The sequence below is a fragment of the Leuciscus leuciscus genome, assembly GCF_965113295.1.
Source record: "Leuciscus leuciscus genome assembly, chromosome: 4".
NCBI lineage: Eukaryota > Metazoa > Chordata > Actinopteri > Cypriniformes > Leuciscidae > Leuciscus > Leuciscus leuciscus.
In genome coordinates, this window is record NC_138728.1 from 44340934 (window position 1) to 44399282 (window position 58349).

The 58349-nt window shown below is 38.9% G+C and overlaps 4 protein-coding genes and 1 long non-coding RNA gene across 8 annotated transcripts in view; 1 reads left to right on the forward strand and 4 right to left on the reverse strand.

Moving 5' to 3' along the window:
* LOC309496123 (membrane-spanning 4-domains subfamily A member 4A-like) overlaps positions 1 to 6798 on the reverse strand; it is an 18161-nt gene extending 11363 nt beyond the window's left edge. For all 4 annotated transcript variants that reach the window (XM_082166134.1, XM_082166135.1, XM_082166136.1 and 1 more), the window contains exons 1-4: positions 6564 to 6798; positions 2188 to 2368; positions 1899 to 2009; positions 1732 to 1806 (exon numbers count right to left, since the gene is read on the reverse strand). In XM_082166134.1, coding sequence (XP_082022260.1) covers positions 1732 to 1806; positions 1899 to 2009; positions 2188 to 2343 — 342 coding nt within the window. In that variant the 5' untranslated portion in view covers positions 2344 to 2368; positions 6564 to 6798. The remainder of the gene's footprint in view (positions 1 to 1731; positions 1807 to 1898; positions 2010 to 2187; positions 2369 to 6563) is intronic.
* Positions 6799 to 20297: 13499 nt separating this feature from the next.
* On the reverse strand, positions 20298 to 40370 carry LOC309496124 (membrane-spanning 4-domains subfamily A member 4A-like). Its single transcript, XM_082166138.1, has 7 exons — positions 40229 to 40370; positions 36767 to 36947; positions 36479 to 36586; positions 36312 to 36386; positions 35864 to 35989; positions 26272 to 26388; positions 20298 to 21798 (listed from the first exon to the last, which is right to left on the reverse strand). Exons 2-7 carry the CDS (start codon positions 36920 to 36922, stop codon positions 21706 to 21708), a joined length of 675 nt encoding a protein of 224 aa, XP_082022264.1. The 5' UTR covers positions 36923 to 36947; positions 40229 to 40370; the 3' UTR covers positions 20298 to 21705.
* Positions 40371 to 42773: 2403 nt separating this feature from the next.
* Positions 42774 to 43259, reverse strand: LOC309496171. Its single transcript, XR_014205029.1, has 3 exons — positions 43205 to 43259; positions 43013 to 43106; positions 42774 to 42884 (listed from the first exon to the last, which is right to left on the reverse strand). It is a non-coding gene; the product is annotated as an uncharacterized lncRNA (long non-coding RNA).
* An 8-nt stretch (positions 43260 to 43267) lies between these two features.
* On the reverse strand, positions 43268 to 44986 carry LOC309497268 (uncharacterized protein; the record flags this gene model as incomplete). Its single annotated transcript, XM_082167496.1, has 3 exons — positions 44066 to 44986; positions 43342 to 43924; positions 43268 to 43292 (listed from the first exon to the last, which is right to left on the reverse strand). Exons 1-3 carry the CDS (start codon positions 44259 to 44261, stop codon positions 43268 to 43270), a joined length of 804 nt encoding a protein of 267 aa, XP_082023622.1. The 5' UTR covers positions 44262 to 44986.
* Positions 44987 to 55953: 10967 nt separating this feature from the next.
* On the forward strand, positions 55954 to 56868 carry LOC309497269 (uncharacterized protein; the record flags this gene model as incomplete). Its single annotated transcript, XM_082167497.1, has 2 exons — positions 55954 to 56022; positions 56107 to 56868. 2 exons carry the CDS (start codon positions 55954 to 55956, stop codon positions 56866 to 56868), a joined length of 831 nt encoding a protein of 276 aa, XP_082023623.1.
* Positions 56869 to 58349: the final 1481 nt, after the last annotated feature.

The following is a 58349-nucleotide window of genomic DNA, read 5'->3' on the forward strand; positions in this document are numbered from 1 at the left end:
ACGGGTTTTAACCAACTATTCTTTTTGGTTCACAAGATATGATCCACACTCAGAAACATATCAGCCAGTATCTCCCAACGATAAAACAAATCAATATTCCTTTGATAACTTTTTAACATTAGGGTCTGGGGATGATGCATCCCAAGTTTAGTGTGAATTTAATGTATGGCAATTAGAATGGGGTAACACTTTATCATAACGTTCAGTTGTAAGTCATTTATAAGTGGTTAGTTAATGATTAACTAATCATTTACAAAACATGATTGTGCGTTTCATAAACGTTAAATAAATTATGTTAAATTTTTTGTATGTTTTGCTCATATCAGTTGCACAGTGGTTAAAGACTCCATGTGTTTCAGAGAAGACAGCTGTCTATACCCTCACCAGTCAGCACTTACACTGCAGTACACACTACAGTGTTCAACACCTGTTATAGATGATGTGTAAACGCATGAATAAATAATTTTTAAAAAGGGGTTTTGAGACAAATGTACCTTTGCATTCCATTTATTAATTATTTTTGCTGTTCCGAATTTTTTTTACTCGAAAACAGTGATATGATCTGAACCGTGAGTTTTATGATTCATTGCACCACTACAGCAAATACTAGTCAATTCATAAAAATGGGTGTTGGCTGACTGACCAATTAACTCATATCTTTGAAATGCATATGCAAATGCTAAAATATATTTTTAGAATTACAAAATGTTGGAAATTTCTCATGATGGAAATGAAATAAATAGATGTTTTATTCAGCTGGAGAGGGATAAATAAATATATTCCAGTCTGTACAGTTGCAGAGATCAATGAAAAATGTAAAAATACTTCTTATAGTGCCACCTATGTTTTTGTGACTGCGCAGATGGTGCATGTACAAGAGCGCATGCAAGTGATCTAAAAGCTTGAAAAATCGCTGATCTCCAGCTTACATGTTTATTGGTGTTTTCAAATCATCCACATATATATACTGTATATAGATATATATATAGTACTGGTCAACAGTAATGTTTTTAAAAGATGTCTCTCATCAGGCCTGCATTTATTTGCTAAAAAAATACAGTAAATACAGTAATATTGTGTAATGTTATTACAATTTAAAATAATGGTTTTCTATTTGAATATACTTTAAAATATAATTTATTTCTGTGATGCAAAGCTGAATTTTCATCAGCCATTACTCCATCAGTCTTCAGTGTCACATGATCCTTCAGAAATCATTACTACCGTTCAAAAGTTTGGGTCAGTAATTTTATCTTCTTTTTTTTGTGAAAGAAATTAATACTTTTACTTTCATCCAGTTTTGTCCAGTTTGTTTAGTCTTACATTAAATAAAGTTTGTGCTTGAACCCCTGAAAATAACAATGATGTGCGCATACCAAACACAAACTGGAGGAGCCTTTGCCATGGAGTTTATTTTCTGCAGAAATGCTGTCATGATTCCTGTTTTGTGTTCCCCTTGTCTTATGTGGACTTTTGTTATTTCCTGTTCTGTGTTTTGTAGTCCTTTGTAGTTTTTCTTGTTTATTAGTCTTCCCAGGTGTTTCTAATTAGCCACACCACCCTTGTTATCTTGTTTAGCTTGTTTGTCCCTGTGTATTTATAGCCTTTGTGTTTCACTTGTTACTTTGTCAGTTGTTGTATGTGTAATGGTTGCTTCTGTGATTCCCCTGGTTTTGTTCCTTTGTTCTTTGAATTCTGTGTTCCCTGTTTTGTGTAACTTTATTAAATCACCCTGCATTTAGATCCTCGTCTTCGCCTGCATTTCTCAGCTTCGTTACAAATGCAGAGTGATCCTGAGATAATGTACTGAGAGGAAAGAGAAAGGATTCTTCTGTTAGAATATTTAGTTTGTGTTAGAAAAGACAGAACTGTACTTAAGTTGTATATTGTTTGCTTACGATGAGAGATCCCCAATAAGGAATACCACTGACGAAAAAGGTGGAATATGCATTGACTGTATACGCGATTCCCAACAGGAGAATCAGCAGACCGATCATTATCTGGATAGTCTGAAAACAGGAAACCAGAAAACAGGTTCTTATTGCAGGGGAATAGTGACTCACAGTTATTAGCTGAGCAGGGTTGCCAGATCTGCACAACAGTTTGTTAATGTTTGTACTAATGCTTTTTTTTTTTTTTTACCTTTCCTTCACATGTATAAAAACGAATTATTGAAAGATTTCTCACCCCAAGTGATTTTAATTGGTCTTTCAGAAAAGCCTGAAGTCCTTGAGGAGCTGAAGCTGTCTGTGGCACATAAACAGTCGCTGGAGCCGTTTGTCCTGGGGCCTGAAACTGGATGATCAGCGTCGACGAGTTTGTGGGAATGACGGTACTAGACATTCTTGTTTCTGAATCTGAAATCGACCTGTACAAAATAAAGACATGTAAAAACATGTGAAGAATAAGAATATACAGTGCATTCACAGCGCTTCAGTTTTTCCACATTTTGTTATGTTACAGCCTTATTCCAAAATTCTGTATTGTAATGTACATGTAATACTTATACATGTATACACAATTATATTGTGATTTTTGTTTCGTTTTTTATTTTTAATAAACTTGCAAAGATTTCAAACAAACTTCTTTCACGTTGTCATTATTATATGTAGAATTTTGAGGAAAATAATTAAAGGGGTCATATAATGCCATTTTTGTACAAGCTAATATGATTCTTTAGGGTCTAAAGTAAAAGTTTGTAATATACTTTAATAAAAAAATTCTCATTAGTATTGTAAGAAAACACAAATTTTACCTGGTCAAAAACAGCTGTTTTCAGCACGCCGTTTAAGTGCATGTGTCTTTAAATGATAATGAGCTTTGCTCACCCCGCCCCTCTGTTCTGTGCGGACACCGTTTGTAACACAATAACCATAACGCTTTGTTCATTATAAATGTGGGATTATGAATTATATTGAGAACGTCGTACATAGAAAACATGCCGTAATGTACCCTGAGTGTAAACCTTAGCCGCATTCATCGGGAAGCGTGCAAGCGATTTGCAAAGATTAATATAAATATTAATATAAAGGTTAATAAAACGTTACACTCATTTCTTCTGGAGGTGCAGCAGGAACACGAATAGTTGGTACCGATCCTTTTTTCAGGAGCAGCTTCTTAGCAAAACCAGCTTTATACTGACCTCGAGCAGTCTGGTGTGTGAAATGATTCGCGCAAACATGAAAGCATTGACGTTGATCGTGGGGAATATTCCCTTCGAAAACAAACTCAGCCACTGCGTCTTCAGCGGTTCGTATTTAGGAAAATCCACATGACTGCTGTGTTCGTTATTACACCCAAGAACAGAACACCACAATCGCTTGGACGCCATTCTGCTCATAAGCCGCGTTTCCACCGAAATTACCCGGAACAATTTGTCCCAGGAACTTTTTTCCCAGGAACTTTTTTTGCCCCAGACCGGTTGCTTTCTGCGTTTACACCGCGGTCTAAAGTACCGGGAAGGTAAACTGCGCGCAACTGCTCCTCCCAGTCTGCGACGGACAGTAATCAGTTTTGAGCGCCACATTTATAATGAGATTCAAACTGTGCTGCAGTTATGTATTGGTTTACTAACGAGGTAATTAACAAAACAAAATAGACGAGCACTGATACTAAAGCGTGTTCAGAAAGCTCGTATGCTTATAAAATTACAACGTATATGTTATCAGTTATTGTGAGATGCCTGGGACGAACGCGCAAAAATGTCCTCTTTCGCAAATACGCTTAAAAAAAGCCTGAACCCCGTCTATCAATCATAAATAGTGACAGTCTTGTAAATAGTTGTTTGTTACTCTAACCTCAAAGCGCTATTTCAATCCTGTTATAGTAAATTTGTAACATGGTTTGGAGTGCCTTGCAATAGATGACAATGTGTAAACATAATGACTTAATATTAAGCTGTGGCAGAAAAGAGACGAGCACTGATAAAGCGTGTTCAGTAGCTCGTAATGCTAACGTTAGATATAACATTTGTATGTTATCAGCTATTGCGGGCATTGACCGTGAGATGGCTGGGACGAACGCGCAGAAAGTTTCCTCTTCCACAAATACCCTTAATAAAGCCTGAAACTCGTCGCCAGTCCACCAGTTTTTTTTATTAAATTCCATATTTGCAGACAGACAACTCTTACTGCATGAAGCCACGACACGAACCGCAATATATTTTTTAAAAAGGGAGGTTAAAAATAAATAAAATGCTGCGTGGAATCATCCAACCAAAATGCGGCGAGAACACAACCAATCAGCTTGTGCAGCGCACAAGTCCCACCCCTGAAAGTTCCTGAACTTTGAAAAAGTACTACCTCATGAGCAGGGACTATCGGAAGGGGAAATATTTACCCGGAACTTCATTTAGACCCTGGTTCCTGCGGTGTAAACACATCGAGTACCAGCCCAACGTTCCTAGTTCCTGGGGAAAGTTCCTGCGGTGGAAACGCGGCAATAGACAGTGCTCCAGCGTATCAACAATGACCGCGCCGGTCCGCGCGGAGTATGATTGACAGCTCGCTCACAAGCAAGGGCGGGTCTGTGTTGAAACACTCCTGTCAATCAACAATCGTGGGAGGGGCGTCAATTTTGTGACGTCACAAAATCGAACAGCTTGATTTGAGATGGGGGGGAAACATCAAATGGATTTCTATCATTTTATGATGGTTGTGTACAGGCACTGCCAACACACATTTCAGTACAATCAACTTGTAAAAGTGCATGTACCATTATATGACCCCTTTAATTTAATCCATTTTGGAATAAAGCTGTAACATAACAAAATGTGGAAAAAGTGAAGCACTGTAAATACTTTCTGGATGCACTGTAAAATAGATTTTCATAAATAATCTTACCAGTGTATTTATTAAAAGTTTACATTAATATTTATTATTATAAACAATCTGTGGTCTTCATATTCTGGAAAAATGTATAAACGTAGAATAATTGAAATAATCTGAAAACTCTTCAGATATTATATTACAATCATCTCATGTTTAAACTGATCTACAGCTGTCATCGTTCCACATGTTGGACATTTGCCAGTATATATTTAAAGCAATAATATCTTAGTAAAAACCTTAAAAACCTTTATTTTTTATTTTTATTAATTACAGACGAGCAGTAATTTATAAATTTGCAACAATAATATTTCATTCTCATTAGGCGTATTCAGGCCTTTCATTTGAAATAGCGATGAACATGAAAAATCATGAAATATTGAGAGAAAAAGGTCTGAAAATGTTTTAAATAAAAAATTAAAATTAAAATCTCGATTTGTGATGTGGCAGCGAGCTATAATTATAATTATGTATGCCTTTATTCAAGGTTGAATTCAAATCAAATACTGCCAGATTACTTCTGAATAGGATGTCTACTTCATAAACTGTATGAAAATTATGGAAATATATGGTTCAGATCATTCAAACCATATATGGAAATGGAGATGCCCTTATGGTCAGTAATAGAGCTTGGATGTCATCTAGTGAAAAAGTGTGTTACTGCGCACAAACAAACTTACTGAAAGCTTTTTGAGATATCAACCTAAAATTTGTAACATAACTTGTACAGATTTTCTTGCAGTTTTAGAGTAAAACATGTTTTGTCTTTTTTAAAACAAGACCAACCATAGGTCTATATCCCAAAGCATTCTTGAATTACAACCATTAAAGTTTGGATAGGCCTAGTGATGTTCATGTCTATGCGAAAAAAAGGGTTAAATCACCAATACATTTTTACGTTTCAGGGGTTTATAAGCCAAACTTTGTATAAAGATGGGTCTCAAATATGTTATGAAAGATGTAACAGAATGATTTGATATACCATTTTGCTTTATGTGGTGTGTGTGTGTGTGTGTGTGTGTGTGGGTGTGGGTGTGGGTGTGGGTGTGTGTAAAATGGCCATAAACAGGTCTCACCATTACATGCCATATCTATACACTGTATGTTGCATAGTAATGTGTTTGTAATGAAAAAATAAGAGTAATGTGAGTAATAATTGGAAAGATTTTCGAAAGATTTTCGTAATAATATCTACTATTTATTTCATATATATATATATATATATATATATATATATATATATATATATATAAAATTTATTTCCTATGTCTCCCAGAATGAGTAGGCTAATAAACATTACGTTAAGTCCTGGTGTCCAGTGGACATGTATGAAATCACTGTCCTGTTTCATAACAAAGTCATATTTTGATTTAAAACCCCATAACATTATGAAATCTTAACATCAATCACATCCACACGTGCGTCTCGTATTATTTTAATATTTTAAGGCGTGCTTTTATGCAAATGAAATCTGTATTGCAGAAAATGTGTCATGCGGAGACCCGCCCTAAACATGTCCACAATAATGACTGCTGGAGACAGAGCTTCTGAGAGGAATGTTATATACATAGAGGAAATATTCGACTAATCTTACAATATTTACTATCAAAGTCTAATTAAAAGTATACTTTTCCGTCTCAGTGTGTTTAGTTTCGGTTTCGATTCATTTCGGTGCATCACTAACTCAGTACTCTGTTAATAACGACCTGACAACACAAACTGTACATGAACGAGTACCTGGACGAGCTCAATCTTGTTGCAGTCTTGATCGAAGTTCTTGTGTGTCTTGTGTCGTCGTGGAAGAAGCCGATCTCGACCTTCACGCGCTGTTTTACACGGAGAGATGAGAAACTCAATTAGAGATGGGTGTGCCGTGCACTTGTTGGAGGGCAGAACTAATGCTGTCACGGGAATAATTGATGAGTTTCCCCACAACAGCTAGATCGTGTTGTCTTGTTAATAATGTAGTGCTTATATACATATATGAGTGATCATTTGAAGCACTGATGTTTTAGATACAACAAAAATAGCCTGCATTTGACCGAAATTACAGAATCGTCAGCAAGCGTATGGTTGTCAGTGCAGACACTACATATAATTTTGGTTTAAATAATATTTTCCCAATAAATAGGCAAGAATAAACCCGGTGTCCTCATTGATTCCTGCTCATTCCAACAACAAAGCTCTTGAATGCAACAAACTCATAATCATGTATGAATTCTGAAGTGGCAGCATAAATCCACTAATAACAACCTGTGTGAAATAACCATACAGGTCTGGAAATGGGGTAAATATCATATACATAAAAGCGAATAACAGCAAACCTTCTGTAACATGTTTTAAAAATGAATGTAAAAATGATCTAGTATCCATAAAATACTTAGCCAAAAGATAATCAATCCCTTGGTGAATTTGTATAAAGTCATGCACGAGTCTCTTTCTTTTTAAGAATATGTATGGAAGTAAAATAATGCCAAATAAAAAAATAAAAAGCCTGTTGAATTGCACTACTTGGAAAAAAATAGGCATTGCATTAACCCTGCTTGCATTTTAATGCGTTGTATTTTTAGGGCTTGCATTTTTATGGGCTGAAATTCAACATGGTTGAATATTTAAGCTGTGGATATTTCAATTCAAAACATTTCAAACACGCCTGATCCTCTTCCTCTCACTTCTGTCAATAGTGGGAAGAGGATTATTAATTATAATGATATTATTTAGGAAAAGCTATGGGTCAATACACAGGAAACACCATATAACAAGTTCATATACATTTCAGCTCATAAAAATGATGAATATGCATACAAATGCATTGTCCACGGAAAGCCTATCTGGATCATGTCAAATAAGCTATAGTTGGTATGTTTTGGTGAAATAGATGAGACAGACAAAACCATAATTTTTAATTTTTAATTTTTGAACCATGATTTACAAACATTGATTTTCCTTGATTTCTAAAAGTACAAAATTACAGTAAAACAGAACATAGAACAGTAAAACAGAAGATATTTAAAAAGACAATATATATCCACTGCGTTAATTAATAGGGCAAAGATTAAAACTATTGAGCACTGGAGCTGAATTCATGACAGCTTAATGTCTATTCTTTAAACTTAAGTGTTCTAAAGGGATAGGGGAGTAAACCTAGATGTGGATCAGGGCTAATGGGATGGCAGGTTCTCCCTTTTCCCCTTCCTTTTTTAAATTTTTTTTATAGAGGCCTTAATTATCTTTATTTCAATAGACACTTTCTACCTGTAAATCATTTATCTCTGACTATGTATATAGTTCAATTTTGTATTTTTATTATTATTATTATTATTATTATTTTATTAGTCCTTCTGTATATGTTTCTCTTTTATTATTTTTTCATATTTTTTTTTAAATTTGTTATCAGTTATGTCCTTCGCGCTTAAGTAATTTTGTGAAAATTTGTCAGTGCTAATACTGACAGCCTTGTTCGTAAGAAAAACTAAGTATTGGTAAAAAAAAAAAAAAAAAGAAGACAATATATAAAACGAAATTAATATAAAACTATGTTTTAAAGGGACACCAGACAAGCCTGAGTGTTTTTTCTCTACGAAGCTCCCCCTAGCGTCTGGTAGAAAATGCTTTCAAACACACTGTCGTAAAAACGAACTGTTGTCCCTCCCCCCTCGCCACGAGCAACCCAGCTGATCAGCTGTCAACCCAGCTGAGCAGAGGAACCGGCTATTTCAAAACCAGTTATGTCTACTGAGGTAAGTAAAGCAATATTTTCTTTCCAACTGATGCCGATTTTTATTTTATTTTTATTGTGTTGTCATGCATACTAGTATTTTTAACGGGAACGAACGATATGAACGAGGCGAACTACTGCTTTCGTGTTTTTTTTTGTGTTTTTTTGGGAGAGTGGGCATGAGCATAAAAAAATATATATATCGGAGGCTAATATTTGTCTAAAGTTATATTAGCAAGGTCTATAAGTTCATCTGGTAGAATGACGGTTTACCTTTGCTTGTCTAAGAAAACATCAGAACGTTTTTTCTAGCTCGATCATGATATGTGAAACATGTTTATTGCCTATTATCAGACGCGTTGACTTAGTGACATAAAATAAAAGTGTAGGCCATAGTAATTCAACTCATATCTGTAAAGTACGTCAACTGTTTTGTGATATTGCAGGAATCAATGTCAACCTCAGCCTCGTCTGAGTACACTGCTCAGGCCATTGGTGGTAGACCTACAACTTCAAGGCTGGTCAGACAGAGAACCCCCAGAGGTTCTAGGAGGAGGAGTGCTAGACTGGATGCTGAAGAAGAGAGGAGACTGCAGGATCTTCAGGAAAGACGCATCAATGAAATTAAGGTTTGTCAAATAGTGTAACAAGACCAGACATGCCTTTTTATTTAGTTCAAAGACCTGTGTAATTATACAGATTATTTTGTGTTTTAGGATACACTTCATTCACTAGACACCTCACAGAAGGACCAGGTCTTAGAGACAGTGATAACCAGGTCCCCGGGGGTGATGTTCGACTTTGTCATTTCTGGAAGTGACCCTGCATCCTGACTCTGACCCTGAACCTGCCGGACTCCACTTGTGTGTCTGTGGAAACTGCCGGGAGATGAACACAGACCTGGAGAGGAAATGCTGCCGGCAACATCCACAGCAATGCATAAGCAAGATGGCCTACATGGACTTTTATATTTTAGGCAGCCTGGAATGACATATTTGCACTGGTTGATAATGCTGAACCTGGGATGGAACAGCGCCAGTTCAGACATACAGCCTATAGGCAGTTTGTGTTGTGGCAGCATGGCCGCCTGGGTGTGGGCAACCGAGTAGTAATACCCAGCTGCTGTGTTTGTCAGATAAGAGACACTTTCCCTGACCCCAGAGGGCAGTACACCGGCTTCAGGGTGAGCCGCCTAGCGTAATTTTTTAGAATATTTGCTGCATAGTACAATTTGTTATAATATTGTAAATAGTTTGTTTTTACCATACACATTGTAAAAGTTCTTCTTACCACTTTTCATCCCAGCTGTATGTATGCCTACATATCTGTCATAGTATATTTCTAAATAGAAAATATTTTGGACAAAGTTTCAGTATCAGTTATTTTTATTTACATGTCTATGTACATAATTTTGTGTGTATTGCCATATGAAAACTGTTCAATTGTCCTCCAATTCTCTGGGACCACTGTCGATGAATCGCCACTAGTTCTGATGTGGGAGGTGGCTGTTGTGGAGCAAGTACACCCAGACGCCTTGGGTCATCAGGCCTTAGCGTCTGTTTGCGGGGAAGGCCAGACCCACTTCCCAGTCTCCTGGCAAGAATGGCCCTCTGGATCTCTGGAATGTACGTGTATTGCTTCTTCACCTTCATCGTGTAAACGCTCCAGCTCTTTGATTTCTTGTTGTACTTCCGTCTGTAACTAGAGAGCACGAACAATTTGTGTTTGTCGTTAGTCATTCTACAAGATAAAAAAAAAAGAAAAACGTCACAAAAATACCTACATTTTCTGTCCATCTCGGTTGCGTGCAGGGTGGCGTTGATTGTGTTTATTATAATCAATGGCTGCCAGCAATGTCCGAGTCTTGTATACAAGCGGAGAGTAGGCCATGCGCTTTGCTGCATACATCAAAATGTGATTTTGGAATGACTCCAAATCAGATGTGGTCCTGTGTGGGTGGAAGAGACAGATAATTACAACAACACTCGTGGTAATACATGTGTTGTTTTGTCTTATATTTTTAAATAATAAGAAATGAAATCCACATTACAGATTACATTGAAATAAGGTAAACTATGCTGCATTTGAAACATGACAAACAGTTGAGTGAGGAATACTGGAAATTCAAAAAGAACTTGGGTGAAACACAACCATGTCTTACAGATAATTACCTGAAGTTTAGGAATTTTTTCACCAGGGTCAGCCATCTTTTCTCAAGGACAACAGCAGTAAGTGCCTTGTGAGCAGCTGAACCTATAGTCATAACACGGTCAATAAAACATATGCATTCACATACAGTGTTGAATTCTGCACCAGTATTGGTTGAAATTACCTTGTATGATCCAAGGCTTGTTCTGGCTGTCTTCGTCTAGTGGCTCATGTTCACAGCAACTGGTTGCCCAGGAGTGCTCATTGCAGACATGGTGAAGTACACCAACCCACATCATCTGCATAAAAGAAAAGTTATACAGTGCATGGAGCCACAAACATGCTCTGCTAGCATATCAACTAAACTGTCCTAATCAATAAAAAAAAAAATTACCCTCAACCATACCTTGAACTGCTCCTCGGTGTCCGCATGCTTACTGCAGTACCAAAAGTGGTTGACTATGTCCTTGATCCATGGCTGAATACCAGTCTGACTTTTCACGGTCCCAGCCTGATCAAGGTACACAAGGTACACAATAGCTAGCTTCTTTTCACAACACCAAGACAACAAATAGAAACTGGTCACATGTCTTTAAATGTACTGATGGATACCCGTCGAAGCCTCTTGCTCAGGCTCTTGGCTGCATGCCAGATATCCAATGAGTGCTGAATACCCCACGCTTTATATTTGCCACGCTCCGGATCTATAACAAAGAGAGACCATGAAAACAATGTAAACAAAATTGATAGTTAAGTTTTTTATTTCTTTTTACTTTTTACATATTGTATGTTAAAAATGAGGCCCTGTGGGAAGAGCGATCAAACTTGAACTTGGGATGGTCTATAGGCTTTATGACTTCACCATAACCAAAAGTTCTCCTTACTCAGTAATGCGGTGATTTGTGGGTGGGCATCAGTGACCACTTCCTTTATAGAAAGCTCTGGAAGGAGTGCATCCATTGTGCGAACAAAGCACTCCTTCTCCATGATGACTGAGTTTTTATTTGTTTCGCGTTTATCAACGGAAACAATGTGGACCACATCTCTGGAGTCTCGTTCAATTGTGGTGTATGTGCAGAACTGTGCACAATGACCTGAGGCAAAAGCACAACTGTCAGCATATAACTTGTGTACATTATTACAGAGGCCGTCAGAATAACAGTCAATGAGGAAAGAGGCTTTGATCTTTCAATCATGCTCAGGAGAGAGCAGCAGACATAAATTACACATCCCAATCTCTAACCACAGGAAAAATCTAATTCAGATAATGCATTTCACAAAGGGAGGTGTCAGAGACAGTGGACATTTTGCCTGGACATACTCTTGGATTGTTAACCTTAAGGGTTGCACCCTCTACCAGGCCAAATGTTATGCTAAAAGAACAGTTTGAGAGTCTCAGAGCAGCCATGATGCTATTTCAGTCTAAAAGCATCATCAACATAAAAAAACAAAGATATTAGAAGATAATGATAAAGCAGTACAACAGTACATACATACAAATCTGATTCTCAATTTTGACAGTATGCATACAGAACTTACCAGGAGAATCCATTCTGCCATCACCTATTGTGAAAAGACATTATAAGCATTAGAATCACAGATTCCAGCTTCCAATCATACAGTCATAGCATATCATAGACTTGTCAGTGTAAAAGTTGGTCAAAGGTGTAAGAATGTTCCTTACCCAGGAGAACAACATGGTCCTTCTGCCGTAAACGGTCTAGGACTTCTGCTCTAGTTTTATCCCAATACTCCTGCACTCCTGTACTCTATGCAGTAAGCATCCTAGATTCTGTAGAATGTGGATTCGGTAACCATCCCCATCGACATAAACTTGAAGAGTAGGGCTACTTTTCTGTAGTTGTTCCCGGACAGAAGAATGTTGGCAGACAGCATAAAGTCACCGCCCTGCATGCTGAACTTCAAGGTTTGCTGCGAATTCCATTTCCATATGGAGTGTTCGAAGGGGCATAACTAATGTAAAGAAATGGCAATGCTATGTGAGAAACAATACAAACATACATACAAAAGTGACAAACAATAACAGCACCCTATAGAAAAGCCAATTCAAGACAACATAATTGACTTTTTGACAATCTTCACACCTTACCCATTCTAAAACTACTCCTGTCCCCCGTGTTCTCATGGCAACTTGAAAAGGTTGTGCACCAGAGCATGCTACGCCTAGCACTCTGTCTTCAAAGGTGCACTGTTGCACTGGTAGTTTCAAGTGCATGGCGAGATCAAGCAGATTGTCGTTGTATGTTATGCTGGCAGTTTTACCGACCAGATCATCCTCAGAGAGTACTCTTTGAGGATGTGCGGTGGACTCTGATTCGGGAGCGGGAGGGTCGGGCATGTCAATGTCTAATATGGCCTCATCCACACTGATTTTAGCCATGTCATTTGCCTTGTCTCCAACCATTCTGAAGAGTTGAATGTGCATATTGATCATCTTTAAAAAAAATACTTCACATGAAGAATTACATTAGTTCATATTCTAAAGATAATGTTGTAGTACAGTTTAGAAAGAAAGAAGCTGCACTTTACGGCCGACAAATGTAGCTCAACTTCCACACAAAATTGATAAATAAAATGCAAACATACCGTAAATGAAGAGAAGGGAGAAAATCCTCATCCGAACTGTCTCCTTCCTCCAAACCCAAGAGACTTGGATCAGCCCCAAAATCATCAAACTCAATGCTGTTCAGACAACACATACAGATATTTCAGATAGAGGAAAGAGGTCAATGGAAGTAAATGAAAGACTAATGGACAGCACTTACATGGTCTTCCTAAAATCATTAGCCCCCTCTTCATCTGAAGACTCGTGGTGGTGCTCTTCGATGCTCATAGAGTGCATGCTGCGAGCAGAAAAATAGAGACTCCAAAACATAAGCCAACAGCCACAAAAAAAAAAAGCAGATCAAGAAACCCTCTCTGAAAACAATACACCATACTATCATATGGCGGTGAACTTCACCTCATTTCCAAATCGGCAACTTCTCCCTCTCTAGACAACGGCTGCACACCAAGCTCAGGAAGATTTACAGGAACATCCCTAAAACGTAAAACAGTGCATAAGTAACTGGAATTACAAAATGACAGGCAGGATAAATAAAGGCTGGGGCTTGTAACTAGAAAAAATAAGAGCATTTTTGCAACATTTATAACAGTACATTGTGAAATTGCATGCAGGTAATTGTTTTGGAATGCTTTGAAATTAGGCTACATTTGCCTGTTGACTACACTGTTGGGGGCTGGGCAGAGCAGAGTGAAATCCCTATTTGCAAACAAGGATTTGTAGCATATTATGGATCAATACAATACAGAATGCGATCGGTGAGCCATCGGCTTCTACGCTATTGGCGCTTTTCCACTGCATGGTATGGCTTGGTTCGGCTCGGTACGGTTCGACTCGGCGCGGAACGGTACGGCTCGCTTCGCTTTTCCACTGCGTGGTACGACTCGGCTCGGTACGGCACGGTTCGGTTCGCTTTAGCTCGGTTGCTTTTCCACTGCAGTTAGTACCGCTTCAAAGTGGGTGGGACTGATCGTTATATATAGTTGCCGTCTCTACTGCCATGACATCATCATATTAAATGTGAATTTTTCATTCCGTGTTTCCCCATCCGCTCCTCGGCAACCAACGAGAGGAACGTCTGCACCTCGTCCACTGACCACGATTCAGCCGTTTCTTTTTTGAAGTTTATACTCTTTTTTTTGAAGCAAGTACTTTTAAAACAGGTGCTACAGCTTTGGCTGTTGTCTACTGGCTATTTAAATCTAGCGGGTTTAGTGTCTCGTGTCGTAAATACAATGACGCTGGTAGTGATGATTCTGTCTGACCAATCAGTGATCTGCAGTGTTTTCACGTCACATTTTAGCAGAGGTGGACAGTAACAAAGTACATTTACTTGAGTACTGTACTTAATACAGTATCACTGTTTATATTGTTACTAGGTCTCATGCTTGCAAACATGTGCCAGAATTTACAGATTTTCAACCATGCTAACTAGATTTTAGCAAAAACGTATGTATTAAACTGTAAAATACCATGTATTTATTTATGTTATTCACGTTCATGTCGTGTGGGATAACAATTACTTTTATCCCAATCACAATTACTAATATTTATTTTTCTTTTATTCAGTATCTTCACAAAACCCACGGAGAAAGTGGTCTAAAGAGGAGATCCAGGCTGTGGAAAACACTCTGATGGGCTACATCCACTCTGGGAAGGTTCCTGGTAAAGCCCAGTGCATGGAGTGCATTGAAAGGTCACCAGCAGCACTTCGGGGGAGAAGTTGGGAGGGGGTGAAATTTTATGTTAAGAATTGTATTGATGCTTTAAAGCGAAAAATGTAGAAGAAAAGGTCCTTTGCACCTAGATGTTTTTCTTCTTCCTGTTTGTTGAAGGCAACAAGATGTTCAAAATGTGTTTCAAAACACAAGTTAACACTGATACGTTAAATAAATGTTCAAGAGCATTAAGAAATCGTAGATTCTTGTTTTTGTTGTAATTACCCAAATTTTCTAACTTTTCTTGGGGAAGTTTATGGGGATTGTACATCAAATGTCTTCTACTCAAAAGAATTCAGTGTGGTCCAAAACTGTGGCACATTTGCATAAAAAAAAAAAAAAAACTTATATAGATGGATAGACAGACAGATAGACAGACAGATATAAAGAATACAGATGACAGATTGATAGATAATACAGACAGATAGTTTTGAGTTTAAGGATTTAAAAAAGACAGTGTAAAGTGCTTACACACTGAGTACAAAATTCTCGCTCATTAAAAACTATACGACCTCACTTTGTGTCTATCACATTTACACACTGCCTGCGAAACTTTTGTCTGTCTCAATTATTCTGCTCTTTCACGTCCGTAGCAAGTATTTTAGAGGTGTTTTGACAATTCACAGCCACCGTACAATCGAACGCCAAAATCTAGAACTATTCAGGATCAAACAACTTGGTGGTCTTGTTTTTAATATGTGTCTCCAGTATCGCTAGCAAAGCTTCAAACTGAGCCGCTGACATCCTGAAGTAAACCTTGAATCGTTCGGGATAATCCCGCAGTAAACGATCTCAGGATTGTCGGATGGACCCAATATTTCCTCTTTCTTTTTCTCTTTTTAAGAAGAGAGAGGACAACAAAATCATCCTCACTCCTTAAAGATTACATTTTGTATTGTTTTGCGAATTATTTCGCAACGCATTAATACACATCGCACTCATGGGGTTTCATAGGTTTCTGTGCGTGACAAATTTTTAGGATGACGAATAAGAAAAAACAAATAGCAATATATCTTGCAACCCTGTTGAATGCCAGCATGTGCTCGTGTTTTAATTCAGAGTTGATTCCAGTGTGCACAGATTATTATTCAGCAAACACAATGATACCCGTGAACATTTCCGTCTTATTTATCAAAATGTGGACCTTTTCAGATTCTCAGTTGAAGAAAAATAGATTCCTGTTCAACAGGAAGTGAGGTTAGGCTGTTGTCACTGTTTACATCCATACAAGTGGTCTATTCAAATACAAGAGTTTATGGGAATTAGTAAATTGTAAAATAAAGTAAAAATCCATAAAAATATAAATATAGACAACCCTTTTAAACAACTCTTTAATGATGATCTAAACTTAATATGTATTGTTAAATACAATTGTTTAAATTTGTATTAAAACTAGATAACCTACAGCTAACTCATAATAGCGCCCCTCGGTGGTGGTTTGGGGTAAAGCACAATAGGGAGGTCCCCACCGGAATAGAAAAACCTGACAAATATTCACCTTTCTAAAATTAAAAATTTCTGATAAAAAAGTTGATTTTTGGGATTCAAAAATTCCCCCAGACACTTCTGATTAAAAATTATGGCTTTATTGTATTTAGAAATTGCTGTCCCCACGTGTAACCTTCTAGTCAGGAGTCCCCACGACGTAGCAAAAACAAGTATGTGTGTGTGTGTGTGTGTACCTTCTGCCTGTCTTCTATGTACCTGTTTGAATTATATTGTGAATAAAAGTTTGCATTGGAGCTTTTGACTTTTCTTCGTCTTCTGCCTGCACCACACTGTGACATCCATGTCATATTTACTCTTCAAAGTGTACACTTGCAGGTGATAATGAACTTACTGTTAGGCCCATAAATAATAAGTATAAACAATATTGAAAAATTATATAATTATCTAACATCTGACTAATTAAAAATTAACCAAAAAAACATAACATGCTAAATGGGGGATATCTATATCTAGCATAAAATAAATAAATTGTAAATTGTCAGCACAACAACGTTGCAACAGCCCTGTCGCGTCTCACACTTCTACGTTGTTACAATGTTGCGAGCACCTAGACAGCGACGTTGCCATAGCAGAAATGCAATGTGCTGTGTTTGCTGGGGTAGCCCTTGATGTTTTATTTAAATCAGGATTGAGAAATGAAGCCTGTGATTTTGGTTTTCCTCTTGTTGTAAACTTTCTTTATTCCTTCATCGAAGCAAGGCCAAGAGACTTGAGATGGATCTTATAAGCAGAAGAGATTTATTCTTCCGAGTCTGTAGTTCATCAAGTCTAATCTAAAGTAACTTTACCTTGCAATTTTATATACATTTTAGGAGGAGGGACTTCTGGAGGTGGAGACAGATTCAAACAAAGCATACAAAAGTAGGGAGGAGTTGATTCTATCAGGCGAAAACCGGTTTGGCAGGTTATCTGGCTTGCTCAAGAGAAACAGGCCCAATTAGCATAACACTATCATTCAAATTGCATAGACGCTAATCCCATCAGTCTGAGTGAAACTGGGACTCCAAGAGCCATTAAAGACAATAAGGAGAAAACAGGAATTGCAACTTTGCTGAGCAGAATCATTATCTTAACCTTAAAAGCTAAATACAATATTCTTTACCGTGATGTTATGTGTGGAAGCATATTTGAGATAGATTCTTAAAATGTGTTATTCTTCACTCTTTTAACGTAAGATTCCATTCCATCTGATATAATACTCTCACTGCCACGGGTTTGTTGTTCAAACGTTTTGAGGACAGGTAACCTTGCTGTGGAAGCTCCACCCTTCGTTTTCTCAATTTTTCCACTTGTGCCTCAAGATTGTGCTTTTCTTTCAGAGATTCTGCACGGGCAACAAGAGCGGCTCTTTCCGCCTCCACCTGAATGCGCACTCGTTGAACAGATGACTTGGATTTAGTTGAGCCAGACCTACTGGGTCGGCTTGACGTACGACTGCACACCCGTGTTTCAATGTTGGAAATACTATCGTTAGGGTTAATTTCACTATCAGCGCACTGATTTTCATCTTGACATTGTTGCAGCCATTCATTGACAGCTGCAGAAAACTCCTCAACCCACAGTGATTTGGCTTTAAACCATGTTTCTCTTTTTCTTCCTTTGGTAATATAACTAGCAAAGACCCATATAGGCTTCTTTTGCCTCTTTGCACTGGGTTTTAAACGTATCAAAGGTGCTTTTAACCTCCCTTTTGGTTCCAACATTAATCATGAGATCCTTCAGTAAACTTTTAAAATGTGCTGCTTTTTCAAACTTAGATTTTCTCTGCTTTTGCAACACATCAAGTTTAAAGGTGCTCTAAGTGATGCGACGCGTTTTTTAGGCCCAAACATTTTTTGTCACATACAGCAAACATCACTATCCGCTAGCTGCCTGTCCCCTGAACACACTGTAAAAAAACGTGGTCTCTCTAGACACCACAGGCTCCACAAACGGCAACAAAAACAAACTGGGCTCACCCGCACCACGAAACACAACAAACAGTGCTCCAGCCAATCACCGACAAGAAGTGAAGGGGGTGTGGAGGAGAGAGAAGCATGAAGAGGGAAGTTTGAATTATGGCCGACACACAACGTTTCGATGAACAAATTGCAAAGAAGAGGGACAAGGATAAGGAACGCGTGAAGTCCCGAATTTACATCGGAAAAACCTTCGAAAAGTGGCGAGAACTCCGCCGGCAGAAGGGCTTCCAATCCGACATAGTTGCTCTGTTTTTGCAGAACAGGTAAATCCATTTTTCTTTCTAAACTGACGTTCATGTTCGCCAAACCAACACAAGAATGTAATTAGCTAGAACTATGCAGTCAGCGTTAGCTTTGGTGAATACAACATATATGTTTCTAGCAGCTAGCGATCAATCTCTATTTTAAATGATCAAGCAAATTCACAGTAGGGCGACAATTTGTGTGAATGATTGTTTTCACCCACTGTTTGTTATGAATTTGAATGTCCATTTATAGGATATTGACAACTTTGACTAAATTTGTTTACGCCGCCGCCGTTGTTTATGCTCACTGGGAAACGCGAAGCTAACGTTATCTTGCTATTATTGCGTCCTTGTATGGGAGCTATAGTTATAGTTATAACCTCAGGTGGCGAAACGATTAAGATTATGTTTCTCTTTTTCTGCATTCTGTTCTGCAATATATAAAAGCATTTATCTAACTTGGCGACATTACACATTGAATGAAGTATCAGTAAAACTTAACTTTGTTTGTAGTGACTATTTTGACTTTCCTTTATGCCGGAAGGGAGGGGAGGAGGGAGGAGACGGGATGAGGAGGAGGGAGGGTCTAGCTAGCCTCCGTTTTGTTTGACAACAATTCGAATGTCAACAAGAAGTTACGACTCCCGGGATCGCTTAGAGCACCTTTAAGCAACAGCCACTTTGTAGTAAGTTTAACCTCGCATTTTTTAACTGTTTAGTCTTTACCATTACCCTTATCTTGCGTTTGATCCTCGTCAGGATCATTCAAGTTAGAACCATGAGTTTCACTTCCATCTGCCATTTTAGAGCTAATAAACACTCACTTCTTGTTCACATCATATACACAAACACAAGATTAATACACATTGCAACCATACATTTTTTGGTTTGTTTGTCTGTTTTTTTAAAAGGCCATGTAAGTTTAAGTCAGTTTGCTGGTAGCTCGAGCTTCATAATAATATTGTCACGGCTCATACCTAATATTCTACTGCTTGTGGATGCATAAATACCACTGTCTTTGTGCGCTGCTCCTTAGCTCATGCAGCTACAATACGTCCACAGTGACAATCCACAGCAACAGCTTTCCAGAATCTACCCGCTGCTTTCAAAACCATCAACAAGCTTCCTCCCACAGATCACTCAGCTTGTCCTGTAGTCTCCAATTTGATTGCGTTCAGTCCGTTGATGTAGTAGACTTAGCTCAACAAATCAAAACCAGCTTCCCCCGCAGTCAAACTTTTCGACTTTAAATTGTAGGCGTGCTTTGTCCTATTTTTAGATCCTTGGATGCAATGTCCATATCTTTTAAAATAAAGTTGGATATTCCAATCCATTTATTGTCCATTTCTTTCAAAATTAAACAAAAACATAAAAAAGAAAATAAAAGAATTGTCCATTTCATGCACCTTATCAAACAACAATCCAAGTCCATCAAGGTCAAAAAGTTTCTTTGACCTTCTTCACGCACACTTCTGTGTCGATTTGACAACATAAATATAGTATGTGCCCTCTAATGGTGTGAAAGAAAATTACATGAACCCATTAATGGCTCCTACACAGAGGACTGAGACTTTAAGGAATTTTATGATTAATTTTAATATTTGCTTTCACTTTGCAAGGTTTAAACATTCAGTTTAAACTGTATCAGTCATATGTGTTTAATTATTATCTTTAAAGAGAAAAAGAGTGAGTTTCACTGATATTGAAATATTGAGGCAGTATCTTGAATAGTAATTGATTACACACAAGTGACAGAAATGTATATATACTATTTGATCCAGGGATTACATTCATGTCCTTTTTTTAGTGAAAGGAAAGCAGAGATAAGTCAGGATACATCTACATTAATCCGCATACATTTGAAAATGGCTTTTTCTGACATTTCAGTGTGGATAAGAAACTTTGAGGAAACACTAAATACATCTTACTGCGCATGTGTAAAACCTCACAAAAGTTATCGCACAACTCTTCTGACAGGATTATCTCAGCATTCACTGATGCGCACCACTCATAGTGCGTTCAAGTCCTCCTGGGAAGTTCGTATTTACGAAGTGGGAAGTCGTGTTTACGACAGCAGGCGAGTTCAAATCACTTTTGTCGGAGTAAGATGGCGGTTTACTTTCTCAATTAATCGCACAAAAATACAGCAAGGTTCTTGAATTCTACTTCTAGAAAACGAAGAACAAGGAATGTGCATCAAGTGTGTATTGCTTTTTTATGTTTTTATTTTATCTTTTTTATCGTTACATAGTATATTGTAATATTATAATACTATAATATGTTGTGTAGGCAATTAGCGTACTTCGCTGTAAATAGAAAAGCCTGACAATATCACTGCTAAATACCTTTAAGTATTGTGGTTTTCCACCATGTTTCTCACTGACATGCACACAACTCGTACAGATCGAGGCTTAAAGAAAATCCTGAGCTTCCCACTCGTATTTACGACATTGTGGTGGCATTTATGTGCGTTCAACTCATAAATACGATCTTTACGACCTGACTTGAACGCACCAATAGTCACCATTGTATATTTGGTCTAAAACACAACCGCTCTGATGTTTTACTGCAGGACAGCAAATGTGAGTGAATATTCTGTCATCTTTGCAGGACTGTGATTTGAAGAGTGAGCAAAGTAACATATTTTAGCAACAGTGTGAAAGTGAATAGTACGTAACAGGCACAATACCGGTACAACAACACAAAATCTATTGGTACAATTTGCGTCACATGACTAAACTTCATCGTTTTCAAATACCTCCGTTTCGACAGACCACACTGCGTTTTCAAATTTATCCACTTTGGAGAACGTTTTCAAAAAGGTTTGTTTTCATTAATAAAAACACGTCTCAGTGTGGACGAAGGCCAAAGTGGAGAGAAAAAGATGTGTTTACACTAAAACGTATTAGTGTGGACAAGGCCTGAATCACTGGAAGAACCCGTGTGTCCTGCGAAAGCATCAAACCCAGCGGCAGGACCACAGCTCTGTCCACTTTTTAAGATTCATATTTAGGATCAGAACTTTCACTGTATTGTGGGGAAATATCTGCAGGATTGTGATTCATGGAAGAGTCGCTCACCAGAGGTACCTGCAAGAAAAATAGGTATACAATCAGCTTTAATGCTTATTTATTGATATTTGGTCAACTCTGTTATTTATATAAACTCTGTTACCATCAATGTCAGCTCTGTTTGTTTAAAGTTTTGCTTTAAAAATTATCATGAATAATTGTTAACAAATTGATTAGAAGCTGATTAGCATAACAAGTATTCTTACTATGAGACATTTTAAAGGATTTTATTCATTTATAAAGCTATGTTTAGAGAAATTGCACACCATCTTGGCAACTTTTCATTTATTTCATTTCAATTCATATATTGATATTTTTACTCCAAAACAAAAAGTATCTTGTCTTATTAGGTTTAAAGTTGAATTAATGGATGAGGAGACAAAAGTTCTCTTAAGAAAGACAGGGTTTTAATCCGTGTATCATTCGTTCAGTCGTTTTTTTTTTATTTAATATTGAAAGTAGAAAAATGAGAAAACGGTTCCTATTTCGTTTTTTAATTTTTTTTCAAAAAAAATTATTCAGCTTTAGTTTTCGTTTTTCTTTCTGAGGTAGAAAAATGAATAAACAGCTTGAATATTCAATTTCTACACGTGGGGCGGGAATGAAACGCCCCTTTCCTCTGATTTGTCAGCCGAAGATCAAACTGTCCCGTCATCAGTTCTTCCTCAGTTCTGCACTGCAGAATAAGAGTCCTCCGTTGTGTGGATTCTTAATGCGTTTATTGCAACTTTTTCATATGTTTTCCATCAACCAGACTAATGAATGGCTCGACACAGCCCGTACTGGGGAATAGACCAGACAGGGCTTTCTTCTTTGTAGACCAGAGTTCTCAAGTGCCAGGGGTTTGCTATTTTCCTATTTTCCGAACTGTAAAGTCACGTTTTTTTTTTATACAAATTTTAGCATGAACCACGCTGTGTTTTATTCCTAAGTGACTATATAATGTATTTTACTTCAAATAATCTAAATGTTGACTTTGAAAAGTAGGCACGTCAGAAGGCTATTCACTCTATTTTGGTTCATTTTTGGTGTGCGCCAGAAAGATGTTCAAGGAGACTGAGACGCGCTAAAGTAGCTAAATGTTGTTTTCTTTATTTTTCAAAGGCATGACATTTTGTAGTCATTTTGAATGTACACAAATAAAAATATAAATTGTACTGTTTCGAATGACAGAGTATTAAACGACAGAATATTAACTTATTTCCCCTGCTGAGAAACAAGAGCATTAAAATAGCCCCACATCATCACATAGCCTTCACCATACCTAGAGATTGGCATGGTTTTATTTCAGTTAGCCTAATAGCTGGTTTGATTTGCATTGAGAGATGATCTTATGGAAAGTACTCCATGCCAATCTCTAGGTATGGTGAAGGCTATGTGATGATGTGGGGCTATTTTAATTCCAAAGGCCAAGGGAACTTTATCAGGATGCATAGTATTCTGGATCCATGAAGTAACTGGCCTTTAAAAATAAAAATCTGCCTGCCTCTATGGGAATTTAACATAGGGGTGTCCAGACTTATGCACCCTGTATTTTAAGGAAGAACATTTATTCATTTACGATACATTATTCATTCACAAAGAAAATTTGTGTCCTTAAAGGTTGGATTTTTCCCCAAAAATTTTTAATTAAGGCATTAAGTTCAATTTCCAAAAGGTGATTTTTTATTCCTCTTTTTAGTCAACTTTAGCATGGGTGTCTAAACGTATGCATAGCACTGTATAAAAAGTTATTCTGCTTAATTTAATTGGTCTGTTGTACAATATAAAGGCTGTGCCGCACAGTCCTACTTGCTGTTATTCCAAACTCATTTCCCTTGCTGTGAAGATGATGATTTAGCCTACGTGTATATTAGGACTCGACTTAAGTATGAAGCCTTCTTTACATTACTAGTTAGCATCCAAATGTTACATTGCAAATATGGAAACTTTGGACCTAATGAGAGATGCGCGAAACCAACGTCGGTACAGTTTCAGTTTCGATTCAAATAAATTTGTTTAGGCTTGGCGTTTAAAATAGGCTAAATGTTGTTTATAATAAAGGACACAATATGCTATTATTATAAGCTATTAGGTTATATTTTTATTATACGTGGCTACTTATTTTTCATTCTTGTTGTTTTCTGAATACCATTCATTTAAGGATTTGACATAGGCTACAGTAAGGGGAAGTAAAATACGCATAGACATAGCCTATATGTTATTAATAGTGTTTATAATGTTAATGTTGTATTTTATTTACCGGTCTTTTACACTATTTCTGAATAGGCTAATAATAAAATGTGTTTGTTTCCCTCTCAACATGACTCGGTGCACTGCGCACATCTTTGAGATATAAATTAATACATTTTAATAAAACACAAGGCCTACATTATAAAACTCAGAGTATGTATTTTAATATCTCTGTTGTTCTCTGTTCTCCGGTTGTTAGATAGTCAGTCTGAATGACAGTTTCAATTTAGGCCTATTATATAGTCAATGCATTATTCTTTTCTTTTTGTATTAGTGTTAAAAATATTTAATTTACAACTAATTATATTGATTTATATCTTCATTTATTATTTAAAAAAAATTACTGGGCGAGGGCGACCATGGTAGGCTCAGCCGTCATTTAGCCTACCCTGTATACCCAGCTGATGCAAAGGTGAATTTATATCTACACAGAAGAAAGCCCTGTCTAGTCTATTCCCCAGTACGGGTTGTGTCGAGCCATTCATTAGTCTGGTTGTTTGATGAAAAAAAGATGACATGTAGTTGCAATAAACGCGTTAAGAATCCACACAACGGAGGACTCTTATTCTGCAGTGCAGAACTGAGGAAGAACTGATGACGGGACAGTTTGATCTTCGGCTGACAAATCAGAGGAAAGGGGCGTTTCATTCCCGACCACGTGTAGAAATCAAATATTCAAGCTGTTTATTCATTTTTCTACCTCAGAACGAAAAACGAAAACTAAAGCTGAATTCCTTTTTTTTTCTTTTTTTTTTTTAAATGTAAAAAACGAAATAGGAACCGGTTTCTCATTTTTCTACTTTCAATATTAAATTTAAAAAACGACTGAACGAATGATACACGGATTAGTTTTGAATTGTTACATTTGTTAATTGTATGTTTTTGACCCAATTTGTCTATAACAGAGTTGACTGATGTTTCTGTTAGTACATTGATTTTCAGAATCAATATTTTAAATCTTACAAGCTTAAGACTAGCAAATATCGAATATATTAAATTTAAAGCGTGTTCTATGAAAAGAAGAAAGTTTAACAGAAAAAAAAAAATCCTATTTTTTGTTTTCTTTCTCTACTTGAAAAATACCCGCAATCCTTGAATGGGTTATATGAATAAAATCAACACTAATCCAAATAATGGATCATAGATTTTTTTAAACCATTTTACACAAAGTCCCATTAAGCTGCGTTCACACTACAAGCGACTTTGTCGCTGCATGGCTGCATGAGGTCGCTAGTGGGCGTTCCCACTACTGGTTGCCTAGTAATGTTTGTGAGTGAAATTCACAGATGTTACTCCATGTTGTAGACAACAAATCTGTTTTCTTGCCGCTACAAGCTAACATTTTGGAAGGAAAAGTCTAAATATAAATGGAATCAGTACATAAAATGCATAATATTAAACATGAATGAGAAACAGCGAGTGCTCTTTGCTATCACGGCTGTTTAACTGCAGCAAATGGGCAAATACTGGTCTTTCTGAGTTCACGAAACCATTCAGGCTCGGAGTCAGCACGGCGATTACCACTGTATGTACACGGAGACATATCATAAATTATTGGACAGTTTCTGACTGCTAAAATAAACTTCTCATTCATCTAGCCTCGGTCGGACTCGGCATTGAAGAGTGACGGATCACTCGCGCCCTACTGACTTCACTTCTATTGGTTGTCGCTCCCGAAAGTCGCTCTTCATTTGCATAAAGTTGAACAGATCTCAACTTTGTCGCGTCGCTGGACACGCCCCATCCAGTCGCCAACGGTCACTGTCGCGCGTGTCGCCGGAAGTCGCCCGCTCCCCATTGAAATGAATGGTATCGTGTCGCTTTGTCGCATGTAGTGTGAACGGGGCTTTAGACTGGTGCTACAAGCTTCTCTTACCTCTGATTTGTTAAGATCACGGGAGTGATTAGGCCCAAAGGCACCAAGGAAAATCACCTTGATAAACATGCAGCACCTTTGGAAAAATGCACATGTAATTCTTACATCGTATTGCACAACTTCTCACTGTAGTATAAATTCAATAACATTTGCAGACAGTTCTAGTATTACAGGTTTATAGACAACACTGTATTTCAAATGGAAAAAGTAAAAGACAAAAATCCTGCTAAAATGTTTTGGTGTGGAAACTGGAAACAGTGAGATTGAAAAACGATCCGTCTTTCTGTCAATCTGCAATGTCCTAGCAACCACCCAGAAAACCTTAGCAACTGCTTAGCAACCATAGCGGCCACTCAGCTTCTAGCCCTGAACGCATCACTCACCGGTGGAGAACAGCAGCAGCCGTTGGCTTTACAGGCAAATGCTGACAGAACGATGGAGATGATAAACTCAAGGATAGTGAATACCAAGGACACACCACTGATCCCCTGGTATACGGTCTGAGAAAACACTCATCATTAGCACAGATATCAATAAAATAAATGATAGTTACTCACTCATACGCTGGCTGCAAGTGCAGAATGTACAATCCTTGAGGTTCATATGGTAATATAACAAATCAAACTTAATGTATAATGTCAAAGCCTTCTTGCATGGTAAACAGGGCTTGACATTAACTTTTTTGCTCACTAGCCACTGTGTCGAGTGGTTTTCAGAAGTTACAATCCACTCAGCGTTTTCACAGGCTACAATTTTACCAAAACCATGAGGAAAAACTGCCATATAGATATTTTTAATACTATCTCATAATTTGGCAGCAGGCAGCTACAGTCAAACCAAATATTTATTCAGACACCAGAAATAGTTTTGGGTATTTTCTTTAACTAGTGGGTGCAACTACACTATAGTTAATTTATGTAAGTGAGGATAGCAAAATAAAGTAAACTGTGACATTCTTCATCCAAAAATTCTTCATACAGTGACTACCAGTAAAATTACACTTTGACCTGGCCATGTTTTGCTTTAGTGTTTTCCTTTAATTGCTAATGTGACCTTTTTACACCACAGACTGAACAAAATTAAGCATCGCTTGGTAATTGGTTGACCTAAATTGGTATTATGTAATTGTGTAATTAAATGTAACAGCTGACATCTAATCAACCTAATTCATTTGTGAGACAGTCTAAAGGCGGCCGCACACCGGACGCGCAGCTCAGCGCCTCGTCGCACCACGTCTAGGACAACTCTCACCTGAAAATCCGATAACATCAGCAATTTTCTGATTTCTGTAAATAAATATAAAACTAAATGTATATTGCAGCACATGGTGAAGTCCGTATATACATTAACTACGATTTGAGACACATAAATGTAAATTTAATATAAAACTATGTAAATGGCGCTCTGTGGCGCGGCAGGATTTTGAACACTGTCCTGAGCCGCCGCGGACAGACGCCGAAAGGCGCCGCCGGTGTGTGTACTCTCATAGAGAATAATGTGTTCGAATTTAAAAGACGTGGCGCTGCACGGCGCGCCGCCGAGCTGCGCGTCCGGTGTGCGACCCCCTTAACAGAAGGATGGACAAATCCAGTGAAATATCACCTGATTTGATAACTCTGAATTCTTGTAATTTTTTATTATCATTTTCTAAACTATAGCGAATAAACTGCTAATGTGAGAAATGTTGATGGTGTCTGAATAAATTTCTGGAGTAAATGAAATGAGTGAGTGAGGAGAGGCGGGTTTGTGTGTAACTCGCTGTCGCTATTTTTGACCACTACATTGCACTTAGTTTATTATTTCAGATGATTTTTTTTTTAATGATGTTTTATTAACAAGGTTCGGGAGGAACACGTTCTAATGATCAAGCAATCAAGTCATTCCAACCAGCTGTCATCAATCAGTAATCAGCAGGTCCACTCAATCAGCAGGAGTTAAACCTATAAATATACGCAGTCGACTCACCCATATTCCTCGACAGTTTTCAGCATTTGGTTCTCTGTTTTGCTACGATGTCTCAAATGCAACTCTAACCATCTGATGACGAGCTCAACCATGCTCCGGTTCCTCCGCCGTCATCAGCTGGCCCCAGGACCACTTTTTCTCCGCCTAATACCGCCTCCAATCCCCAGGCTTCATCTCGCGGGCGCCAGTCTGCGCAAGCCGAGGCCTGCCCTCACCTCCACCGGCGAGGACTGCCCTAACCTCCACCGGCGAGGACTCCAGCTTTCTCAGGCTGCCTCCGCCGGTAGTCGCAGCCCCGGCTTCTCTCCCTTACAGCTCTCTCTTAAATGCAAAATCACATTATTCTCTTTTCACAGCTACACCATTGCCCGTCCCATCAAACGCCGTCGCTCTGGAGCCTCCCCCAGTGGCCCACAACATCCGAGCACAGATCCTGGCAGGTGCGGACATAGACCTTTCACATTTACTTTCTCTGCTTCCTGTGTCCGATTCTAACCGCCAGTTAGACTGCGGGGATTTTTCGGTCACGTTAAAAAATCAAAACACACATTCATCACGTTTACTTTCTTTTTCTGAATTTTCTATCGCCTTCAGCCACTTCACAGAAGTCATTTGTTCAGCCTTCCCTCATAGGCGGCGATCTGTCAGCTCCGCATAATTCCCTGTTCCCAAGCATTAACAGCCTGATCCCACTTGACGAATTTTCTCTCAAATACCACGACGTAGTGTTGTCACGATACTAGAATTTCTAACTTCGATACGATACCTTGAAAAATATCGATATTCGATACCATTTTCGATACCACAGAGAAAAAAACTGCCACAATATTAAGGGGGTAATATTAAGGGGGTTTTTACTTCAAGCTAAATATAACAAGTCTAGAACATGACAATGAGGTATATTTTACATGGACAAAAATGTCCTGAGGTAGTGCACTTGTTCAAAAGCATAAATGCTGGTTAATACATTAACGTTATTTGATGAACAGATTTTAAACGCAAACGTGCGTGCATCACACGCGAAACACTGCTCACTGGATCGACATGAAGTCAAGTCACCTTTATTTATATAGTGCTTTTAGCAATACAGATTGTGTCAAAGCACTTAACAGTATCAAATTGAAGGATAGCGTGTCAGTAATGTAGCGGATGAGCAGATCATTCATTTCATTTGGTTCTGAATTAAGGAATCATTGGCTCGTTGAATCTGAACACAAATGCCCTTTTCCTTCTTGCTTTCACACTCTGACCTCCCAAATACAAATCACACGTCGGCTCCAGCTAGTCGGCAACTTTTACGGCTCCTTCAATACTTTATAGCACCCTAGACAGAACGTTCTGCATTCCAAACCCCCTTCCTCTCTGCACCAAAGAGATAACAAAACTCTATGTGACATTCAAGACTGAGAAGTCACCACACACACACACAAACGTCCTTTGTATGTAACTCAGATGTTCTGAATTAGCGAATCATGATTTGCTAATTCAACCTCTTTTGTCAGAGGAGAAGATAAGAGCTTCTGTTTTGACCGCCTTAGGGTCAATTCCCTAGTGCTGAAACCTCCCGCAGCACCGCGTGACTTTTACGCCACACACACACACACACACACACAAAAAGACTTTCCTATTAGACACAGACTCTGAGATTAAAAGTCCTACAAAGAACCCAAATCTAATAGCCATTACGAATGTTTTTGATATATATTTTTATATGTGTATAATTGGCCAGATAATGTCTGAGGTATCTATGCGACGTTATTATGTTAATCAAAATCACTATGCTAGTGATTATGAGGAAATTATGTAACCCTGTATTTCTGTCATGCAAAAACGTCATTCGAGGTGTCAATGTAATGGGAAAAACATGTCGGAGTCGAATCTTGACTGCAAAGTACAATAATATGCATTTATTCTAGGAAATACCATATTTCTAAATATGAATGTTAAATTCGATCTCTCACATGACAGAGTCAAAGTAGGCGTTTCTTCACCAACAAAGAAACTTCTTTCCCGCTTCAGATCAGCAGATCCGATTTGCTGTTGTCCCAAAAAGAGGGCGTAAGCAGATGTCCTTTAAAAGTAGAGACCCTCTCCTCTGACCTGTCTCTCTCACCCTTCGTCCTCTTCTCCCCCGCGCAACGCTTCTCCAAGGAACATCTGAAAAGTCTCCGGCCTTCTCCCTTGGACAACACATGTTCGAGTCGTAGCTGCCGTTCTTTGCAACTAAGTTATATATATTTGCCTCTTCCTTCACGGGAGATGAATCTTATTTTCCGGTAAACGTTACATTCAGTGAGCCTTTTTAAGCTTCCCGCGACACCAGAAGACGCAGCACCAACAGGACACCGTCCGCGCTTCCTGCCTCTCAGCATCACTCGAACAGAGAACCAACTTGCAAGTAGGCTACTGATCTCTCTAAAGCTGATTCCAGGTGCCTCTTGAAATTAGGTTTCTGTCTGTAATAATTACCAGCTACTTCCTCTCTCTCTCTCCTTATTTTCTCTCTTTCATTTCATTCACTCTGATCACGTTATTTCTTATGTTCTTGTTTGTTTAAATGTTTGTTTGTTTTATTGTTTGCATTTTTATGTACGTTTATAGTTGTAGCTCATGTAATCTCTAGTCTTGACATTTATTAAAACCCATTCATACTTTGACTGTCTCTGTGTTTGAAAATCCACCTTTATAAAGTCAATGAAATGCAAAAGATCTAAGCTACACGCTCGATATTATAGACTACTTAATTCATAAACCCAAACGTTTTATGTTCACGGCCAGAAGATAAACTTTCTTGGAGTTTGTAACAGGGATACCCCTTCTTAACTGTGATAATCTTACATTTATTCGCTGGACGAATGACTGATGACTAGACCAGTTACAGAACAAGGTAATCTCGATAATTGATAAAGTAAATGTATATGCGATTTATGAATTATGACCATGAGTTATGATTATTAATATTTCCAAATTCCCTATATCCTTGAGCTAATTCGCATTGACCCAGAGTCAGATATATATATTTACGTTACAGTAATGTATAATAATAAGATTAAACAAAATTTTCAGTTAAAGGCATTTCATTATTGAATTACGAGATGTCATTGTCTAGCTCAGTTTAGTTTAATTAGTATCTGTGTAATCAAATGATAATCACTAATGAAGGCAAATTGCAGAATTAAATAATATTTTTTTGAATAAAGTTAAATAAGCACAAGTTAATTTACATTTGACCACAGTTAAAATATTTACTTGTATAAGATTCCTCAGTCAGATTATATTAACTTTAAGAATTACGGTGAAAAACGAGACAACACACACTCATATCAACAATAATACTAGGCCAACTTGGTTAATGTTTCAGAAATGTTAAAATGAGAAGAGTTACCAACCTCTCGAAATTATTTATATAGATCCGGGTGTCGGTCTTTCAGGTGCTTTGCTATATTAGGCCCAGATCACACCTAACGCGTTTTTCAGGTTCGAAAACGCGAGGCACACAGCACTTACCATCACACAGAACGAGCAGTGCGCTGAGTTTATTATGTTGCTAGGCAACCACTGAAACAGCTGTCCTGTCAGTCAAGTAAACATCAAATCAGCCTTTTATTAACTTTATTCATTTACATTTACATTTAGTCATTTAGCAGACGCCTTTATCCAAAGCGACTTACAAATTAGGACAAAAATTCAGCGAGTCATCATAAAGAGGCAAAAACAACAACAACGCAAGAAGTGCTCAAAATACGAAGTTCAGGTATTATTCAGAGTAGCATAAGCCTGATAAGTGATGTTTCAAAGGGAAAGGATTTTTTTTTTTTTTTTTTTTTTTTTTTTTTATAAGGTTAAGTGCTCACGGAAGAGATGGGTTTTCAGCTGTCTTTTGAATGTTGTCAGGGATTCTGCATTCCGGATGAGGGTGGGGAGAGCGTTCCAGCAGCATGGAACTGTGAATGAGAATGTTCTGGAAAGTGATTTTGTGGCTTTCTGTGATGGAACCACGAGACGTCGCTCGTTGACCGATCGTAGGTGTCTGGTAGGGATGTAGACTCGTAGGAGTGAGTGAAAGAAGGAGGGAGCTGAGCCTGTGATAGATCTATAAGCAAGCGTCAGTGCCTTGAACTTGATGCGAGCAGCGAGAGGTAGCCAGTGCAGAGAGGTGAACAGAGGAGTGACGTGGGCCCTCTTGGGCTCGTTGAAGACAAGACGAGCTGCAGCATTCTGGATCATCTGTAGGGGTTTGGTTGCACATGCTGGAAGTCCAGCCAGAAGAGCATTGCTGTAGTCGAGCCTAGAGATGACCAGGGCCTGGACGATAAGTTGCGTTGCATGCTCAGTTAGGAAAGGCCTGATCTTCCTGATGTTGTGCAGTGCAAACCTGCATGATCGAGCTGTCTTTGAAATGTGGTCAGTGAAGGTCAGCTGGTCATCAAACGTTACTCCAAGATTTCTGACCGATCTTGATGGGGTGATTAATGATGACTCTAGCTGGATGGTGAAGTCGTGCTGTAGAGACGGATTGGCAGGGAGGACGAGAAGCTCAGTCTTTGCCAGGTTGAGCTGCAGGTGATGTTCCTTCATCCATGTGGAGATGTCCGCCAGACAGCTTGAGACCCGTGCAGCTACTGTGGGATCATCTGGTTGAAATGAGAGGAAGAGCTGCGTGTCATCAGCATAGCAGTGGTAGGAAAAACCGTGTGCCTGTATGATGTGTCCCAGTGATGTGGTGTAGATGGAGAAGAGGAGGGGACCAAGAACTGAACACTGGGGAACACCTGTGGTCAGCTGATGTGCTCTGGATACCTCACCTCTCCATGCGACCTTTAAGGACCTACCTGTGAGATAGGACTCAAACCAGTGGAGTGAAGTTCCTGTGATGCCCAGTGATGAGAGGGTGGACAGAAGGATCTGATGATTCACAGTGTCGAAGGCAGCAGACAGATCCAGGAGAATGAGGACTGAGGATTTGGAAGCAGCTTTTGCGATCCGTAGGGCTTCTGTGACTGACAGTAATGCAGTCTCAGTTGAATGCCCTTTCTTGAAGCCAGATTGGTTGACATCCAGCTGGTTGTTTAGAGACAAGAAGGATGTTAGTTGGTTGAAGACAGCTCTTTCAAGTGTCTTCGCAATGAATGGTAGGAGAGAGATAGGTCTGTAATTCTCTACAAATGATGTGTTTAGCGTTGGTTTTTTGAGCAGTGGAGTAACCCGAGCCTGCTTGAATGCTGTAGGGAAGGTGCCAGTATGGAGGGATGAGTTGATGATGTGTGTGAGTGATGGTAGAAGTGTGAGAGAGATGGCTTGTAGAAGGTGTGAGGGGATGGGGTCAAGAGGGCAGGTGGTAGGGTGACTGGAGAGGAGAAGTATAGATACTTCTTCCTCGGTTAGCGAAGAAAAGGAGGACAGAGGGATATTGGCTATGGAAGGGGTCGGTCTGGGTTCCTGTGTGTGTGGAGCTGAGAACTGACTGCTGATAGCTGTTGTTTTGTTGGTGAAGAAGTTCGCAAAATCGTCAGCAGTTAAGGAGGAGGCGGGTGGTGGTGGAGGTGGACAGAGGAGAGAGTTGAATGTCTTGAAGAGTAATCGTGTGTTGGAGGAGCTGTTGATCTTGTTGTGGAAGTATGAAGATTTTGCAGCATGAACATCAACAGAAAAGGAAGAGAGGAGAGATTGATACATACTCAGGTCAGATGCGTCTTTTGATTTGTGCCATTTCCTCTCTGCTGCCCTGAGTTCGGTCCGGTGTTCCCGAAGAACCTCAGATAACCAGGGGTTAGAGGGAGTAGCGCGTGCTGGCCTGGAGGAGAGAGGGCAGATAATGTCTAGAGAAGAGATTAGAGTGGAGCATAAGGTGTCCGTTGCGGTATTCACATCCAGAGATGAGAATTGTGAGGGTGGGGGAAGAGAGGATGACACGGCAGAGGAAAGATGGGAGGGGGAAAGTGAGCGCAGGTTTCGTCTGAAAGTGACTGGTGGTGGGGGTGGTGGTGCAGGGGTAGAGAGTTGTAGACTGAAAGTAATGAGGAAATGATCTGAAACGTGGAGAGGTCTCACCAAGATGTTGTCTGTGGTGCAGTTGCGTGTGTAAACCAGGTCCAGTTGGTTGCCTGATTTGTGAGTACCTGCAGTGATGAGTCGTTTGAGATCGAAAGAGGCTAGGAGAGAGGTGAAGTCTGTTGCATGTGGCTTTTCGAGATGAATGTTGAAGTCACCAAAGACTAGAAGTGGGGTGCCGTCCTCAGGGAAAGTGGACAGCAGCACATCCAGCTCATCTACAAAGTTACCCAGCTGACCTGGGGGGCGATAAATGACTACAAAATGGATCTTAATGGGAGTTGTAAGTGTAATAGCATGATATTCAAATGAGTTGTTGTTGCATAGAGAAGAGAGCGCGGAGTATTTGCAATTGTTAGAAACGAGAAGCCCTGTACCCCCCACCTCTCCCAGACTGGCGAGGGGAGTGGGAGAAGGAGAAATTGCTAAGGAGAAATTGCTAAGAAATTGCTAAGAAGGAGAAATTCACTTTCCGTTAACATTGTGGTAGTTACGGTTCATAAAGTCGTTAAGCTCCTGGTAACCCGCGAGAGCACCACAAGTTTATCCTCCATCATCGCACTCTCCGGGCGTTCAAGCAACTAGCTTTCATCACTAAAACGGAAGGCCCGCGAGGCGCAGCAGGCGCATAAACAGCGCGCAGAACGCTCGCTGGAAACCAATTGAAAATAAGTGCCTCTCACTGCAAAAAACGCGTCAGGAGTGATCGGCCCCATTCTATTCACTTTTGCTATTTAACCAGAGCGAATGAGACGAGTGCGCGTGTGGTGTTTGTCAACGCGCCTTTGGAGAGAAGTGAAAGTGACAGCTCGGCTAGTATCGATACTTCGGGAAATTAGTATTGGTACCGTTCAGATATTTCAGTATCGATATTGATCGAAATATCTATATTTTTGACAACACTACCACGACGTGGATCACGCAGTCGATAAAAATCGTGGGTCGGGGCGCTTGGCTCGCAAAAATTGACATCTCCTCGGCTTTCAAAGTGATGCCCATCCACCCGGATTCATGGCACTTATTCGGAGTGCGCTGGCATGGGAAATTCTATTTGGCTGTATGCTTAACTTTCGAATGCAAAACTGTTCTCCAACAATCAGGCATCCCAGCAGAGAATTTCTCCAGCCATTCCTTCCGCATCGGGGCAGCAACCTCAGCAGCCCAAAAAGGCCTCTCCCAGCAGCAGATCCAAGCTCTCGGAAGATGGTCCTCAGACGCTTTCCAAAGCTACATCAGGACCAACCGATTCCACATCAAAAAAGCCCACCAAACCCTCATCGATTGCTCACTTAGCTTTTTGGGGAGTACTCTGGGTTCGGGCCCAATTTCCGAGCTCGGAGCCCTCCCCCCGGACAGCACGCCAAATACGCATAACCGTTTACTCTCTGATCATTCATAAGTGTGAACTCGTGAAATGATGTTTTATTAACAAGGTTCGGGAGGAACACGTTCTAATGATCAAGCAATCAAGTCATTCCAACCAGCTGTCATCAATCAGTAATCAACAGGTCCACTCAATCAGCATGAGTTAAACCTATAAATATACGCAGTCGACTCACCCATATTCCTCGACAGTTTTCAGCATCCCTCCACCACCCCATCTCCTCACACTTGCATGGTTATCTTCCTAACCAGAGATGGGGGGAGTACTCTGGGTTCAGGCCCAATTTCCGAGCACTCCCCCCGGACAGCACGCCAAATTCGCATAACCGGTTACTCTCTGATCATTCGTAAGTGTGAACTCGTGAAAAGACTACAATTGAAAAATGTGTATATGAAATTCAGTCTGCCGAAGCGATTAGTAGGAGTGACTGTAACACGCTACTGCTGAAACACACACGCATTTGGCGGGTGTTAATGTCAAGCCGTGATTCATGTAAATTATCAGTAACAGTAAGTGGTCTATTGAATTCTTCTATTAAATGCAAGTAAAACTGACTAGAAAAGTTGCTAACATACCTTGTAATTATAACAGTCATATCTATAGCAGTAAGGGATATATCTCGACAATTCCAATGAAAGGATAATAATGGAAATGCCTGCAGTTAAAACACTTAAGATGTTCATTCCAAGTGAAGCTTTCACCTATAGACAGAAAAACAAGTTAATTAGTTAGAAAGCACTTTAGCCAGTGTGTTAAACAGATCATGAAACAATATATATAGAGCACTATAAAATTAATAATAAAGTTGCAAGTTGCAATTATCGGGGTCCAAGTACAAATGACTCATGAAGACAATACAATTATACAATGGCAATATCTCTCTTCAAATATAATAAGAGTCTTCTCTTTTTTTTTAAAGAAAGTAATACTTTTACTTTCATCCAGTTTTGGGCAGTTTGTTTAGTCTTACATTAAATAAAGTTCGTGCTTGAACCCCTGAAAATAACAATGATGTGCGCATACCAAACACAAACTGGAGGAGGCTTTGCCATGGAGTTTATTTTCTGCAGCAATGCAGAGTGATCCTGAGATAATGTACTGAGAGGAGAGAGAAAGGAATCTTCTGTTAGAATATTTAGCTTGTGTTAGAAAAGACAGAACTGTACTTAAGTTGTATATTGTTTGCTTACTATGAGAGATACCCAATAAGGAATACCATCGAAGAAAAAGGTGGAATATGCACGGACTGTAGAGACTCCCAACAGGAGAATCAGCAGGCCGATCATTATCTGGACAGTCTGAGGAAGACCAGAAAACAGGCACTTATTGCAGGGGGATAGTGACTCACAGTTATTAGCTGAGCAGGGTTGCCAGATCTGCACAACAGTTTGTTAATGTTTGTACTACTGCTTTTTTGGATTTTTCCTGTACCTTTCCTTCACACGTATAAAAATACATTTGATTGAAATATTTCTCACCCCAAGAGCTTTTGGTTGGCCTTGCAGGAAAGCCTGAAGTCCTCGAGGAGCTGAAGCTGTCTGTGGCACATAAACAGTCGCTGGAGCCGTTTGTCCTGGGGCCTGAAACTGGATGATCAGCGTCGACGAGTTTGTGGGAATGACGGTAGTAGACATTCTTCTTTCTGAATCTGAAATTGACCTGTACAAAAACAAGACATGTAAAAACATGTGAAGAATAAGAATATACAGTGCATTCACAGCGCTTCAGTTTTTCCACATTTTGTTATGTTACAGCCTTATTCCAAAATTCTGTATTGTAATGTACATGTAATACTTATACATACATACATATATACATTTTCGTTTTTTTATTTTTAATAAACTTGCAAAGATTTCAAACAAACTTCTTTCACGTTGTCATTATGGGCTATTATTTGTAGAATTTTGAGGAAAATATGAATTTAATCTATTTTGGAATAAAGCTGTAACATAACAAAATGTGGAAAAAGTGAAGCACTCTAAATACTTTCTGGATGCACTGTAAAATAGATTTTCATAAATAATCTTACCAGTGTATTTATTAAAAGTTTGTTAATATTTATTATTATAAACAATCTGTGGTCTTCATATTCTGGAAAAATGTATAAACGCAGAATAATAATAAAAATAAAAAAAACACTTCAGATATTATATTACAAACATCCCATGTTTGAACTGATCTCTGAGAACTGTGTGATTGTATGTTGATTTATGTGTTTTATATGTGCTTTTATGTTGTTATCCCTTGTTCAGCACTTTGTAAACCTTGGTTTTTTAAATGTGCTATATAAATAAACATGGAATGGAATGGAATGGAATGATCTACAGCTGTCATCGATCCACATGTGGGACATTATATATTTAAAGCAATAATATCTAAGTAAAAACCTTAAAAACCTTTTTTTAAATAAATTACAGACGAGCAGTAATTTATCAATTTGCAACAATAATATTTCATTCTCATTAGGCGTATTCAGGCCTTTAATTTGAAATAGCGATGAACATGAAAAATCATGAAATATTGAGAGAAAAAGGTCTGAAAATGTTTTAAATACAAAGAAAAAAATGTATTCTCGATTTGTGATGTGGCAGCGAGCTATAACGCACATACGTGTTTTTTATGCCTTTATTCAAGGTTGAATTCAAATCAAATACTGCCAGATTACTTCTGAATAGGATGTCTACTTCATAAACTGTATGAAAATTATGGAAATATATGGTTCAGATCATTCAAACCATATATGGAAATGGAGATGCCCTTACGGTCAGTAATAGAGCTTGGATGTCATCTAGTGAAAAAGTGTGTTACTGCGCACAAATAAAATCTTACTGAAAGCTTTTTGAGATATCAACCTAAAATTTGTAACATAACTTGTACAGATTTTAGAGTAAAGTTTTAGAGTAAAACATGTTTTGTCTTCTTTAAAACAAGACCAACCATAGGTCTATATTCCAAAGCATTCTTGAATTACAACCATTAAAGTTTGGATAGTGATGTTCATGTCAATGCGAAAAAAATGGTTAAATCACCAATACATTTTTACGTTTCAGGGTTTTATAAGCCAAACTTTGTATAAAGATGGGTCTCAACTATGTTATGACAGAATGATTTGATATACCATTTTGCTTTATGTGTGTGTGTGTGTAATAGACATGTGCCGGTATTCGGTAATGCGATAAATCGCGGTAATGAATATGCACGATATTGTTATCGCGGGCACTTCAAAATACCGTGAAAAATAATAGATCCGAATTTAGATTTTTAGAACGCGCATTATAGCTTATTTTCCATCAACCGCTTAAACAAACTGCGCGAAACACGTGCGCACTCTGATGTAAACAATCGCCACGTGTATAAGCATGCGGCCGGTGCGCACTTCTAGTCTAATGTAAACAGTCCTCACATGGAGAAGCAGCATGGCGGAAGGAGGAACGCCGCCGCCTACAGTCTATGGCCGCCGCCGATCTATCCGGATCCATCCCGCTTCTAAAAGCAGAGCTGCCAACTCGACGCATTCAGCGCGAGACTCCTCACACGCTCACGCCACACATCCGTTTTCTCACGCAGAGAAAAATCGTGGAGCAAAGAGGACACGAAGACCGTCAAACAAGACAGAGCAGGTTACTTTTGATATGAAACAGAACAATTGTGTCACAGAACGTTACATTTAAACTATTTAATGACCAGCAGCATGTTAGATGACTAAAACATATAGATAAAGAGGAGTATTTTGCTGAATATGTGCACTGCACTTTTTTACATATTTATTATATTTTTACTTGTGTCATTACATAATTGTTATTATAATGAAAACCGCATTATATTTGATTTAATTAGTTATTTGTAACCTTTAATAATACCAGTTGATAGGGCTCTATATGGTTACATAGCATTATGTGAGATATTTTTTTTTATGAGAAAAAAATAACATGTGGGCTATCTACTGTAGCCTTCCTAATATTTATCCAAAATAAGTCAATATTGAATCAAGATTTAAATAAAATCCCAAGTATTGAATTGAAATCGTTAAATTTGTGTTAAGCAATACAAACAGTAGCCTACCAGTCATTGTACCATGTAATCATTGTAACATGTTGTCACTAAACTTAATAAAATTCAGTTTAGTTACCAAATGTTTTGACAATCACAATTACACCTTGTGATGCAAGTTTTATTTTATTTTTTACATCCCCCCAAATCCATCTGTTTCTCATGTACAATTAAAATACCGTGATAATACCGTATACCGTGATAAAAGATCACTCAATTAATCGCAGCATGAAAATGTGATACCGGCACATGCCTAGTGTGTAAAATGGCCATAAACAGGTTTTCCCATTATATGCCATATATCTATACACTGTATGATGCATATTAATGTGTTTGTAATGAAAAAATAATTATTCAACTATTTATTTCATATATATATATATATATATAATTTATTTCCTATGTCTCCCAGAATGAGTAGGCTAATAAACATTACGTTAAATCCTGGTGTCCAGTGGACATGTATGAAATCACTGTCCTGTTTCGTAACAAAGTCATATTTTGATTTGAAACCCCATAACATTATGAAATCTTAACATCAATCACATCCACACGTGCGTCTCGTATTATTTTAATATTTTAAGGCGTGCTTTTGTGCAAATTAAATCTGTATTGCAGAAAATGTGTAATGCGGAGACCCGCCCTAAACATGTCCACAATAATGACTGCTGGAGACAGAGCTTCTGAGAGGAATGTTATATACATAGAGGAAATATTCGACTAATCTTACAATATTTACAATCAAAGTCTAATTAAAAGTATACTTTTCCGTCTCAGTAAGTTTGTTTTGGTTTCGATTTGAAGCGTTTTCATTTCGGTGCATGATGCATCACTAACTCAGTACTCTGTTAATAACGACCTGACAACGCAAACTGTACATGAACGAGTACCTGGACGAGCTCAATCTTGTTGCAGTCTTGATCGAAGTTCTTGTGTGTCTTGTGTCGTCGTGGAAGAAGCCGATCTCGACCTTCACGCGCTGTTTTACACGGAGAGATGAGAAACTCAATTAGAGATGGGTGTGCCGTGCACTTGTTGGAGGGCAGAACTAATGCTGTCACGGGGATAATTGAGTTTTCCCAGCTAACACACTACGTACCAGTTACGTAATGTATTCGTCCTTTTTGGTAATTGCATGATTTACCAACTGACAAAGTAGTATCGACGTCGCATTTCTGTAATTTCATTTCCATCAAATTACCAACTGACAACGTTGTCAGTACGGTCTCCTAAGGTTACACGATAACGTTTTGTGGATGTTTTGGTAATTTCATTACTTATTATTGGTAACATAACTGCAATGTCATAATATGACAGAATAATAATATGACAAACGTCTGTTAATTTATTTATTTTTTTTATTTTTTTTTTATTCAGTAAATTCATTTATTTACTTAGTAATTCATCTTATGAAATAAATGTAATCTGTTGTCAAATTTTAAGTCTGTTGTAGGGTGAATTAAGAATTATTTGGATGAGATGTTGGGTGCCTCCATGATGAATTAACTGTTTGACAAACACATTTAACCTGCACAAACCTTTAATGGAAACATGCATATGGTTTATTACTGCAACACGATCAGTAATATATATATATAAAATGTTTCTATTTTCAGAATTAGGACGTTTTATTTTAGCAAAATTTAGCTAGTTCATGAATATGTTTGTGGTTGATTAGGGCTTACAACAAATAAAGAGGTTGGGAACAACTGATTTAGAGCAAGGCTACAGAGCATAAACAATTGTGTTTGGGTGGATGGGACAAAATAAAAACCTATTTTGAAAATAGAAACACATAAAAAAAATCTTTCAAGATTTTGAATCAGTATTGCATCATACTCTTGTTTCCATCAAAAGTTTGTACAATATAATAGCTACGACAATTTTAGAATCTTATTATGAAATCAGCAAAAGCTAATGTCATTTTCCTTATGTAACCTTTGGCTAAATATAAAAAAAACCCGACTACACCACCTAGGTTACTTCTCCACCTAGGAAAGTAAAAGTAATAAAAATACCCACCAAAAAGAATTACAACAAAAAGGAAGGACCCTGCTGGTTCGGATTGCATCAAAGACAGAGACGTGACTTTCCAAAAGTATACAAAATTTATTTCGCACAAGGAGAATCATTCATTTAAAACATCCTAAAAATAGATCTCGTACAAATTACCAATTAAATACCCACACAGTTAATAAGAGACCATAATAAACCCACTTTAGCAGAAAGGGACAAATCACACTGCAAATCAGTGAACAAAGTTTCTTAAAACAAGTGATAAACAAAATAAAAAAACAATACCAAAAGAAAACAAATAGGGGAGAGGCGGGACGGTTGAAACACTTTTCAGATAAACATCGTTTTCTAAGGTAAGGTTACAGATAGATTTTTTTTGTTTTTGTAATCAACAACTCACATATGTGTTCTCTTAGTATCATGTGTTATTCGTTACAAATATAGAATGATTTAAGTAAAAATTGACTTTGAAGAGTTGTTGTGCTTTGTTTCAATCGTCCCGCCTGAGTGGGACGGTTGAAACACAGGGGTGGCACGGATGAAACATGTTTAAACGACAACTATTCATCTAATGCTTGTTTTTTTTTTTATAACAGTACCTAACAAGTAACTTATGTGCATATTATTACAAACATATTTTGTAATTTATTTTAATTTAAAGGTTCATATGAACCATTTTTGTTCTGTCACCCAATAAACAATAGGCGATAAGCCTGTGCGCATTTTGCGTGCTCTTTCTAATAGGCTATTTTGACGAAGACAGACAAATCTGTTTACAATTCATATTCTTACATTTCTTCGAGTCATATTGAGTTTTTGCTAGTTGAATAGCCTGTTATTATAAAGAAAACGAGGTCAACCAGAAGACGAAAAATGAAATTTATTGAAAAAAGGACAACTGATGATTATTAAAGTTAAGAGATGATAACATGGAACAGTAGGCTAGGCTATAATTATTTATTAACAGTAGACTATAGGCTTAATAAACAACTGAACAGTAGCCAGGCTAAATAACAAATATATAATATATATATATATATATATATATATATATATATTTATATATATTTATATATACAAATATATAAACAACTATATAAATAACTATATAAATAACAGGATTAATTCATGTCACAATATTCACAAATGTAGTGTTCTACACCATCGGTGCAGGCCTCATGGGACCAGTGGAGGCAGAACAGGCACTGCACCCACACTTCCCCAGGCATGGAGGAATTAAAGGCCTCGCCACACACCAAACACTCCTCCTCGGAACCTGCGTCTGCGGTGGCAGAAACGGTGGCCGGAGCGACTGCAGCAGTGGCGTTGTCAGACTCAGGGATGGAGAAGAGTCTCTTCTGACAGCGGCGCTTCTTCAGAGCCGGAGCAACTGCTGCTAGGGTGGAGGCGGGTGCGGGGATGGAGAAAAGTCGCTTCTTTTGTGGTTTGGAGGACTTCTTCACAAGACGCTGCTCCTCTTCCTTCATTAAAGCCGCCTTGACTGGTGTGTCTGTGAGTATCGCAGTTGTCCTGGAACAGTAAATAGGACATTGGCAATAATTATTTTGATTTATATAGGCCTAATTGTTTGTGTCATGTTTTAATGTAGGCTAATGATTGTTAAACAACTTGGAAGTCAAACACTACACTTCACTTGCCTCCTTCTCCCTCCTCTCTTATTTTCCCTCCTAGGACCAGCCTTAGGAAAGGGACGGACTGCCTCTGGGCTGAATTCTTGGGCAGTATCAATGTCTGCAAATGGAAGGATGACATTCTTTTAAAGAACTTGTTCATTTTAAATGTAACATTCATTCATGCATTTATTTTTTTTATCCATCCATTTAATGTACCTGGAGTCGCAGAGGGTTCCAGCACCTGGTCTGCATTGTGTGATGGGGGAGGAGGACGGTCTGTCACAAATGACGGGGCAAAGGTATCCTCATCAAAGACCTCGGGATTCAGGGGCCAGATCTCGGTGCAGGAAAACCCAGCCGGCAGGTTATTTGGTGTTGCTGCCAGGGGTAGTGTTGCTACCACCAGGGAGGGGATATCATAAATCGTCATGTGCTGGCCTGGATGGTTTTTCATCCAAAGGTCTGACGCTGTGCGAACGTAGTGTTTGAGCGGACCAAACACACTTCGATCAAGAGGCTGGAGGTGGTGGGAACAGTGAGGTGGGAAGGACAACATCACAATCCCGTGTGCCCTGCAGAAATCTATTGCTGCTACTGAAATGTGGGAGTGGTGGTTGTCCAGCAATAGAAGCAGCATGGACTCCTTGGACACACGGGTGTGTATGGCAAAATGCTGAAGGAACAGCAAAAAATCTGCCTCCTGCATCCACCCGGATCCATTTGCAGACCCAATGGAGCCAGCCGGACCATCCCTGAGAAAGTGGTCCTTGAACTTTTTTCTCGGGAATATGAAGAACGGGGGGACATGGTTGCCCTGCGCGTTACCCGCGAAGGCGATGGTGACCAATGTCCCCCTCTCCCCAGAAGTCATGGCTCCGACCTGCCTCTCCCCCTTGGCCGCTATGACTCTACCCGGCACCTGCACAGTGGTAATGCCTGCAAAAACAAATGAACTGTTACATGAAATGTTAACTTTTAAATGAACTTAAGCACATGTTTATGACTAGTATTTATTTATTTATGGATTATTTAATTTATTTATCTATCTATTTATTAATTAACATTTCATGAATATACCTGTCTCGTCCATGTTCCAGATATCCTTCGCTTTGAATTTGTGGCGATCCAGGACCTTCTGTAAATTTTGGAAGAAGGAGTTCACATTGCTTTTGTTAAAGCTTGTTGCCCGCTGAATGCTGGTGGCTTGGGGGCAGCGGATGGACAGGGAGGTGGCACGCTGAAGAAATGATGTTAGCCAGTCCTTCCCTGCCATCTCCTTGTTCTTCCAGGAGGCAGGGCATTTGCAGTTAAACCTTGCTGCAAGTTGGTATGCGAGCCTGCGTACCTGAACTCATGGAACATTTTTATAATGAAACAGAATTTTTTTATAACTTATCTTGGTAATCACTGTTTGTGTGCTTTTTGTATTCATATTTAACTGTATATAGTTCTGTATTAATTATTTGTATTCATAATTAACTGTATATAGTTCTCTATTTATTTATTTGTATTCATATTTAACTGTAGGCTATTCTGTATTTATTTGTATTCATATTTAGCTGTATATAGTTCTGTATTTATTTGTATTCATATTTAGCTGTATTTATTGGTGTTCATGTAGGATGTAGGCTAGTTTAGTTTTCTTTACACTGACCTCTTTAGGGCTCAAGCCAAAATAAATGGCAGCTGCTCTTTTTAGATAGGCCTGCAGCTTGCCCTCCTGTTCTGGGTTGAACACCCTATTATTTGGGTTCAAGTAGCCTGGGAGCCTAACTTGCTGTAGGGATTTCTCAGCTCTCCTCTTCACGTACCGTGACAGGGTGACATGGTTGATGCCATGTTTTTCTGCTGCACACCTTATGCTGACCTCCCTAGACACTATATCTAAATAGGCCCTTTCATATACCTCTGGCTCAACCTCTCCTCTCCTTGTTGTTTTTCTCCTTATTCTTGGCATTTTCTGTAGGTTCATATGGTTAAATAACTATTAAACATCGAAAACACATCGTATGTATTACAAATGTTTTCTTTATTTATTGTAAAACACGTTTTTATTCAATGGTTAAACACAGTGTGGCCACACATTAAAAGCAGTTTTCCTATGACCAGGTTTAACTGGCAGGAGGTGCTGTCGTCCCGACAGCGCCTCCTACCAGTTAAACCTGTTTTGTCCTTAAACTAAAAAACTCTGATATTACACACTTAAGGGTGTGTTGAAGTACTAATACACCTTCTGTATTATCATAACAATGGCACATGAAACAATACATACAACTTGTCAGTCAAAAAAAAGGTACAGCACAAAATAATTCACTAACCGCATTCAAAATCAGCTTTCCCGCACTAACTATAAAACGGGATGACGTAAAGAAGAAATGTTTTCGCGGGTCTGGTCGGCATTGCGTTCTGTACGTGCTGACGAAATTTGATGTACATGACGTGAGGGGTATTCCAGGAAACCCCCATGTTTCATCCGTCCGCATTTCAATCGTCCCGGCTCTCCCCTACACTCCCCCCTTCTGTTAAGCTTCAATATCACAGTTCAAGTAATCAAATGCGGATAAACACTGGCAATTTGTAATAAGAAAGAAAGAAAAACAAGAGAAGAAAACCTAAAGGGAAAGAGAGAGATTACACAGACAATCAAAATGACATAATATTTAACATCACAACTAATACTAAAGTTTAAGATCGTTCAAGCTGCTTTAAATGGACCCAGCTACCAGCGTGTTAGTTTGATATAATAGCCCATAGAACACGCATGTCCAATACTTCAACACAGTTCATAATGAGCAGGGCTCGTTAAAGAGCTCGGTGGATACAGCGGTTCGAAACCGCAACGTCCGCTGCAGTCAGTCGTGCGAACAGGACAATAAAACAGTGACACAAATAAATATTAAAAAACAGAACAGCAGCCAGCGCTCTTGGGCCGCACCTGCAATAAAAACACGAATAGTATGTTAATTGTAATTTCACCCCTCCCAAAAGAGGAAACCCACCATAACGTTTCTTACCTCATTGGGAACGTAGGAAATTAAGCTATAGTGCACTTGATGCTTCCTGCCAATGCCCCACTTAAACAGGCTTTGACGCACCTCCATTATTGCGCCGCACAGGTGTACTCAATATCAAGCTGCGGTTCAACGCCAGTGGGCGTGTCTTGCCATTTGAAATATATGCAACCATTAAAAGTTACCTACTGCCAATGAGCCAAAACAGTACAGATTCTCAACCTGTCACACTTAGTTCATGTATTTCAGGGTCAACTTCCTGTTTGATGCCTGCCCCGCCCACCTACAGGATGTCACACCAATAAGGGCATCTAATTTTTATTATGTGGTCTCACAGCTAGGGCTCAGCAAAAAAGAAAATAAAGAGAAAATAAACTCTGTATAGTTATACTGTCCCATTCAACCTTATGCCCCAGTCACCCTTAATTCTCCCTATGCATAACGATAGTCGCAACAGGAAAACAATTTTCTGTTATGAAATAATGAAATTTATGTGTTATGTCTCATATGTGCAGAGTATCTTAACTTTAAATCCTGCAATTTCTGAGAGCAGTAGGCAAGGAATCTTAAGTGACAGCTTTCAGGATTGAGGTTGCCATATTAAATAATTAGCAATGTGTAAACGTATGAATGGTATTTTAATTACAATGCAATACAACACTGAGGTTAAATATCAGGGTTTCTGCACCTTCACCTGTCTAACGTGTGCTGATCTGAAAAGTTGCATAATATGTTGGTATACTTCATACAGGGTATTTTAATATATTCCTGTATACAGGAATTAAGAGCCTGTGGATGCACACAATTACACTATTACAATATCATTTAGAAAGGGATGTGTCAAGCCACCTTTATTTTTAGCGCTTTTTACAATACAGATTGTTTGAAAGCAGCTTTACAGTGATAACCGGAAAATAAGTCCAGTTTAGTTCAGTTCTCAAATATGGTGTCAATGCAGGCAGATCAATAATATAGTTGACTATTAAATTAAATGTCCCCTACTAAGCAAGCCAAAAGCCGAAGGTGACAGTGACAGGAACCAAAACTTCATCAGTGACAGAATAGAGCAAAAAACCTCGGGAGAACCCAGGCTCAGTCGCTCAGTTCTCCTCTGGCCAACGAGCGAACAGTGTAGAATTATGATTCAGGCAGCATTACACTGTAAATGTCATAAGTAAATGTCATAAGTATCATAAGTTAAGCAGCTGCCTCAAAATTTCAAGTAAAAACTAAATGGATTAATGAATTATTTTAACTCATTATTTTGAGTCTTGTTAAGCTGTGAATTGCCTTCTGCGAGTCAACATGACTTGTTGTTTCAACTTTGCTATGCAAGTTCAAAATAAAGTCAACTCATTAATGAGCATTCTGTTCACTTATCCCCATTAGTGGGTTCAACTTAGTAATTTCAATTAAGTAATGTCTTTGAATTAGGGTATCAAGTTAAGATGATCTAAAATAATGTGTTGTTTTAACTTAACAATTAATTATAAAAACACACAAATTTGAGTTCAAAGCATTTTTTTTATTAAAACCAATGTTAAGCCAATACAAGCTATACATAAACACTTCAATCATGCAATCATCTCAAACTTGTAATCAATACTTTTTTCGGTACCAAACTTCAGTTGGGTGTGGGTCACATAATGAGGCTAAGATAAATAGAAGGGTTGTGTGTGAGCTTACACTATGAGGGGGTATCCCAAGCAGACTCCACAAGTATTTCTCAGTGTGTGTATAGAAGGTGGATGATGGGAAGTGTTTCCTGCAGTTGTCTGCACTGCCTGTTGTCAACCAAGAAGTTGGTCATGCTGAATGTAGGCTAGATAGACCAATAGACACATACAGCAGTATAGATATCTATATTCAGCACCTCCAAAAAAAATCACAGCCTGTCATCTAAGTTGTTTATCATTGTTATTGGCGTGTGACCTAATGAGGATAAGTTGACTGATGATCACTGCAGGAAACATCTCACCTTCTATATGCGCGTGCACACCCGTCTGCTTGTCATATCCCCATTAGGTCACCCAGAGCTGTACTGAACACTATTCATATTCACCCAATAGAAAATACATTCCTTTAAAAGCATTAGCGTTTTCCCTTACACAACACTGAAATATTGAACAGGTTTTAAATGTAAACATTTAAAAAACCTTTTAACATTAATCTCACAGATCCAGCTGACTTATACCAAAAGCTGTGCTGAACCCCAAACACAAACAAACTAAAACTTCAGACTGCAGCTGGTGGTTTTCAAATATTTGAAACTTGAATACAGTATACTTTGACCCCATTATTTGAACAATATTCAGCATTAAATGTATTCAGTCCAACAAAAGTAAATGTATCAAGTCCAAGAAAAAATCAGGGCTCCTCTCCTGTTTGCTTAACCCCCTGAAGTCGACGGTATCGCCGGCGATACCAGCTCGCTTTTTTTTTGTCAGTGTAAAAGAAACTCATAAATACTCTGTTGACTTTGATTTTCCATAGGAGTTTCATACATCAATCGATTCTGTTAAATGTGTCTTATTTTTGTGTATACTCACAATAAAAACAAAGTGTTGTGCTTTTTGCCAAATAAAGAAAAATAAACACGAAGCGAGTTCTGCCTTCTCTCTGCCAGTGAAGTCCATTCTGAAACGCGTCCGAAAATGAACAATAACTGAGCGAATACTCAGTCAAACAGGCATACAGACACACAGGCATGAAGCTTGAATTCTCTTCTTTTAAATTAAGTAATTTATATAAAAAACAAATATTCTCATCTTGTGAAATCTGTATTAAAAGAGAGCGATTCCAGTCGACCTCATTACAGCTGATTCAGATGTAATGTGACCCCGCCCACGGAGAGCGCGCGCTATTCAAACGCAAATGGCTGAGGCAATCCTGTGAACGCCCCCATCAGCTCGAGAAAACACACATGTTTATTTAGATCATTACTTGTTTACACCGTCTTGCAGCGCTGTGAGGAATAATACTAATGGAAAATGTCCCTCAGAAGTGCGGGTATATCGGAGATGGGTCTGTCTGCGGACTGCAAGAGAGGGGAGTAACAGGAAGTGGGCGTAACTTGAAGTGGGCGTAACTTGAAGTTGTCCAAATCACACAGAACCACACGATATGTCAAACTCAAAATGAGATGTTGTCGGCAAGATGCCAGCTCGTATAGAGACATTTAGTAATGTCGTAAGTTTAACATTTAAACCACATTATTAGATTACCCTTTGACTTTATGAATACACATGAATTACAGCTTGGCAATATATTAAAGGTTTTTATTAAATATTATTTCAAAACAAATTTCAGCACATGTAGTCAGAGGTACAGAAAAATAATAATAATTCAGCAAATAAGGAAATTGTTTTATTTATTTTAATCATGTTTGTTAAAAGTATGTTGAATGATGTTAGTTCATTTGTGCAACCATGTATTTGCTATAATGATGAAAATATTTGAAAACCAGTTAAAATCAAGTAGCCTAATGATGCAATCCTTAGTTTAAATCTTAACTTTTGAGTGTATGCAGAATTAAATGGATGTAAAATGATCATGTCACATGTGATATTTTATTTAATGTGACAGAAAAAAAAAAAAAGACAGTAACACCAGTGACACAATGAATTACCAATGACATACATAAGACCAAAGATCATTATTCTTCAATAATAATAATAATAATATAATCATAAAGTTTTATTATTTTTATTTTATTTTATTTTTTTAGCACAATTCACCCAGCGGTAATTCAGGGAAAAAATATCCGAATGCTCCACGTGAAACTTCGGTCTTCCGATCTTTTACCATCGTGTCAATTCTCAATTGATTTTGATTAATATGCGCGAGGGAGCGAGAGAGAGCCAGACAGTTTGAAGACGCGGGCGCGCGCGCGACCGGGGCTCTCTCTCTCTCTCTCTCTCTCTCTCTCTGCTCGTTCCTATCGCAAGCACAGCAGTCATCTATTCTACATCATTTACCGATCAAATAAGGCTTTGGCGAGACAAAAAATCGCTTGTGAGAGAGACGCGTGAGTGACAGAGAGACGGAGGGAGAGCAGGGAAAGGAAATGCAGCTGAATGAATACGCTAACGTTACGTGTTTTAAATAGCGAGCGTACTTTAAAAAAAAAAAATTATAACGAAACGCAATATGTTGCGGCCGGTGTTGATTCTGTGACGCACCGCCACGAATTAGTCTATGTGTGGGAAAAACTGTTTGTTCTGTTTATGTTAAACTCGTGCGAACTGTCTGTTTGCTCTTATCGCTCTCGCGGTACTTTGATATCACAGACCGGTCTGTGCAGCGCAGCTTTAAGTCGAAAAAAACAGTGAGTAACTTGAAGTGGACGTAACTTGAAATGACGTAACTTGAAGGGGCGTAACTTGAAGTGGGCGTAACTTGAAATGACGTAATTTGAAGGGGCGTAACTTGAAGTCTTGCAGGATGCAGACAGATTCTATTGGTATATCGAGGAGCGAGCTGAGGAATACTAGTAAGTTTTTTCCTTCTCACGTGAATTTCTTCACGTGGGTTTCTGTTTATGAATGAATAAACGGCAGAGATGCGCGCTGTTTACCACAGCTGGCAAAGACAGTTTAAATTTAAATCGCGTGTGTGAATGAATGATGATGTTTTAGCAAACTGTATTGCTATACTGAGATGAGTAAAAATCGACTGAATGTTGAAATAAAATGTAGGCTATTTGTATAAGCAACGTATTAAACTGCAAATTAACAATATGCCCTAATATTTCATGAAAACAACGTTACAGTCAGACGAAATATGAAAGACAACATTTTGTTTAGTAGATTTGGGTACAGTTTTTACTGTAGAATATACTGCCACATCAAATAAGCTTTTGTTTAGCAATTTCTATATATAAAATACTATTTTTGTCAAAAATAAAGTTATCAACTAAGATGTTAGCTGTTCCAATGTTGGCTATATTCAAACTAATGAATACATAGATAAAATGTAGGCCTATAATCATTTTTTTTACAAAGAAAGAGTACACTTGAAATATTGTTGAAATTGTAATTATTGTTTTAATTGTAACCGTTTTAATAAAATAGCAAAACATATTTACAAGATAGATGTAAGCAAAATCTTAAATGGTCAATATAAGTCTTCTTCTAAATATATCTTTTGTCCTTGCATTGTGGCTCAGTCAGTGTCACACCTGAATGAATGGCTAATTATGCAGAGTGGGTGGGACATTGTATTCTAAGGTGTAAACCACTCCTCGTTCACGCCCCCCTCGCATATTGGCTTTCCAAGCAAAACCTGTTTTACATCAATTTAAATCAATGTATGGTTTTATGTGAACGATAAAGCAAGACTATTTTCACATAATTTTGAAGAAAAACTATAGGCGACGACATCCATTAGTCAAAAGTCTTATTGCCACATATTTAGTATGTGTTTTGTGGCCTTATTTCTTTGTTTTTTCGATAACCACGCATAAACATTATTCTCTCAAAAATGAAAACATGTACATACATGTGGCTCACATATTATTGTAGTCCTGTTTGTGCTATATAGAGAGAATTTACACCTTTGCCATTAATATGTTTATAAGCAACTGAAAAAAGCACAAATGTCAGGGCATGTCAGAACACCCCCAGGGCCCAAAAAACCGCTCAGACTCCAGAGGGTTAAGTGCTTTTGCCTTCAACTTTGGTATGCATGTCAACAGAAACAAATGAAAAAAATGAATTCCAATCCTATTCTCGGGTGGGGCATGGTTTACAAATTATACCCCAGGAGCTTGTTTCGGATGCCGTGGACTCTGGCAGAGGCTTGATCTGGTTTGATCTTCATCACTACCATCTGAAGGAACTCAAAGGAATACTTCATGGCTCGTGGATACTCAAGGTTAACGCAGTAGATGATCCCCAAAAGCATGGCAAAGCTGGATGGCACATCCTTGAAGTTGTGAAGCACAACATTCTCCTCAACCACAACTGCCACATTGAAGACCTCACGTGGAAAGGCATCCTGGTTGTCACCTTCACAGCCTATCAACAGGCCAAGTTGCATCCCCTCCATGGCTGCAGCCAGAGTCTCACCATGGGCCTTGAATGAATGAATGAATGAAACCTTTATTGCCCCGAGGGGAATTTGTTTTGCACTGCTTGAAAAGCAGAAGAAAAAAAATAGTGTGAATGTTTGGGTCAAGAAGTACATGCTCTGCAAAGCTACTTAAGTCTCAGTGATCATAAACCTTGTTTTCAGGCTAATAAAATAGTCTTCTTGGGCTTTCAGTTGTGAGTGTGCATGTTTGTAGGTGCAATGTTGGAAGGTTACTGCAAGGGTGAAAACTTCAGTGTCCTCTCAGATCTGGGGAAGTGTATGTTGCACTGGGTCCTCTCCCCATCACTATTCTACCTCTCCTTTCTCCTCCCCCAACATTGTTCTAACCCTCCCTCCTCCCATCACCACTATTCCACCCAACCCTCGTCCTCATCACTATTCTGTCCCTCACTCCTCCCTGCATCATCACTATTTTGCTGCCACAGGACTTTATCAACACCCATGAGTGTATCTAATCCAAGCTCTGTGTTAAAGGTTGTGTGTGTGTGTGGTGTAGTGAGGTGAGTGGGGTGTGTGTGTGCACGCAAGTGTATATGTGGGTGGGTGCGTTCGTATATGGGCTGTTATGCATGACAGAAAAAGGTCTTACGTCACACATCCTGATGATGTCTTACGTCACACATCCTGATGATGTCACACACTGCCATACTACCTCTTCTCTTAGGTAGTGTGGCAGACCCAGCAGAGCAGCAGTCCTTCTCCTTTCGTTTGTGTCCTACAAGACAAAAATAAGCAGTGTTGAGATTTTATTGCAAACATCTGGTGCCCAATTTTACAATTCTCAGCTCGTCTACTCACGTCTTTCTTCAGACAGTCCAAAATGGCTTTCAGTGCAGGCTTCTTTGCCGACTTGGTCGCAGCTTCGTACACTTCCAGCAGTCTTGGTGCCAGGTCATCAAGTCCGTCGAGGAACGACTCGAGAAGGTCTGTGCTTACGACTCTTTTGAACTCTGCCCGAACCTGAGCAGACAAAAAAGACAAAAAGGTTAAGAAATTAGAGAAAAGATTTTCAAAGCATAGAGTCACAATTTAGTAAGCTAAGGTTGAGGGAAATAAACATGCATGACACAAAAAAATCTTTAACTTTTAGGTGGCAAAATATTTTTAGTAGCCTACTTCTGTGAATTACACTCCGCAAACCAAAAGTAATGTGAAAGGATAAGCGGCCGCCACACCTTTGATGTCATTGCTGCCAAAGTTAGTCAAATTCATGCAGAATTCCAGATCAAAGGCAAAGTCAGTGCCTCAGTCACTGACAATGGTAGCAATTTCGTTAAGGCATTCAATGAATATGGAGGGTGTGAAATGGATGATGAGATGGATAGCAGTTCTTCAGGAAGAGCAAGAGGAAGAGGAGCTAAACTTTTTTTTGCCACCTCACCATCGATGTGCCGCACATACTTTGAATCTTGTTGCCATGACTGATCTTGACAAAGCTGCCTCACAGGGTGTTTCTCGAAAATTATACAGAAGTGCAATGTCTAAATGTGCTGCAATCTGGAATAAGGCTCATCGCTCATCAGGTGCTGCTGATGCAATTGAGGAAATTGCCCAAATGATATGTTTGGTACCTTCAGTGACTAGGTGGAGCTCAGAGTATCATGCAATCGAGAAGTTGATGAGTCTCACTGAGAGTCAGCTCAATGGAATCTGTGACCAGCTGAAATTGGCCAAACTGCATCCTCAAGAGACAATGTTTCTAAAAGAGTACACAGCCATTCTGAAACCTCTTGTCTACTCAATCAACCTGCTCCAGGGAGAAAAGAACTGTTACTTTGGATACATAGTTCCCACCATTCTCAGCCTAAAAGCCAAGTTAGCTGAAAAGTTGACCCAAGTGCAGTTCTCAACCCACATCCTCTCAGCTGTTATAAAAGCCATTGACACTCAATTTGGGCAGGTGTTGGCCTCCCATGAGGCAAGGATGGCAGCTTCCACCATCCCAAAGTTTCGACTGTGGTGGCTTGCTGATGAAGAGAGGGGAGCCATGAAATCAGCAATGGTCTCCAAGAGTCTCGTCTTCTTCATAGAGAGCCTTCTGAGGATGCCGGCACCACTGGAAATGCCACAGTTGGAGGTGATCCAGAAGATGATGAAAACTTCTTCACTTTTGAGACAACAGAGATGACAAGTTCATCAGCGGAGGAAGAGGTGCAGAGGTATCTCCAGGATCCAGACAAGTCATTGGCTTCATTGAAGATGTATCCAATGATCAGAGCCCTCTTCTTAAAGTACAAAGTCTTCCATCAAGTGCTCCTGTCGAGCAGCTTTTTAGCCAGGGAGGACTTATTTTCACTCCACATCGTAAAAAAATGACAGATAAGCACTTTGAGCAGGCTCTCCTGCTGCGATACAACCAACTTTACTGGAGTGTTGACATGTAGAGTAGGTGGGTCAAATAGGTGGCTCAAAACATATTGGTCTTTACAACACCTTACATGCCTACTGCAAATGTTAGAAAAAAAGTTTTTCACCCCATCACCCTATGATGGCAAAGTTCAACTTTGACATTTTGGATAGGTTTTTGCTGCTAGCCTTTGTTGTTACATTACCAAGAAGTAATGTTAGTTTTTCAATATAACATTGTTCCATGAGGGTAAAATGATATTTGATGGCATAGTTTAAAAAAATAATATTATTTTGCCATCATCACATTCAGTTTGAGTTTCTGTTTTATTTTGATGGACCATTATTAGTGTGTCATTCTTAACGAAAGAACATTAATGTGAATATAGTCAGCTGTAACAATCTTGACATTTTTTATGGAAGGTTTGGAACAGAAACAGAATATTTTATTTGTCTATTTTCACACTTTTAACAGCTGAGTAAATAAAGAATCTGAAAAAGGAAAATTGGTCAACTCTCAACTCATACCCTTATAGTCTTTGTTTTAAAATATTGCACTTTCAGGGAGACTTGGGCCTAACACATTCAGCCAGTTGGAACAGAAAAACACACCAGAATAGGCCTGTTTAGTATGCAGGATTTGATGGCCGCATTCCTACACTTATAAAATGCAATTCAATGTGGAAGTAATCCTAGTATTCAGAATACGTTACTCAGATTGAGTAACGTAACGGAATACGTTACAAATTACATTTTTGGACATGTATTCTGTAACGGAATACATTTTGAAAGTATCCTTCCCAATACTGTGATTAGACAATTAACCAATGACAACATGCCACAAAAGACTGGAGGTGTGTTGGACATCGGCTGCGGCTGGATGTAACCGATCGGCGAGAGTAGTTACATCCACGTACATCCGCGTGCAGGCGGGGAGGAGCTTCAAACGGAGATATGAAGCCGGACACGTTGTGGCTCCCGTAGTTTGCTGCAATTATGTCAGTCATGGCAGATCACGTGGCGTTTGCTTGCTTTATCGCAGACGAGCTGGAAGCGATAGAAATTCCATTATTTTTGCATGAGCAACGAAGGTGAGCAAAGGTTAAATGTAATAAGTATCTTTTTAAACAAATGATAGACGCATTATCAATTTAGTTTTAAAGTTACTGCCTAGAATCCTAGAAAATTATATGTTGAATAAAAATACGGTATTGAAAGTCTAAAGTCTTTGAATGTATTACTGATGTAATGGGTGGCTTTTATAATCAATAGTGTTGCTAGCCTTTTGGTTTAAATACAGAGAATTACTCATTCTGACACAGAAATAATGGACTTTACTCCAATTTCAACACTTCTGTATACACTAATTATTTGATTAAAATCCCAATTCAACATAAAACATTGATAATACATTTTTGACTACATGTGTGTTTAGTTAGGCTACATGTATAGTGAGTACAATTCCTCTTGTTCTTATATAGAATGGTTCTGTGTATATAGACAATTCTGTGGAGGATGTTGTCCCCTCTCTACAGTCCCTCAGAATTTAGAGGTTATTCCAGGCTTTCCAAGGAACAAGTGGAGGTATGTACTGGTTAATATAAAATTCATTGAACTATTACAAGTGTTAGCATGTTGTCTTGATAACCTATTTTTCTACATTTGCAGGATGTCATTACTACCCTTGGTCCTGTTTATATGAATTTACAACAGACCAAACTGCCACTCACAAACAGTGTTCTTGCCTGCCTTTGGACATTGGCCAATCAGGAGTCATATCGTGGGGTCGCAGATAGATTTAACATGTCAAAATCCACTCTTGCCAAGCATCTCCATGAGTTTTGTTGCAATGTGAACACATACATGGCCCACCACATTTCCTGGCCCAGAGGCCAAAGGCTGGAGATGTCAAAGTTAGGGTTTGACGCAGCAGGTTTCCCCAACACTGTATGTGCAGTGGATGGGTGTCACATTCCTATAAGGAGACCCCACTGTGATAATCCCCTAGCATACATGAATAGAAAACAGTTTTATTCTGTAAATTTAACTGGGTTTTGTGACAGTCAGCGGCGCTTCTGTCACATCAGTGTGGGTCACCCTGGGAGTTGGCATGATGCCAGAGCATTTCGCTTCACAGAAGTTTGTCGTATTCTTGAAGAAGATCCTCATTCCCTTGTTCCACAGGGAATGTACATAATTGGGGATTCTGCCTACCCTTTGTTGCCTCAACTTATGAGGCCTTATAGAGACAATGGCCACTTGTCTGCTAAGCAAAGATGCTTTAACAGAAAGCTCAATGCAGCTCGCATGGTCATTGAGCATGCATTTGGCATTCTAAAATCAAAGTTTAGGAGGCTCCATTACCTGCAAATGAGAAGCATTTCTAATATCAGCTCAGCAGTCTCAGCCTGCTGCGTTTTGCATATATAGTGGACCTTTTGGTTAAAGGTGTAAATCAAAAGAGAAAACATCTTTACATTATCATTTTATTGAGGTTCATGTGGGTTCTTTAATAGATGTATAATTTGCTCTTGTCTTTTTCCCATTTTCTTCAGCTCCTCCGCAATTGTTCCCAAGCTGGTCACCATCTTTTTTTCGAAGGAGCTTCTGCTCCTCTCCTTAAGTTGCCGCCATCTCTCCAGATCTGGCCTTACCAGGGACTCAAGTACAGCAGTCCTTCTCTCTGCATGCTCTTTGTAAGCCTCCAGGAATTGTGAGGGTTGTGGTCGTCTCTGCCTGCTTGTGAGGTTTGTATTTTGTATGGTAGAGGTTCCCGGCTGTTCATCCATACTAGCACCTGCGGGCTGGTCTTGAAGAGAAGTAGTGGGCCTGCTTTTGGAGGAGGTCTCTTCCAAACCCAGAGGTGTGGAGTGCATGGTGCCAGCTGGTGCAGTACCGATCCCCAATAATCCAAATAACTCATCCATTAGCTGGTGGTTGGGGTTTCAAATGTACAATGAAAATGACCAATGTTTTAGTCTTGTAAGACATGACAATGTTAATTCAGAAACGTAAAAGTAATAAATCAGTCTTCAACTTACTGTATAGTACTCCCAGGTGATCTTCCCCTCCCCAGTTGCACGGCGTCTGTCTTTTACTCTCTTATAAGTGGTTAACATGTTTGCTAGTTTTTTTCGAATTTTTTCACTTGACAAGTTGTAGCCCTTTTGTGAGAATGAGTTTTGTAATTTTTTATAGAAAGCCATTTTGTTCCTAAAGTAGAGTTGCTGATGAGTTTTTGTAAGGTCCAGTAGAAATAATGTCATTTTATGTGTTATTTCTGTAAAATGGAAGGAATAGGGATGGAAGGGATCCTTACAGTATTTGATGCAATACCTTGTGATTCACGCCTTCCCGATTCAACGCCATGCGTTCCCGCGGCGGTAAATTGCGGGTGTGTATTTGCAGCCTCTTACCGCTAAGAGGCGCTACAATCACAGACTTTGCAAAGGGTCAGTTTATTCTCTCTATTGCGTAATCTGCAGCGATTGAAAGCTGGTAGCAAATCAATTCAAATTCTACATTGAACGAATTTATAATCATCCATCCATCCATCCATCTTCTACCGCTTATCCGGGGCCGGGTCGCGGGGGCAGCAGTCTAAGCAGGGATGCCCAGACTTCCCTCTCCCTAGACACTTCCTCCAGCTCTTCCGGGGGGACACCGAGGCGTTCCCAGGCCAGCCGGGAGACATAGTCTCTCCAGCGTGTCCTAGGTCTTCCCCGGGGTCTCCTCCCGGTGGGACATGCCCGGAACGCCTTCCCGGGAAGGCGTCCAGGAGGCATCCGGAAAAGATGCCCGAGCCACCTCAACTGACCCCTCTCGATGTGGAGGAGCAGCGGCTCTACTCTGAGCTCCTCCCGAGTGACCGAGCTTCTCACCCTATCTCTAAGGGATCGCCCAGCCACCCT

Excerpts from the sequence above, each read along its gene's own strand:
- LOC309496124 (XM_082166138.1), bottom strand. The coding sequence starts at position 36,922 with ATGTCTACTACCGTCATTCCCACAAACTCGTCGACGCTGATCATCCAG. Across the intron at positions 36,587-36,766 it reads GCCAACCAAAAGCTCTTGGG|ACTGTCCAGATAATGATCGG; the intron begins GTGAGAAATATT and ends GGTCTTCCTCAG. Across the intron at positions 36,387-36,478 it reads CTTATTGGGTATCTCTCATA|TACATTATCTCAGGATCACT; the intron begins GTAAGCAAACAA and ends CTCTCCTCTCAG.